The sequence below is a fragment of the Xylocopa sonorina genome, unplaced genomic scaffold, assembly GCF_050948175.1.
Source record: "Xylocopa sonorina isolate GNS202 unplaced genomic scaffold, iyXylSono1_principal scaffold0052, whole genome shotgun sequence".
Lineage (NCBI taxonomy): Eukaryota > Metazoa > Arthropoda > Insecta > Hymenoptera > Apidae > Xylocopa > Xylocopa sonorina.
This window is the reverse complement of record NW_027490123.1, coordinates 912,488-984,576: the sequence shown is the minus strand read 5'-3', so window position 1 is coordinate 984,576 and position 72,089 is coordinate 912,488.

Here is a 72,089-nt window from a genome sequence, read left to right as displayed (position 1 = left end):
CTGTTCCTCTTTTTCTTACCTCGAATAAATATCCGCGTGATTTTTTGCGCAAGTGAATCCTGCACGATTATCGATTCGAACGGAGATACGCGCTGGAATGCCTCCAGACGCGTCTTCAATCGGCCAAAAACCAGCCACGAGGATCGCCCCCGCGTCTCTCGCCCTCGAGTTTAATCGAACCTCAAATTCCGCCCTCCGCCCCCGGTAGCTAACCCGGCTATCCCGTTCCACGAGCCCTCGGATGTCCCACGGTACTTTTTTGTGCACGCGTATACACCACTCGACTACGTGACCGTTCCCATCCCCGTGCCCTCGCTCCTCTATTTTTCCCAGCGGCAGTTTCGCCAAGGATACCGAGATCCCGGCACGCGGACAGGCGAGCCAGTTTCGCCGGGTCACCCCCCATCACTCTCTCTCTCTCTCTCTCTCTCTCTCTCTCTCTCTCTCTCTATCTCTCTCCTGGTGGACACGTTTTCTCTCCATTCTTCGTTTTTCCTCCGCGGCGTGTGTCAGGCTCCTCCGGCACAGGCTTCAGGAGAGCGGAGAGACGATCAATACGTCGCTCCAGAACGGAGAAGGAACGAGGCTCTGGCTACGTCATTGGGAGACTTCGCGAGAGAGAGAGTGAGAGGGGGAGAAAACAGGGGGTGGCGACACGAGGGTGAGGTTCGAGGGAAAACGGAGCTTTTCCAGGCGATTCCTCGAGGAGAGGAGAGCAAAGGCCTGGCTCCGAGCAGATATGCCCGGCTATGAGCGCGAAAAGATGATGAGACGAAGGGTGGCCCCTGCCTTTTACCCTCTCCCTTTCGTCCGCGATCCGGTTGACAGGGATTCGGTGCCCGAGACTGCACGATGTCGACCGAGCTGGAACGAGCTGGAGTGGTCGACGTCAGGGCTGTAGCCACCGGTGTTAACGTATCGGATGAATGCCGCACGAATTTCTCTTCTGTCTCTTTGCTATCCCACATATGGTGTCGATTATTTTCGTTCACCTTGTCTCTGTTTCCTAGACTCTTTTAGTTTCCCCAGGAGAGACGTGTAACGTTAAGGATCGAAGCGACGGAGCGGTGTTCCGATCTCGCGGACAGACGAGTAAGCGCTCGAGCTGAAGGGTGCTAGATCATTCGGCAATCTCGATGACGTACGGGTGTAGTTCGACGTCGATTCGTCATGTAAACGATGAAATTGTTCGTGTCGCGCTTCCTTCGAGTACAGAGCCGCGCGAACCTCCCTCTCCGTCGCACCGTCTGAATAATGCATGAATTTCTGCGCAAGAATTTCATAAGAGAAATTCCGTACACCTAATCGCTGATACACCCTGTCGCTCGATACACAACCAGGCGATACCGACTCGACTCTTAATTGCTAATTTATACATCGCTCGATCTTCATTTACATGAGACGCGGCACTCGACTGCTACGAATTCGTTTCTTTTATGCGAGCGTCGCGATAATGAAGCGGTCGATGCTACATATTATCCTCTTCGCTCTATCGTTCGCAGAACTCTACGTTACTACAACAGACAGATAACACGTAGCAGCGGTAGAAATAGTTTCTGTCCACGGGTACATAAAACGGATCGTTCTGAAAACAGTGAGCGCCTCACTTTTTACCTGACGAAAAACGCTGGCCAACATTATCCATTATATTTCAAGCCTCATTTGTCCCCTTTACTCTCGACAATCAACTCATCATCTCCCCGAACCGAACCAATTACCCCCACCCACGGATATCCCGCCTCATACCCCGGACGATCTCCACGCACCCTCGATACCCCTAGCCACTAATACAGCGACAACCCCGTCATAACCGAGGGAAGGAACGAAGAAGAAAAACGAAGAAGAAAAGGAAAAGGAACGAGCGAAGAAAATAGGGAACGCGTGCGTTGGCGCGCGTCGAATAATGCGATATCAATACTGATTTGGAGAGGGCTGGCTGCCGGTGGCACCTGGCTCGCCGACGACGGCCCTGTGCGGTGGCATCCCCCTCGACAGGAGTGGTGGGGAGGGTGCGCGCGGTCCAATCATCGCAGAATCCGGGGGATGCGCCTGGCTTCGGCCGGGCAGCCGTGGGAGAGACGCCCCGCGACTCGAGGATTCGCGCTTGTCGCCGTATGCCTTCTCCGCTCGTGGCCAAAAAGGACAGTTCGTCGTATTTGAGCTTTGTTCGACGCATGCGTCAGCTCTGCCGCACCGAGGCTTTCGCCTATATCGGCAGGTGGAAGGTTGCGTTTATCCACTGCGAAGGGTCACGCTCGTAGATGTTATGAGCGGCGGACTCGAAAAAACCCCTTCTTCACCATCTAAGGATCATCAGAAGAGTAGACTGTCCCTTTCGGGAAGCGACTACTTAGCCGTTTGGCCCGGAACGTAATGTTACGGGCGAAACGTTTCCAGCGGGGGCCACGGGGAGGCGAGTCGCTAGCTGAAGGCTCAGTCTCATACGGGCTTGCACGATGTTAGTGCAAGTAATCACGCTACCATATCGCTGTCGTGAATGAAAGCGATACCCGCGGGGTAGCTGTGAGTTGTGCGTGTTGTTCCTGTTACTTCTGCGTTGTCGTCTCTTGTCTCTCCTATGCCCTGTCTTTTCTTCTCTTCGGTCGTCGGGTCCAGTGCTTTTCTTTTTTCTTCAAGATTTCTTCTGTTGTTTGTACCAATTCCTTGTAGGTGTGCTGGTTCAAAATTCCTGATGTCTCTGGCGGCCAATTGTTCTGTTGTTCTCTGTACTTAATATGCAGTTGTTCTCTTTCTGACTCATGTAGTCTGCAGTGGAAAATGGTGTGTACCGGTGTTTCTTCTGTACCGCAGTCACAATACTTGTTTGTTGATATTTTTGACTTGAACAAGTATTGCGCGAAGTCGCCGTGTCCTGATATGAATTGGACGATGTAGTGATTTAGATACAGCCAGTTCATATCCATTCTGCTCCGCACGTCAGGCAGCAGACTGTACGTGTGTCTACCTGTATCGGAATCGTCCCATCGTTGTTGCCATAATGTCAGTAGATATGTTTCTATTTTGTTTATCGTTGTTTCAGCTTCGCTGCTGCTGGTGTGTGTGTATTGTTCTATTTGGAATGATATTCCTTTCCTGATTTTGTATTTATATGTTGCGCGTTGTATCGTCAGATCTATTGGCATTTCTCCTGCTATAACGTTTAGAGCGGCTGTTGATGTTGTCCTGTATGCTTTTGTTATTCGTAGTAGGGCGTTTCTCTGGGCTGCGTGTAATTTTTCCGTGTTTCCTTTTGTTAATCTGTCGCTCCAGGCTGCAGACGCGTATGTAACTATGGGTACGAAAACTCCCCTGTATAATACTTTTAGACACTTGTAATTTAATCCCCAGTCTCTCTTTGCTATTCTGGCAAGTGCGTTGAATTTCTTCTCGCACTTACTTTTCAGCTTTTCGACGTGGGTTCGTAGATATAAGCCTCTATCAAAATGGATTCCGAGATATTTTACCGTTTCTTTGTACGTTATCTGTTTGTTTCCGATTTTTATTGTTGGTGGTCTTTTGGGGTCGAGTATACCTTTGAACAGTGTCATTTCCGTTTTAGATACTGATAATTGTAGTTTTTCGTTTTTGCACCAGTGTTCGATAAGTTCTATTGTTGCTTGTCCTTGTTTTTTTAACTCTAGTCGGCTGTTTCCGGATATTAGTACTAGGAGGTCGTCAGCGTATGCTACCGCCTCTATTCCTGAAATTCTTAGCAATCTGAGGATATCGTCAAAAACTAGTTTCCATAGGTGCGGGCCTAGGATAGATCCTTGCGGGCAGCCTTTCGTCACGTCCTTTGTTGTTTCCTGGGTTTCTCCTCGGAATTTTACACTGCGGTCTTGCAAGTAGTTTGCTATCGTCCGGTAGATGTTTTTCGGACATTGCCGCTCCTTTAGTTTGTGTAAAATACTTGGCCACCAAACGTTGTCAAAGGCACCTGCGATGTCGAATAAGATGGCCAGTACATATTTCTTGTTGCTCCTGGAAACTAGTTCTCGCATCTGTACTATTGCGTCCTCGGTTGATTTTCCTGTTGTGAATCCATATTGGCGTTCCCATGCGAAGTCTTCTTTTTGAAAAGTTGGGGTTAGCTTTCGTACTAGTAGTTTCTCTAACGCCTTGCCAATCACTGGGAGCAGACAGATCGGTCGGTACGATTTTGGGTTTGCTTCGTCCTTTTCAGGGTCCTTTAAGATAGCACGAATGTTCCCTATCTTCCAGATTTTCGGGAAGTAACCATGTTTGAGACAGGCATTGAAGAGTTCGTTGAATTCTTGTTCTAGTGAGCTGTATGAGGCTTTCAGTATTTCGACTTCTATTCTATCTATTCCTGGCGCTTTTTTGTTCCTAAGGCTTCTTATTGCGGTGGCTATTTCACAGTTTGTAAAATTCTCTGTGTTCTCGGTGTTCGGAGCTTCTTGAATTGCGGACCTTATTTCTCTTTGTGAATCTGTGGTGTCGTCGTTGTCGTCGGGTACTAAGAACTGTAGAAATTTGCTAGCTGTATCATTCCATGTTAGTGTGTGTCCAGTTCCGGTTTCGCATGTCGCCAAGGCCCGTTCCGGTGTGATTTTCTGCATGCATAATTTATAAACTGTTCCCCAGGGTTTGGCGTTTCCTTTGTTCGTGACATATTTTTCCCAGCTCTCCTTCTTAGCTTTTCGGATTTCTGTTATGTATCTATTTCTTATTGAATGGTATTCTCCTTTTGCTTTTGCTCTTTTCTCGGTGTCTTTTGTTTGTTGAAGTATTTTCCGTTTTTTGTGTGTTTGTTTCTTCAGTTCTGTTAGGGCTCCAGTCCACCATGGTACAGTTACAGTGCGTGTTTTCCTGTGTCCGAGGGTTTTATTGCAGGTATTTATAATGCAGGCATGTATTGATCGTGCGGCTTCTTCTATATCTTCTTCTATATTGTTATTCCAGTTCTGCAGAGTTTCCTGTTTTTCTACTATTAATGTTTCGTGGAACTTTCTCCAATTAACTTTGTTTATCCGGAATCTCGGTGTTCTTGTGATCGTCGCTGTGTTGTCTGTGTTTGCTTCATTTGTCAGGCTGTATATTATTGCATTGTGGTCGCTGCTTGTCCAGTTCTCCTTTACCATCCAGGTCTCCATTAGCCGTGCTGCTGGGTATGTTACTAACGTTATATCTATATTTGAGCTGCCTGTTGGTGATGAATATGTTGGTGGGTTTCTTGGTTCATTTATAACAATGAGGTTATTCCGTGCTATTAGTTGCTCGAGTTTTTCTCCTCGTTCGTCCGTTATGTTACTGTGCCAAAGTGGTGATTTGGCGTTTGCATCTGCTGCTATTATAACTTTTTCTCCTTTTAGCTGTGTAAGTATTGTTTGCAACTGCTCTAGATATATCTCGATTTCGTGGGAAAACTGAAAGTACATGTTCACGATATATATCCGTCCTAATTCACTGGTGATTTCGATACAGACACAATGTTCGTTACTTAGATGCGCAATTTTTAATACTGTAAGTCTGTTTCTTCTTACGGCTATGGATGCCTGGACGGCGTGATTTTGGTTTTCTCCAGTTATGATGGTTGTGTTACTATTGAATCCAATGTGTTTCCCTTTCGGGTTGTAGGGTTCTTGCATTAGGAGAATATCTATATTCTTTTGGTTCATGAGTTTGCTGGTTTCCAAATTTACTACTTGTGTATTCCTCATGTTTAGTTGCAATATTCTAATCCTGTTTTTGTTTTGGTTTGTTCTACTGTCCATAGTCAGTTCTTGAGAGTACTTGATTTATGGCAGTAATATGTGAGGGGCAGTCTTTGTCGGTGACGCTGTGGTTGTGTGTTTTTCCTGCCTTCTTGCAGTTCACGCATGTTACTGGCTTGTTCTTGTTCGGACAGTTTTTAAAGGTATGGCCTGCCAGTGCACAGTGACCACAGATGTCGATTTCACTTCTGCAGTGTTTGGTTGTGTGGCCGTGTCCTTGACACTTATAACACCGCGTGGCTACGACGTAGTCTTGAACTTTGCAACACTGCCACATGATATACAGTCGTTCCTTTTTTATGAGTAGTTCTCTCACTTCTTTTGATGTCTCTAATACGATGTTGCAGCTGTTTTTATTATTCTTGTTTCCTGTTTTAAACGCGACTTTGGTTTGGTGCGAGTATTTCTTCTTTTCCTGGTCGTTGAAGTTCTGGTCGATGATGGTCTGCAGCGTTTCTTTATCGTCTTCAATTCTCGGTGCGCCATATATTATGACGCGTGGACTCCTTTTTGTGGGTACGTCAACTAGTAAGCCTGCCGTTTTGAGTTTCTCGTTTTTAATTAATGTCTGCACATTACTCAATTTAGCTGTTTCGACGATTACAGCATTTCCTTGCACTTTCCTGAGGTTTTTCACGTGTAGGTTGTCTTCTTTTGGCGAGATCAGCTTTATCAAGGCCTGTTTTGTTTCTTCGCTGTTTGTGTATTTTGATGTATCCGTTGGTCGTACAAGGACGACTTTTGGAGGGTCCTGCTTGAGGTTAGAAAGTTCCGCAACTTTCGACTTAATTCCGAGTCGTTCCGCATACGTCATTTTCTGCGGCTGGGTTGCGGCTGCTGCCATCGCTTTTCTTTCGTCGGCGACGAAGTCCTTCCTTTGCTTCCTATTTTCCCACTTCAGGGCTTCTAGTTGGCCTTCAAGTCTGCTGTTCATCAGCAGTGATTCCTGCAGTAGGTTCTGTAGATTTTCTATTTTATTTAACAGGTATCTGGTGGTGCCCTGTTTGATTCCGTTGTCCGGGTTGGTGAGGTGGTTAATTATCTTCTGCTGTATTTCCTCTGCTTTGACCTTGATGCTGTGGATAGTTCCGCTGGGGGGGTTGTCCGTTTCCATTTCCCGGTCGCTTTCCTTGTTGACATCTCCGTGCAATTCCACTGCGGCTGCCTTTTTTCCTCGTTGGCCGTCCTTCTCGTTCCTCTTTTGCAGTCGTTCTATGTCCGTCTCCGTTTCCGAGGGGAGTCTTCTTTTCCGCACATGTTTTCCCTTCTTGTTATATTTTTCAATTGTTAAATCCCTTTCCGTATCTGATGTATCTCCTTCCATTGTTGATTTCCCGTGCGTGGTCACTATTTCCACACTCCGCGTGGTGGCGTTGGCGTAGCTGACGCGTCCAAGATGGCGGCCAAGATGGCGTCCAATATGGCCGCCTAACCTGTCACTTACTGGATCAGAAAAGTGAACTTACCTTTGCTGTCTTGCACTGGATCTCTGATCTGTTTACACCAAATTGTAGCCGGCGTTGTTCCGCTTCTTTTGGTATATAAATATTGGCTGGGACGTCAGGCGGTTCCGTGCTTCAGGCTGCGAAAAGTTGGCGTGGGTCGATCGACGCGCCGGGAGCGTCCGACACCGATTTTTCCACTTTTTCTATTCACAGGCACTGAATTTCACTGAAATTAATATCACTGATCGTTCACAACCACTAGATAACCACTTAGAAACACTCGTTTATAATTTCCTGACGGATTTTACACCGAAAACACGAAATTACTACGGAGCGACGTGAAGCGCGTCTGTCCTCGACCGATCCAAGATGGCGTCTCGGCCAAAAAGGACAGTCGTCCCTCGCGTTTCGTTTGAAAGGGCGTTGGCCCGCGCTTTCCACGCTTTCCGCGCGCCCTGCCGCGGTGGAGCGCGGTTCCGCCGCGCCGCAATTGTGACCGTCGTCGAGGACTCTTGGACGCGGCCACCGAGGAGGAGGACGTGCACGCGCGTCGATCCACGCGCTCGACGAACGGAGATGCATGTGCACGCGCGGCTGCCAGGGGATGTGAGTTCACCGTAGATAGTACCGTTTTTCCTTCCCGCGGGTCTTGTTCGTCGCTTCTTTTTCGGGGGACGATCGTGTGCGCGTCTACGACGCTTCGAATTCGAGGCTCGTCGCCAGCTCTACGCGGCATTCCTCCGTGTCCCCCGCATGACTTCCTGTAGTGCGATTAGTTGGTGGGTTCGTAGAGAGAGATTGAGAGAGAGAGAGAGAGAGAGAGAGAGAGAGAGAGAGAGAGAGAGAGTTTCTCGTGTGCACGTGCATGTACCAATACCGATGCGAGGGTATGGATTCCGTCGAACGTTTTCGATGGTGATCGCCGGTGGTCTTCGTTCGTTTCACTTTTCTAATCGTATTCCTGGCATGTCGATAGTTTGACCTCGATTCCGTGGACGCGGAGGCGCGCGCCCGCGCCATTCTCACCCATTGGAATTCCGTGAAATCGAGTACGTACCTCTCGTCTGGTGTACTTTCTTCGTCGATCCAGCCAAGTGTGCTCTCTGCATGGAACCACTCTTTCTTCCGCCTGTTGCACGTACGTACGTGCGATTCGCGATGGTCGATCGGTTTAAAAAGCATGCGAGATCTTGCTGTTCTTCGTGTCGCGTGAAGATTTTCCAGAAAATTGCACTCTATCCGATCTCTGTTTAACGATCTCGTAAATCTAGTGCTACTGGAATTAACAGAAGAGGACACACGACTATTGGTCCTCTATTAAACGTCCACGTTTGCAATCGCTATGTCACACTTCTCTACGATCGAACGCGGACGCGTTGAACGCAACAACGCGACGCAATGGAGTCCACGAAATTGACCGTTTAAAATCATCGAGACGCAATGGTATCGCGCGCTCAGGGAATCGTATTAATTCACGACTTCCTCCAGCCGTATTCCGGATGTGCATGCGAGATCACGTCCGGTTTTAGCGGTGGTTTTCCGGCGTCACGTACGTGGTTCACCGGACGGAATGAAATTTCTAATCCCCGTTGGCTTTATACGGTCATGCTCGTTATTCATTCGCGTTGTTCCCAGCTCGATCATTTTCCAATCGGCATCGCGCGATTAATTCGCGATTACCATCGAGCCGCTCCGTCGTTGCTCTAATTGTATTCAAATTCGGGGATAATTCTTCCCCGCCGCGTTGAACGGGATTTAATGACCGTGGTGGACGCGCGGCAGAATTTTGCAGAGCGTAATTCGACGACGAGGGAGACCACCGAGCCCGTCGACTCGTCCTTAACTCGCCCACCAGCTCCGTGGCTCGATGGAAATAAAATTGAGCTTGTGTGTTGCAGATCTCTCGCTACTGAAGATTCGACGGCTGATGCGAGTGGTTGCATAAGATAGGCACATTCGTGATCTACCCTGTAGATCCGGGCTTTTGTAGAATTGTAAATATCAGAAGCTCGTCTCTACAGGTATCTTACGGATGACATGCCACGCGACTCTAGATTGCAATGCATGGCGGCGCATTCGAGAGAATCGGCGTCCATTGGAGGGCGTTTAGTTTTAGAGCCAACCAGCTGTGTGCGTCTGCGAGCAATGTATAGCGCGTTTAAAGCGATACGATGTTTTCTGCGTTAGATTGTTGAGAATATATTGGCGATTGATGTGTTTGTCGATAGAATAGGCTGCGTTGTCGATAGGCTTCGAGCGTTTAATATAGCTGTACTTTTAAGGGTTCTGTATGTAGATAATTTATGCTGTAATTTGTTAATGAATAACACATGTTGATGTGTTTGATGTTAACGTTATATAATTAAGAATTAACACGTGTTTATGTATACGGATATAATGTAAAAATAAATCTGTATGAAATTGAAGGAGAAATTGCTTCGATTACTTTACTCACCCCATTCCTAGAGATTTTAAATCGCATAAGAAATAATTGAATAGTAAGAAATTCTGCAATAGTAATTATAATAAAAAATTATATCTTTCGCAAATTGATTAATGCGAACACGTAGTATCAAGTTAAGCGACACCATTTCATTTGGCAGTCTATCAATTTGGAACTTGTCCCCTATTGGAAATTAACGAAACTGTTACCTTATATCTCTTCGTCGATACGGAAGAGACCTGCACATCGACGTATCGATCGCAGATTCCGACTTTATCAGCTAAAGAAATGTTTCGAAAACACTTTACTACCAGAAAAATTCGCAAATTTCACCAAGCTTTTTATCATAAAAGATCTAATATCAACTCGACGAGAAATTCCATCGATTTACATTTTGCAGTATTAGAAATTAAGAAAATATACTGACTAGCAAATGTTTTTGGCAAAACAACGCAACCCATGGTCAAATCAACCAACGCAGAAGGCCACTAGATGACAGCACGATGCTAACTCGAACTTACCCCTAAGCCAAGAAACTACCACTAAAAAGCAGCCTACCAACTGTTGTAATCTTAAATCTACACAGGAACACCGAAACTCCCTTCACCCCTTAATCGTCTAACGAAATCAACATCGCTGCTCGCAGCGAACTTATCTACCCAGCCAGGCTCACCGATTCGTCGTAATTGCCAGCGTAAAAGTTCTTCCCTTTAAACACGCTTACCACTGTGGTTGGTTTCAAAATTAGCCGACCTACTTCCCATCGCGTCGTCATTATCCTCGGTGCACCGGCTTATCGCGATCCGGAGCATCTGTGTCCGGCGTTCCCAAGGCGGGTGCTGGCGGCGGGCGTCGTAGACGGGCGTCAGCCCGTGGCGAACGCGTTCACGGTCGTCCTGGAAAAGAAAAGGAGAGAAAAAGAAGAGAAAAAGGACGTGGAACACGTTCACGAAAAGGCGAATGATAAGCGGATCCGGAGCGCGTGAAAGCCGGGCCAGGTTTCGATGCCGCGATAGCACGGTTTTTCAAGCGAATTTTACTGGCTCGGTTTTGCGTTCAGCCGGAAGGGAGGTGATATTGATTGCGTTGGCCCTTGCTATCTTCTGTACCGCGTGCGATGATAAAGTGGACGATGTGGACACTGTTTGTACAGCTCGGATAAGGATTAACAGCGCGGAGTTTGTGCTCTCGCAGTGTGAACTCTGCGTTTGATTTATATTTAAATGTATGTTGACGAAGGTAACAATTAACCCTTCCAGGGCCGAGTTATTAATTACCAGGCTATTCCTACCAACAATATCTTTTTCAACCCGAAGTTTATAAATTCAGGGTAATTCCTCATCAAAGAGATATCGCGTGCTTCGAAGGGAAGGTGGAAAACAGCCGATGGAAGAGTTGCACGTTAATAGCGAACGACGGAAACTATTTCTATCGGCTGTCCAGTCCCGTCACGGCAATTAGCAGAGTACCTGCACGTGCGGATAAATCCTCTCGTGGCGGGAGCGCGACTTATTTATGATCATCCTCGACCCGGAGCCGGCCGAAAGGGTTAAAGGCGAAACAATGCGCCGGTCGACATTGTTTTGATGCGGTCAGAGCTGAGGAGGATCGCTGAAAGGTTCCCCAGGCCGTTCTCTCGACGTGTGCCAGTTTCCCAAAAGGGTGGATTCGATGGGAAATCCACGCCACGGCACTTTCTCTTTGTACGTAAATTGCCGATAGAAAGACACGCCTGGCCTGTGGCCGATGTTCTTGGAACTCGAAGTGAACCGATCGAGTCGGGGAGAAGATCGACAGTTGCACTTTTCGGTAGAAATTGACGATTTTAGATAAAACAGACCCTTCTGTCGAGATTTTTTCGATTAAAAATATAACGTTGAGATGTAATTTAGTTAATTGAAGCATGAATATAATTTATGGAACATCCGGACGCGGTGATCGCCCTAACACAACAATGATAACGGTAACTGGTATGAATGGACGATCGGCTCTCACCGATTCCTCATTTCAGATCGAGGAGCCGCATGTATTTACATCGAAATACCCCGAGCGTTCCTCGTAGAAGGGTATGGTAATCTGAATCCAGTTCAAGAAGTTGTCAATCATCACCAGCGAGCGGGAACCTCTTAGGAAGAGATAGGAGCTTCCTGAACGAGGTGAGGATGGATAGTCGTATTTCCCTATCTTGATTCTTGTTAGATAACTTCCCGTTTAAGATTCGTAATATCGTCAACAATCCCTTTCAACGTCGCTGCCGAGTGCTACCAATAAATCAGCATCGTCCTCCGCCATTCTTTCGCGCCTTAATACCACCGCCATTAGAACGTTCGGAAAAACCAAGAAAGTAATCAAGACGCATCGAAGCGTATCATTGTCTCGAATATCTCTCGCTGAAATAAAGTAGCAAACTCTTGAATTTTTCTTTACAAAGTAAAACTATCGAGGTAGCTAAATATTCTTGAAATCCTCGATTGTCGACTCGTTCAGATGGTTCCTTCCATCGTGCTCATCACGATTGCAACGATAGTTGGAAGTGGATCGAAGTTCTCGGGGTGCACGATAACGGTAACCGTAACGTCGTCGTTCTGGCGGAGGAGCCCAGCCACGGTGTTCATGATCAGAAGAGCGGCAGCATCCTGGTCCTCCCTTTAGTAGTCTCATACCACTAGCGTATACCCTTACTATGGTACCCCTGCCGGCGCGGTGCTAGCCGTGACACGAGAATGTGATTAATGATCGCGACGTAGAGCCATGCACCGTACACCGCCACCCCTCACTCTTTTCCCTCTCCCGCCTCGCGTCGACTACGCTCTTCCCTGGCACGGCCACCGCGTTTTCTCTTCCCTCCGGTATCGTTTTCTGTTTCAGCAACCCCTGCTGCTGCCGCTGACGTCGCCGCCGCCGTTGCCGCCGCTGCTGCAACCGGCCCACCTCTCTCTCTCTCTCTCTCTTGCGCCCTTTGCTCGCAATCCGACTGTCTGCCACCTTTCTTCCTTCTCCCTTCCGTGGCCAACGCTGATTATCCACCCGGTATTTTCTACACCGCCTCCATCTGGTTTTCGCTGCTTTTTAAAGAAGATTCCCTCTTGGCTGGCGAACCAACGAGGTCACCGGGTGGAAGGAAGGGGGTGAGATTTGAATAATTCTTTCGTGGGAGGCGATTCGAGTCTAATGGGCGCTGGGCGGCTTCTCGAGGACGAAGTTGACTAGCTTCCTTTCTGAAAGTTCGCGAAGTAGCTCTCGCGTGGGGGTGAATCGCGAAGGGGTTGGCAGTTTCGTTGCAGAGGAAATTCTGATCCCTTTTCTTTCGTTTATCGAACGACGTTGCTCAAGTTTTCGAATAATTTCAAGTTTCAAGTGATTCTATTTCCTACGTGTTCCTACGCTGCTCAGAAAGGATAAGGTTCTTCTTTAGAAGTTGGCGAGGCGCGGCACGTTATGAAAGGTTTCGGAATTTTCTTCGCCGGTTTATCGAATGTTACGTGTCCCTAGAGTTAAACGAACCTGTCCAAGCCAGGATTCGCTGGAAATTAAGAAGTCGCAAGAGCGAGGAAGAAATCAGTCAGTGCCTGTTCCAAGCACGATGACTTTGACTCTATCCATTCGCTTCACGCTTATCTAAATCACTTATCGATATCTTCCCGTGGTCCCGGTTTCCTTCAATATCCGATCGCCGTCGATCTTAATAATCGCAATCATATTTAACCTCGTCTCGAACTGACTTTCGCGTGTGACCCTCTGCTAACTGAACGAAATAATTTTTCTTCTGTTAGAATGTAATTAAGTATGTACGTAAATTATGTAAAATTCGGTGATCATTTAGTAAACTCAACAGAGGGACGTTTCCAAGCGAATGGCGTTTCAATATGGCTGCCAGCTTCCTCGACGTCGCCATATTATCTACTCTCTCATTCATTCCCAAAGTTTCAACTTTCATAACCAATTTTCCATCCATGTACAATCTCCATATTCCTCAGACTTACATTAAAATCATTTACACAGAGTGGACTAACAAAAATTCACGCTTACCCCTTTGAAATCTTTTCGAAAACCTCCAAAAACCCAGAAGAACAAACTACCCCTTTGATGGTTCTCATCGTAGTAACGTCACGCTGGCCAGAGCTAGCTTTCGAAAAATAATTCAACGGTTCGACAGGGTGGCCAGAGGCCGAGGCGATCATCGAGAAAGTACGCGGGAGCGGCGAGGGTGGCCAGACGGGACGGAGACAGAGCCAGGGCGAGTGCTCCCCGCGGAAATCAACGGGGTTGCGAGCGTTTCGATGAAATTTCCGGCGTATTGTCGGCGTTCGGCGGCCGTGAATGATCCGGAGCCACCATCAACCCCTTTGCGAAGAAGCGGGGACGGGGAACGAGGGCGAGCCTGATGGGATACGGGGATGGCGTCGCGTCCCTGGCGACGCCGCGACGCTGACAGCGCTGCTCGCCCCTGTTCCCGCCCTTCCTCCCGTCTCTATCTCCACGTTTTCTTCGACACACCCTGGATTAAAAGCTCCCGGCTGTTTCTGCGGGCCTGCGGACCGTAACGCTCGCGTGAGCGTTGCCCAAACGAGCGCGATCATCGCTGTTGGATACGGAGGTGGGAGACGGTGAGGAAATTGAGGACACGGGACGGAACGTGGAGGGCTGAGAGCAAAAAAGTGGAGGTACGGAAGTTCACAAGTATACGTTTTCCAATTGCGATTATTTGGAGTGGATTTTAGGTTCTTATTGTTGGTTTCTGCGTGTGCATTAAGGGTGGTAAAATTGAGAGTGATATTAATTTTTCATTCTATGGAATGGTAACACTCGAGCAATCTATTTTCGTTTAAAGAAGAAACGTTTGTGGAAGAATCAGTCCGTGTAACGCGGTGGTTTCCTTATTAGCGGCATTACATTATGGCAGTAATGTGTAGGTACGAGTAGCGAGAGGGTGATAATTAGCTGATGGCGCAGATTATCACTGTTCCCGTAACGATTGATGAAGTAGAAGGTGCTAACGATTATTTAAACAGGTAATTAGGCAAATTAAGGCGGTACTACAGTTCCGAATAACACCACTTACGCGAACAGAGCGTACAATGCGCCTCTGTACACGATACTATAATTTAACCGGCGTCTAACTTAATCGTCGCTAGGTAATGTGCTTCGTATTTGTCTTCTTAATGTACCATAGTTGATTTCAGAACAGATTACGGGTTCTACGAACAGACGTTTCTCTTTCAGACCTACCACTTATCGCGCAGAGAATTTTATTACTTCTGCAAAAATATGTTCTTCGATGTTAGCGCTATATTTTCGACTGTTCGCGATATTCTCCTAGCGACAGAAGCGACCATGTTGGCGATATTAGCTTGGCCGTCAGCGATGGCTACCAGCCTTTCGTCCGAGGGGGATGAAATACTTGATGATATTAAACATGAATAATGTAACGGCACGGGGACGAGGAATAGCGGCTTCGATAACGCTCTCTGGAATATAACATACGCAAAATCACAGTGTAACAGCTGTTTGACGTGTACCAGCCTCGCATTTAACGCAACAAAAGAAAGGATTTATTAAAATTAAAAGCGTCGATAACCTGATATGTTCGTCTACGTTTTTAATATCTCGTGGGTCCAGGTTAAGATATCGAAGGGAGGAAAAGTTTTCTCGTTTGGTGGCGAAGCTTATTGGCAGGAATCGCGATACGGGAGTAAATTGGTCGAAACAAGAGGGCAAACAGGAAGAGGGGAAAAAATCAGTGCCGGATGACTCGCCGGTTTCCGAGCGAGCCGGAATGACTAAGTGTGAATTCAATTAAGGGTTTGTTTTAAGCGTCTATCAGAGCTTGTTTACGGACTCGCTCATTATTTACGTAACACGGTGAAATTGACAATTTCGCCTTGGCCAATTAACGCTTTAATCGGCGCGACCCAATCGATTCTAATTTCATCGGCCCGTCGATCAATTACGTGCCTCGTGATCGTGTCAGTTCAACTGAACTTGGCATTCTATAATATTTATCAAACTTCCAAACTATTTTTTCATCCTTTTGCGCGTCAAGACATTTTTACAAAGGATCAATTAATACTTCACCCTTTCCAGAGAAAATAAACATACGTATAATTTCCAATTCACGCGATCCAACTCTAATATCTGTTAACTAAACATTTTCGAGACCCGAACTCGAACTTTCGAGGTCTACAAAAATATTTCTTCACCCTCCGCGCGAAGCAGCCATGAAAACCGAGACGGAGCGAGCGGAAAACAGCGGGGTGTTAATAATGGCCCTGGAATTCGGCCGTGGACCAATGTCAAAGGACCTCTCCTCGTCCAATCCCTGTCGGCGAGTGCGGCAGGATGTTGTTGTAGGCAGGACCAAATAGTCCAGGGCGGACCCTTCTTTTAATTGTATCGAAGGGTCAATCCTCCGGTCCCGGATAGACGTGGACCCGTGAGAAACAGGGATGCGTGCACCGGGGGCTCCAATTCATTTCGTCCGGGCCTTCCCGTGGAAGCGTCATTAATTTGGTGCGCGACGCTGCCCCGGAAAAATGGACAAATCGGTCGAAATGTCGCGGCGTTCTTTGAGTCACGCGAAACTCTAGAAGTGACTCGAGTCGACGTCGAGAAGAGATCATTACTTAAGTCGGTCGGCTCGGATAAATCTCGTATAACACGATTTTCGTCGACAAGCTACAGTATTCGTATTACAAGTCCAGATTTCCTGTTACTTCTCCGCTGAATCGCTGCATTCTTTGGTTAATTTCGATTAGAATTGGAATTGAAGGGGACGCGATGCTGAGGACGATTTTTGTAAAGAACCAGTGGCAAGGATTTTGGTCGAGCCGATGGCGCGTCGAGATTGAGACGTTTTTTGAAATGGATCCTGTGGAGAATCGTAGCTCGTGTCCACGCGTTGCGCTCGAGTGGGGCTGTCACAATGGGAGCAGAGCAGTGGGACGGAAAAAAGAGAGCAGCTGTGAAGAGGAGCTTGAAATGGCGATTCTATGCGCGTCACGAGTTGCTCCGCTATGATCGCTCGCCGCCTCGCCGTTCGATTTCCCTCTTTACCGCCGGTGGATTATCGTTTTTGCGAACACGATCAAGGCGAACGATTTAATTCCGAGTCGTCACGGCTTATTAATTGATAAAGGAATCGCGCTGCGTGCCTTTGCTAACATTCAATCACCGCGTAAGGACCGCAAAACAGACAGGAGGAGTGAGCCGTACCTCGCGTTTCGAACTCAAAGGCTGACTTTCAAAGGCTGATGTTGTTTTTACCGATTTTTAACACGCCAAAGCGTAAGCATTATATTATAGCATTTCTTGTTTCAGAAGAACCGACGAGAGCCAGCAACTGTTTTATAAGGCGAAGACGACGTTAATCTCTCGATAGAGTGTAAAAGTTTCGCGTAAGAAAATGCCACGATTCTTGACGAACAGGATTAATACTGATCCCACTTCGTCCCGGAAACGAGTCAATGGAATTACAGGATTAATTACGCGAAGGGTGTTAATGTCGAATTCGGTCAACGTTGAAGGGGATGCTCGAGGACCAAGGGTCGCTGGTCACTCCCTGGATTTCGCGTAAACCACTGGCAAAACGTGTCGTCGAATATCACGAAAAACATGGATACCGTTCACTGCGCTGTTCATTTTTATTTTCACACCACGATCCCGAAAAAAATCAACATTTTCTCACCGATGAGAGATAAATCAGACCTCCTGGGACCTTCAGTGAAATACGAAAGTCACGCTATTTGCTGGAAGACAAAATTAATTCGTGAGAACAGGCGAAAACGAAGAAAAATCATTAATCTTGCGCACTGAACTTTGTTAAGTAACGAGTACGCCGTGTTTAACGCGCGTTGACACACACACACAGCGTACCTCGCGTGGCTCGAGCAAATAAAGGGTCAAGATCCACCGTAGTCGAGGAACTCCCGTGGTCAGTTGTTATTATATTATTCAAAGCAGGTGGAAGAGGAGAAAATATCAAGGGGGTTGTGCGGTGGTGCAAAAATTCCAATTTCCCCCGTCGCGACGTTCGGAATTCATTCGCCGCGGCCGAAAACGAGTTTCTACGCAGGAATCCCGATCGCGACTCACGCAGCCCGCCGAGGGGGCTCATTGCTATTCCGCGGGTAGCTCATGCGGGGCATTATGGTAGTCGCAGTCGGGGCTCTACTAAATTGAAAACAAGATCCGTCACGTTTCCAGGCAAGCAAAAAGAATTTTAATGAATTATAAGGAGCAGGTATGAAGGAGGATTGACAGGCGATTCTGGTGAAATTAAAGGGGCTACCCACTGGCCACCGCTGTCCGCCATTGTGCTGGCTGCCGCGGACGGTTTTTGCCCCGCCACGGTACCGCTGCGACAGGGGTACTTTTTAATATTCCAACAGAAAATTGCTTCCACTTTGCTCGCTCGCTGGAAACGACGTTTCCCCGATTGGAATCGTCGCGTTGCAATCTGTGTTGCCGATCCTCAGTCTCGAACGCCTCGATTTCGTCCCCTCGCGTTACCAACTACAATCTAGACCCTCTCGAAGTGTCCATTACAAAAATTCACCCCGGGTGTTCTCGCTAAAAATATACGCTGCGCCAAACAGAATGCCACCCCCGCGTTGCACTCGACGGAGCGACGCACACGCGAACCAGCGAGCCGCACGATCCACGGAGTTCGCGTCGAAAGGGTCGGACAACAGGAGGAAAAGGAATTTAATGAATTATAAAGGCTCTCTAGCCGGGTCAGGGGTGGCTGGTGGGACGAGCGAGGTCGAGGGAAGGGGATTGGCAGTCGATCCAGCCGGAATTAAAACGGTTGGCCGTCGTCGGCACTGCGGTGCCGATCCGTTCTGGGGGTTTTCTTGCGCCCCGAAACCCTCTGTGTGCAGACGCGGGTCCAGGAAAGAGTTCGGGTTGGCAGAAAGAAAAAGGAGCTTCGAGACGCGTCGGAGGAGGCAAAGCCGGAGTTGAAGAAGAAGAAGAAGAAGAAGAAGAAGAAGAAGAAGAAGAAGAAGAAGAAAGGGAGGAGGAGAAGGAGAAGGTCGAGGCGATGGTACTAGGGGACTTGATGAGAACGCCTGGTGGGGGAGGGTTTCCGAAACAGCTCGCCGCTATCTCGACTGATCCGATCAAGATTAATGAACGTGCGGCTTGCGAGTCGAAGCCTTTGCGCCGTCCAGGCTGCCGTTCCGTCTCTGTCTCGTGGCTGATACTCGCGTAGCCGCGTCCTCGTCGCTCTGATTCTTTCTCTCGACCCGCTGATCCACGCAGGGGCAGCGACTAGCGACAGGTACCGTCGACGAGTTCTGGTAATAGCGCGGTTCGCGGTGGCTGATGCGTTGCCGCCGCGACCAGCTCGCGAGACGTTCCGTGGATTCGGTTTCAGAGTGTTGGACGACGGCAGGGAATGGATGGTCCGAGGAGGGCATCGTCGAATCGCGAAGGAAACGGAAGAAGTCGAGATCGATAGAAGGGAGCAGCCGGCTTGGCTGCTCCGCGATAGTTCCTCCGGTTCGAGGTTCGCTCGAGTCTTTTTGTCGACGCGCCCACGAGTTACTCCAACGGTAAGCAACCTCGGAAGATGGGGAACGACTTCGTTATCGTCCACTCGATCGCGAGTAAACGCGACGCAAGAAATATTCCGGCGAACCGGCGACAATTTGTCGAGGACAGCCGTTCGATCGAGTACCAGAGCGTCTCCCTCGACGTTTGTTCGCAGGAAAAGTTATAAGCGGACGCGTATTAGGATTGGCAGGGTAGATAAAGCTGCGGTAGCGGTAGCCGTAGCGGTAGCAGAACTCCTCTCTTTGCGCGTGGTCCGGCTGCCTCGAGATAGATGTGTCGCCGAGACCAGGGACAGATAAAAATACACGTCCCCCTCGCGACGATGGTTTTAATTAATTCCGAGGATCGACGCGACCGCCCTTGTTAACTTTCCGGCTCGGTCGCTGCGTCAACCGCGCGTGTCCCCGATCGCTACTGTGCTGCACCACAACGGATCCGTTTAACCCTGCCCCTGTCATAAGAACGCTCCTGCGGACAGTCTCGTTCCTTTTCTTTTTCGTCCCGGAGACTGTTGTCAGAGATACTTTGTGGATTAATAAGAAAACTTCGATTGGGACAAGAGAATGCAAAAGGAACATGCGACGAACGTGTAAATGTACGAACAACCTTTGAACAATCGATCAGTTTTTATGTACTATATTAATTGTGAATCGTTGGGAATAGAAAATAATAGCTTTAAGGGAATACGATCGAAACATCGATTTCACTTACCACAGCCATAGGGCTGTAGTTATTTATTCATCTCGTTCGAGCTGAAGATAATTAGTTTCCGCGCCAACCGTCCTCGCTCTTCTCGCACACCCCTACCGATCGCCAAAACCACGTTTCCATTATTTCTCTCCCGCGGAACGATCCGGGGCTCCCAGCGCGGCGTCCCGATTAGCACCCTATTGCTACGATACGTTGACATCTGCAAACTCTATTTCCTAGCAAGGAAGTGTCGCATTTACATTCTTTTGAAGAGAATACGAGGTTTACATGACACTTCGCAATGAATATTATAACATCATGAAACATAGAAGTGAGGTGCGGTTTTGCGTTTTAAGAAGCATTAGAACTCTATTGCTACGATAAGTAGACATCGGCAAACGCTATTTCCTTGCAAGCAAGTGTCGCATTTACATTCTTTTGAAGCGAATACGAGGTATACATGACACTTCGCAATGAATATTATATCTTGTCATGAGACATAGAAATGAGATGCGATATCGCGATTTAAGGAGCATTAAAATTCTATTGCGTCGATATGTAGACATCTGCAAACGCTATTTCCTAGCAAGCAAGTGTCGCATTTACATTCATTTGAAGTGAATACTAGGTTTACATGACACTTCGCAATGAATATTATATCATCATGAAACATAGAAATGAGGTGCGGTATTGCATTTTAAGAAGCATTAGAACCTTATTGTTTCTATACGTAGACATCTGGAAACGCTATTTCCTAGCAAGGAAGTGTCGCATTTCCATTCTCTTGAACTGAATACGAGTTATACATGTCACTTCGCAATGAATATTATATCTCATCATGAAACAAAGAAATGAGATGCGATATCGCGATTTAAGGAGCATTAAAACTCTATTGCTTCGATAAGTAGACATCTGCAAACGCTATTACCTAGCAAGCAGGTGTCGCATTTACATTAATTTGAAGTGAATACGAGGTATACATGACACTTCGCAATGAATATTATATCTTATCATGAAACATAGAAATGAGGAGCGAAGTCTCGTTCTACGAAGCAGTAGTACTCCATTGTTTCTATACGTAGACATCTGCAAACTCTATTTCCTAGCAAGGAAGTGTGGCATTCACATTCTTTTGAAGAGAATACGAGGTTTACATGGCACTTCGCAATGAATATTATAACATCATGAAACATAGAAGTGAGGTGCGGTATTGCGTTTTAAGAAGCATTAGAACTCTATTGCTACGATAAGTAGACATCTGCAAACCCTATTTCCTTGCAAGGAAGTGTCGCATTTACATTCTTTTGAAGCGAATACGAGGTATACATGACACTTTCTCAATGAATATTATATCTTGTCATGAGACATAGAAATGAGTTGCGATATGGCGTTTTAAGATGCATTAGAACTCTATTTCTACGATACGTAGACATCTGCAAAGGCTATTTCCTAGGAAGGAAGTGTCGGATTTACATTCTTTTGAAGTGAATACGAGGTATACATAACACTTCGCAATGAATATTATATCTTATCATGAAACATAAAAATGAGTTGCGAAGTCTCGTTTTAAGAAGCATTAGAACTCTATTGTTTCTACACTTATACATCTAGAATCGCTATTTCCTAGCAAGGAAGTGTCGCATTTACATTCTTTTGAAGAGAATACGAGGTGTACATGACACTTCGCAATGAATATTATAACATCATGAAACATAGAAGTGAGGTGCGGTATTGCGTTTTAAGAAGCATTAGAACACTATTGCTACTATAAGTAGACATCTGCAAACGCTATTTCCTTGCAAGGAAGTGTCGCATTTACATTCTTTTGAAGCGAATACGAGGTATACATGACACTTCGCAATGAATATTATATCTTGTCATGAGACATAGAAATGAGATGCGATATGGCGTTTTAAGATGCATTAGAACTCTATTGCTACGATACGTAGACATCTGGAAACGCTATTTCCTAGCAAGGAAGTGTCGCATTTACATTCTTTTGAAGTGAATACGAGTTATACATGACACTTCGCAATGAATATTATATCTTATCATGAAACATAGAAATGGGAAGCGAAGTCTCGTTCTAAGAATCATTAGTACCCCACTGTTTCTATACGTAGACATCTGCAAACTCTATTTCCTAGCAAGGAAGTGTCGCACTTACATTCTTTTGGAGAGAATACGAGGTTTACATGACACTTCGCAATGAATATTATAACTTCATGAAACATAGAAGTGAGGTGCGGTATTCCGTTTTAAGAAGCATTAGAACTCTATTGCTACGATATGTAGACATCTGTAAACGCTATATCCTAGCAAGAATGTGTCGCATTTACATTCTTCTGAAGTGAAAACGAGGTATACATGACACTTCGCAATGAATATTATATCTCATCATGTCACAAAGAAATGAGATGCGATATCGCGTTTTAAGAAACGTTAGAACCCTTTTGCTACGATACGTAGACATCTGGAATCACTATTTTCTAGCAGGGAAGTGTCGCATTTACATTCTTTTGAAGTGAATACCAGGTATACATGACACTTCGCAATGAATATTATATCTCATCAGGACACATAGAAATGAGATGCTATATCGCATTTTAAGAAGGGTTAGAACTCTATTGCTACGATACGTTGACATCTGCAAACTCTATTTCCTAGCAAGGAAGTGTCGCACTTACATTCTTTTGAAGAGAATACGAGGTTTACATGACACTTCGCAATGAATATTATAACATCATGAAACATAGAAGTGAGGTGCGGTATTGCGTTCTAAGAAGCATTAGAACTCTATTGCTACGATAAGTAGATATCTGCGAACGCTATTTCCTTGCAAGGAAGTGCCGCATTTACATTCTTTTGAAGCGAATACGAGGTATACATGACACATCGCAATGAATATTATATCATCATGAAACATAGAAGTGACGTGCGGTATTGCGTTTTAAGAAGCATTAGAACTCTATTGCTACGATACGTAGACATCTGCAAACGCTATTTCCTAGCAAGGAAGTGTCGGATTTACATTCTGTTGAAGTGAATACGAGGTATACATGACACTCCGCAATGAATATTATATCTTATCATGAAACAAAGAAATGAGATGCGATATCGCGATTTAAGGAGCATTAAAACTCTATTGCGTCGATATGTAGACATCTGCAAACGCTATTTCCTAGCAAGCAAGTGTCGCATTTACATTCATTTGAAGTGAATACGAGGTATACATGACACTTCGCAATGAATATTATATCCCATCATGAAACATAGAACTGAGATGCGAAGTCTCGTTTTAAGAAGCATTAGAACCCTATTGTTTCTATACGTGGACATCTGGAAACGCTATTTCCTAGCAAGGAAGTGTCGCATTTACGTTCTTTTGAACTGAATACGAGTTATACATGACACTTCGCAATGAATATTATATCTCATCATGACACACAGAAATGAGATTCGATATCGCGTTTTAGGATGCTTTAGAACCCTATTGCTACGATATGTAGACATCTGCAAATTCTATTTCCTAGCAAGGAAGTGTCGCATTTACATTCTTTTGAAGCGAATACGAGGTATACATGACACATCGCAATGAATATTATATCATCATGAAACATAGAAGTGACGTGCGGTATTGCGTTTTAAGAAGCATTAGAACTCTATTGCTACGAAACGTAGACATCTGCAAACGCTATTTCCTAGGAAGGAAATGTCGGATTTACATTTTGTTGAAGTGAATACCAGGTATACATGATACTTCGCAATGAATATTATATCTTATCATGAAACAAACAAATGAGATGCGATATCGCGATTTAAGGAGCATTAAAACTGTATTGCTTCGATACGTGGACATCTGCAAACGCTATTTCCTAGCATGGAAGTGTCCTATCTACATTCTTTTGAAGCGAATACGAGGTATACATGACACATCGCAATGAATATTATATCATCATGAAACATAGAAGTGACGTGCGGTATTGCGTTTTAAGAAGCATTAGAACTCTATTGCTACGATACGTAGACTTCTGCAATCGCTATGTCCTAGGAAGGAAGTGTCGAATTTACATTCTGTTGAAGTGAATACGAGGTATACATGACACTCCGCAATGAATATTATATCTTATCATGAAACAAAGAAATGAGAAGCGATATCGCGACTTAAGGAGCATTAAAACTCTATTGCTTCGATACGTAGACATCTGCAAACGCTATTTCCTAGCATGGAAGTGTCCTATTTACATTCGTTTGAAGTGAAAGCGAGGCATACATAACAGTCCACAATGAATATTATATCTTACCATGAAACGTAGAAGTGAGATGCGATATCGCGATATAAGAAGCATTAAAACTCCTTTGCCTCGATATGTAGACGTCTGCAAACGCTATTTCCTAGCAAGGAAGTGTCGCATTTACATTCATTTGAAGTGTATGCGAGGTATACATAACAATCCACAATGAATATTATATCTTACCATGCAACATAGAAACGAGGTGCGATATCGCGATTTACGTAGCATTAGAAATCTATTGCTTCGATACGTAGACATCTGCAAACGCTACTTCCTAGCAAGGAAGTGTCGCATTTACATTCTTTTGAATTGAATACGAGGTATACATGACACCCCGCAATGAATATTACATCTTATCATGAAACATAGAAATGAGATGCGATATCGCGTTTTAAGAAGTATTAGAACTCTATTGCTACGATACGTAGACATATGCAGACCCTATTTCCTAGCAAGGAAGTATCGCAATTAGATTCTTCTGAGCTGAATACGAGGTATACATAACACTGCACAATGAATGTTATGTCTTATCGTGAAACATAGAAATCAGATGCGATATCGGGATTTAAGAAGCATTAGAACTCTATTGCTTCGATACGTAGACATCTGGATACGTAATTTCCTAGAATGGAAGTGTCGCATTTACATTCATTTGAAGTGTAGACGAGGAATACATAACACTTCGTAATGGATATTATTTCTTATCATGCGACATAGAAATGAGATGCGATATCGCGATTTAAGAAGCATTACAACTCTATTGCTTCGATACGTAGATATCTGCAAACGCAACGTCCTAGCAAGGAAGTGTCGCATTTACATTCTTTTGAAGTGAGTACGAGGTATACATAACACTGCGCAATGAGTATTATATCTTATCATGAAACATAGAAATGGCAGTCTATATCGCGTTTTAAGAAGTATTAGAACTCTATTGCTTCGATACGTAGACATCTGGAAACGTAATTTCCTTGAAAGGAAGGGTCGCAGTTACATTCTTTTGAAGTGAATACGAGGTATACATAACAGTGCACAATGAATGTTATATCTTATAATGAAACATAGAAATGAGATGCGATATCGCGATATAAGAAGCATTAGAACTCTACTGCATCGATACGTAGACATCTGCAAACGCAACGTCCTAGCAAGGAAGTGTCGCATTTACATTTATTTGAAGTATGTGCAAGGTATACATGACACTTCGCAATGAATATTATATCCTATCATGAAGCATAGATATGTGATGCGATATCGCGTTCTGAGAAGCATTAGAAATATATTGTATCGATATGTAGACATCTGCAAACTTTACTTTCTAGCAAGGAAGTGCCGCATTCACCTTCTTTTGAAGTGTATGCGAGGAATACGTGACAATTCGCAATGAATATTATATCTTATAATGACACATAGAAATGAGATGCTATATCGCGCTTTGAGAAGCATTAGAACTCTACTGCCACGATACGTAGACATCTGCAAACTCTATTTCCTAGCAAGGAAGTGTCGCATTTACATTCTTTTGAAGTGAATACGAGGTTTACATGACACTTCGCAATGAATATTATATCTTATCATGATACAAAGAAATGAGATGCGACAACGCTATTTAAGGAGCATTAGAACTCTATTGCTTCGATACGTAGACATCTGCAAACGTTATTTCCTAGCAAGGAAGTGTCGCATTTATATTCTTTTGAAGTGAATGCGAGGTATACATAACACTCCACGATGAATATTATACCTTAACACGAAACATAGAAATGAGATGCAATATCGCGAATTAAGAAGCATTAGAACATTATTGCTTTGATACGTAGACTTCTGCAAACGCGATTTCCTAGCAACGAAGTGTCGCATTTACATTGTTTTGAAGTGAATACGAGGTATACATGACACTTCGCAATGAATATTATATCTTATCATGAAACATAGAAATGAGAAGTGAAGTCTCGTTCTAAGAAGCATTAGTACCCTATTGCTTCTATACGTAGACATCTGGAAACGCTATTTCCTAGCAAGGAAGTGTCGCATTTACATTCTTTTGAAGTGAATACGAGGTGTACATGACACTTCGCAATGAATATTATATCTTATCATGAAACATAGATATGAGAAGCGAAGTCTCGTTCTTAGAAGCATTAGTACCCTTTTGTTTCTATATGTAGACATCTGGGAACGCTATTTCCCAGCAAGGAAGTGTCGCATTTACATTATTTTGAAGTGAATACGAGTTATACATGACACTTCGCAATGAATATTATATCTTATCATGGAACATGGAAGTGAGGTGCGGTATTGCGTTTTAAGAAGCATTAGAACTCTATTGCTACGATAAGTAGACATCTGCAATCGCTATTTCCTAGCAAGGAAGTGTCGCATTTTCATTCTTTTGAAGAGAATACGAGGTTTACATGACACTTCGCACTGAATATTATATCATCATGAAACATAGAAGAGAAGTGCGGTATTGCGTTTTAAGAAGCATTAGAACTCTATTGCTACGATAAGTAGACATCTGCAAAGCTATTTCCTTGCAAGGAAGTGTCGCATTTACATTCTTTTGAAGAGAATACGAGGTTTACATGACACTTCGCACTGAATACTATATCATCATGAAGCATAGAAGTGAGGTGCGGTATTGCGTTTTAAGAAGCATTAGAACTCTACTGCTACGATAAGTAGACATCTGCCAACGCTATTTCTATGCAAGGAAGTGTCGCATTTTCATTCTTTTGAAGAGAATACGAGGTTTACATGACACTTCGCAATGGATATTATATCATCATGAAACATAGAAGTGAGGTGCTGTATTGCGTTTTAAGAAGCATTAGAACTCTATTGCTACGATAAGTAGACATCTGCAAACGCTATTTCCTTGCAAGGACGTGGCGCATTTATTTCCTTTTGAAGTGAATACGAGGTATACATGACACTTCGCAATGAATATTATATCTTATCATGAAACATAGAACTGAGATGCGAAGTCTCGTTTTAAGAAGCATTAGAACCCCATTGTTTCTATATGTAGACATCTGGAAACGCTATTTCCTAGCAAGGAAGTATCGCATTTACATTCTTTTGAAGTGAATACGAGGTATACATGACACTTCGCAATGTATATTATATCTTATCATGAAACATAGAAATGAGAAGTGAAGTCTCGTTCTAAGAAGCGTTAGTACCCTGTTGTTTCTATACGTAGACATCTGGAAACGCTATTTCCTAGCAAGGAAGTATCGCATTTACAATCTTTTGAAGTGAATACGAGGTATACATGACACTTCGCAATGTATATTATATCTTATCATGAAACATAGAAGTGAGAAGTGAAGTCTCGTTCTAAGAAGCATTAGTACCCTATTGTTTCTATACGTAGACATCTGGAAACGCTATTTCCTAGCAAGGAAGTGTCGCATTTACATTCTTTTGAAGTGAATACGAGGTGTACATGACACTTCGCAATGAATATTATATCTTATCATGAAACATAGATATGAGAAGCGAAGTCTCGTTCTTAGAAGCATTAGTACCCTTTTGTTTCTATATGTAGACATCTGGGAACGCTATTTCCCAGCAAGGAAGTGTCGCATTTACATTATTTTGAAGTGAATACGAGTTATACATGACACTTCGCAATGAATATTATATCTTATCATGGAACATGGAAGTGAGGTGCGGTATTGCGTTTTAAGAAGCATTAGAACTCTATTGCTACGATAAGTAGACATCTGCAGTCGCTATTTCCTAGCAAGGAAGTGTCGCATTTTCATTCTTTTGAAGAGAATACGAGGTTTACATGACACTTCGCACTGAATATTATATCATCATGAAACATAGAAGAGAAGTGCTGTATTGCGTTTTAAGAAGCATTAGAACTCTATTGCTACGATAAGTAGACATCTGCAAAGCTATTTCCTTGCAAGGAAGTGTCGCATTTACATTCTTTTGAAGAGAATACGAGGTTTACATGACACTTCGCAATGAATATTATATCATTATGAAACATAGAAGTGAGGTGCGGTATTGCGTTTTAAGAAGCATTAGAACTCTATTGCTACGATAAGTAGACATCTGCAAACGCTATTTCCTTGCAAGGACGTGTCGCATTTACTTTCTTTTGAAGTGAATACGAGGTATACATGACACTTCGCAATGAATATTATATCTTATCATGAAACAAACAAATGAGATGCGATATCGCGACATAAGGAGCATTAAAACTCTATTGCATGGATACGTGGACATCTGCAAACGCTATTTCCTAGCATGGAAGTGTCGCATTTTCATTCTTATGAAGAGAATACGAGGTTTACATTACACTTCGCAATGAATATTACATCATCATCAAACATAGAAGTGAGGTGCGGTATTGCGTTTTAAGAAGCACTTGAACTCTATTGCTACGATAAGTAGAGATCTGCAAAAGCTGTTTACTAGCAAGGAAGTGTCGCATTTACATTCTTTTGAATTGAATACGAGGTATACATGATACTTCGCCGTGAATATTATATCTTATCATGAAACAAACAAATGAGATGCGATATCGCGATTTAAGGAGCATTAAAACTGTATTGCTTCGATACGTGGACATCTGCAAACGCTATTTCCTAGCATGGAAGTGTCCTATCTACATTCTTTTGAAGTGAATACGAGGTATACATGACACTTCGCAATGAATATTAAATCTCATCATGAAACATAGAACTAAGATGCGAAGTCTCGTTTTAAGAAGCATTAGAACCCCATTGTTTCTATATGTAGACACCTGGAAACGCTATTTCCTAGCAAGGAAGTGTCGCATTTACATTCTTTTGACGTGAATACGAGGTATACATGACACTTCGCAATGAATATTATATCTTATCATGAAACATAGAAATGAGAAGCGAAGTCTGGCTCTAAGAAGCATTAGTACCCTATTGTTTCTATACGTAGACATCTGGAATCGCTATTTCCTTGCAAGGAAGTGTCGCATTTACATTCTTTTGAAGAGAATACGAGGTTTACATGACACTTCGCAATGAATACTATATCATCATGAAGCATAGAAGTGAGGTGCGGTATTGCGTTTTAAGAAGCATTAGAACTCTATTGCTACGATAAGTAGACATCTGCAAACGCTATTTCTATGCAAGGAAGTGTCGCATTTTCATTCTTTTGAAGAGAATACGAGGTTTACATGACACTTCGCAATGAATATTATATCATCATGAAACATAGAAGTGAGGTGCGGTATTGCGTTTTAAGAAGCATTAGAACTCTATTGCTACGATAAGTAGACATCTGCAAACGCTATTTCCTTGCAAGGACGTGTCGCATTTACTTTCTTTTGAAGTGAATACGAGGTATACATGACACTTCGCAATGAATATTATATCTTATCATGAAACAAACATATGAGATGCGATATCGCGACTTAAGGAGCATTAAAACTCTGTTGCATGGATACGTGGACATCTGCAAACGCTATTTCCTAGCATGGAAGTGTCGCATTTTCATTCTTATGAAGAGAATACGAGGTTTACATTACACTTCGCAATGAATATTACATCATCATGAAACATAGAAGTGAGGTGCGGTATTGCGTTTTAAGAAGCACTTGAACTCTATTGCTACGATAAGTAGAGATCTGCAAAAACTATTTACTAGCAAGGAAGTGTCGCATTTACATTCTTTTGAAGAGAATACGAGGATTACATGACACTTCGCAATGAATATTATAACATCATGAAACATAGAAATGGGATGCGGTATCGCGTTTTAAGAAGCGTTAGAACCATATTGCTACGATACGTAGACATCTGCAGACTCTATTTCCTAGCAAGGAAGTGTCGCATTTACATTGTTTTGAAGATAACACGAGGAATACATGACACTTCGCACTGAATATGATATCTTATCATAAAACATTGTAGTTTGATGCGATATCGCGTTTTAAGAAGCATTAGAACTCTATTACTGCGGTACGTAGACATCTGCAAAGGCTATTTCCTAGCAAGGAAGTGTCGCATTTACATTCTTTTGAAGTGAATACGAGGTATACATGACACTTCGCAATGCATATTATATCTTATCATGAAATATAGAAATGAGAAGCGAAGTCTGGTTCTAAGAAGCATTAGTACCCTATTGTTTCTATACGTAGACATCTGGAAATGCTATTTCCTAGCAAGGAAGTGTCGCATTTACATTCTTTTGAAGTGAATACGAGGTATACATGACACTTCGCAATGAATATTATATCTCATCATGACACATAGAAATGAGATGTTATATCGCATTTTATGAAGCGTTAGAACTCTACTGCTACGATACGTAGACATCTGCAAACTCTATTTCCTAGGAAGGACGAGTCGCATTTACATTATTTTGAAGATAATACGAGGAATTCATGACACTTCGCACTGAATATGATATCTTATCATGACACATTGTAGTTTGATGCGATATCGCGTTTTAAGAAGCATTAGAACTCTATTACTGCGGTACGTAGACATCTGCAACGGCTATTTCCTACCAAGGAAGTGTCGCATTTACATTCTTTTGACGTAAATACGAGGTATACATGACACTTCGCAATGAATATTATATCTTATCATGAAACATAGAAATGAGAAGCGAAGTCTGGTTCTAAGAAGCATTAGTACCCTATTGTTTCTATACGTAGACATCTGCAAACGCTATTTCCTAGCATGGAAGTGTCCTATCTACATTCTTTTGAAGTGAATACGAGGTATACATGACACTTCGCAATGAATATTATATCTCATCATGAAACATAGAACTGAGATGCGAAGTCTCGTTTTAAGAAGCATTAGAACCCCATTGTTTCTATATGTAGACATCTGGAAACGCTATTTCCTAGCAAGGAAGTATCGCATTTACATTCTTTTGAAGTGAATACGAGGTATACATGACACTTCGCAATGTATATTATATCTTATCATGAAACATAGAAATGAGAAGTGAAGTCTCGTTCTAAGAAGCATTAGTACCCTATTGTTTCTATACGTAGACATCTGGAAACGCTATTTCCTAGCAAGGAAGTGTCGCATTTACATTCTTTTGAAGTGAGTACGAGGTGTACATGACACTTCGCAATGAATATTATATCTTATCATGAAACATAAATATGAGAAGCGAAGTCTCGTTCTTAGAAGCATTAGTACCCTTTTGTTTCTATATGTAGACATCTGGGAACGCTATTTCCCAGCAAGGAAGTGTCGCATTTACATTATTTTGAAGTGAATACGAGTTATACATGACACTTCGCAATGAATATTATATCTTATCATGGAACATAGAAGTGAGGTGCGGTATTGCGTTTTAAGAAGCATTAGAACTCTACTGCTGCGATAAGTAGACATCTGCCAACGCTATTTCTATGCAAGGAAGTGTCGCATTTTCATTCTTTTGAAGAGAATACGAGGTTTACATGACACTTCGCAATGGATATTATATCATCATGAAACATAGAAGTGAAGTGCTGTATTGCGTTTTAAGAAGCATTAGAACTCTATTGCTACGATAAGTAGACATCTGCAAACGCTATTTCCTTGCAAGGACGTGGCGCATTTACTTCCGCTTGAAGTGAATACGAGGTATACATGACACTTCGCAATGAATATTATATCTTATCATGAAACATAGAACTGAGATGCGAAGTCTCGTTTTAAGAAGCATTAGAACCCCATTGTTTCTATATGTAGACATCTGGAAACGCTATTTCCTAGCAAGGAAGTATCGCATTTACATTCTTTTGAAGTGAATACGAGGTATACATGACACTTCGCAATGTATATTATATCTTATCATGAAACATAGAAATGAGAAGTGAAGTCTCGTTCTAAGAAGCGTTAGTACCCTATTGTTTCTATACGTAGACATCTGCAAACTCTATTTCCTAGAAAGGAAGTGTCGCATTTACATTATTTTGAAGATAATACGAGGATTACATGACACTTCGCACTGAATATGATATCTTATCATGAAACATTGTAGAGTGATGCGATATCGCGTTTTAAGAAGCGATAGAACTCTATTACTGCGGTACGTAGACATCTGCAAAGGCTATTTCCTAGCAAGGAAGTGTCGTATTCACATTCTTTTGACGTGAATACGAGGTATACATGACACTTCGCAATGAATATTATATCTTATCATGAAACAAACAAATGAGATGCGATATCGCGATTTAAGGAGCATTAAAACTGTATTGCTTCGATACGTGGACATCTGCAAACGCTATTTCCTAGCATGGAAGTGTCCTATCTACATTCTTTTGAAGTGAATACGAGGTATACATGACACTTCGCAATGAATATTATATCTCATCATGAAACATAGAACTAAGATGCGAAGTCTCGTTTTAAGGAGCATTAGAACCCCATTGTTTCTATATGTAGACATCTGGAAACGCTATTTCCTAGCAAGGAAGTGTCGCATTTACATTCTTTTGACGTGAATACGAGGTATACATGACACTTCGCAATGAATATTATATCTTATCATGAAACATAGAAATGAGAAGCGAAGTCTGGTTCTAAGAAGCATTAGTACCCTATTGTTTCTATACGTAGACATCTGGAAACGCTATTTCCTAGCAAGGAAGTGTCGCATTTACATTCTTTTGAAGTGAATACGAGGTATACATGACACTTCGCAATGAATATTATATCTCATCATGACACATAGAAATGAGATGCTATATCGCATTTTAAGATGCGTTAGAACTCTATTGCTACGATACGTAGACATCTGCAAACTCTATTTCCTAGCAAGGAAGTGTCGCATTTACATTATTTTGAAGATAATACGAGGAATACATGACACTTCGCACTGAATATGATATCTTATCATGAAACATTGTAGTTTGATGCGATATCGCGTTTTAAGTAGCATTAGAACTCTATTACTGCGGTACGTAGACATCTGCAACGGCTATTTCCTACCAAGGAAGTGTCGCATTTACATTCTTTTGACGTGAATACGAGGTATACATGACACTTCGCAATGAATATTATATCTTATCATGAAACATAGAAATGAGAAGCGAAGTCTGGTTCTAATAAGCATTAGTACCCTATTGTTTCTATACGTAGACATCTGGAAACGCTATTTCCTAGCAAGGAAGTGTCCTATTTACATTCTTTTGAAGTGAATACGAGGTATACATGACACTTCGCAATGAATATTATATCTTATCATGAAACAAAGAAATGAGATTCGATATCGCGATTTAAGGAGCATTAAAACTCTATTGCATGGATACGTGGACATCTGCAAACGCTATTTCCTAGCATGGAAGTGTACAATCTACATTCTTTTGAAGTGAATACGAGGTATACATGACTCTTCGCAATGAATATTATTTCTTATCATAAAACATAGAAATGGGATGCGATATCGCGTTTTGAGAAGCATTAGAACTCTAATAATACGATACGTAGACATCTGCAACCGCTATTTCCTAGCAAGGAAGTGTAGCATATATATCCATTTGAAGTGTATGCGAGGTATACATGACACTTCGAAATTAATATTATATGTTATCACGAAACATAGAAATGACATGCGATATCTCGTTTTAAGAAACATTAGTACTCTATTGTTACGTAGATATCTGCAGACGCTATTTCCTAGCAAGAAAGTGTCGCATTTACATTCATTTGAAGTGTAGGCGAGATATACGTAGCACAGCACAATGAATATTATATCTTATCATGAACCGAAGAAGTGAGATGCGATATGGCGATTTAAGAAGCATTAGAACACTATTGCTTCGATACGTAGACATCTGCAAACGCCACTTCCTAGCAAGGACGTGTCGCATTTACATTCATTTGAAGTGTAGGCGAGATATACGTAACACTGCACAATGAATATTATATCTTATGATGAAACGAAGAAGTGAGATGCGATAAGGCGATTTAAGAAGCATTAGAACACTATTGCTTCGATACGTAGACATCTGTAAACGCTATTTCCTAGCAAGGAAGTGTCGCATTTACATTCGTTCGAAGTGAATCCGAAGTATACATGACATTCCGCAATGAATATTGTATCTTATCATAAAACATAGAAATGAGATGCGATATGGCGATTTAAAAAGCATTAGAACTCTATTGCTTCGATACGTAGACACCTGCAAACGCTACTTCCTAGCAAGGAAGTGCCGCATTTACATTCATTTGAAGTGTAGATGAGATATACATAGCACTGCACAATGAATATTATATCTTATCATGTAACGTAGAATTTAGGTGCGATATCGCGATTTAAGAAGCATTGGAAAACTACTGCTTCGATACACAGGCATCTGCAAACGCTACTTCCTAGCAAGGATGCGTGGCATTTACATTCTTTTGAAGTGAATACGAAGTATACATGACACTACGCAATGAATATTATAACTTATCATGAAACAGAGAAATGAGATGCGACATCGCGTTTTGAGATAATTTTGATCTATAATGCTACGATACGTAGCCATCTGCAAACGCTACTTCCTAGCAAGGAAGTGTCGCATTCACATTCTTTTGAAGTGTATGCGAGGTATATAATCCACTTCGCAATGAATATTATATCTTATCATGAAACATAGATATGAGAAGCTATATCTCGTTTTAAGAAGCATTAGTATTCTATTGCTACGTAGATATTTGCAGACGCTATTTCCTAGCAAGGAAGTGACGCACTTACAATCTTTTGAAGTGAATACGAGGTATACATAACACTCCGCAATGAATATTATATCTTATCATGAAACATAGAAATGAGATGCGATATGGCGATTTAAAAAGCACTAGAACTCTACTGCTTCGATACGTAGACACCTGCAAATGCTACTTCCTAGCAAGGAAGTGTCGTATTTACATTCTTTTGGTGTGAATACGGGGTATACATAACACTGCACAATGAATATTATATATTATCGTGAAACATAGAAATGAGATGCGATATGGCGATTTAAGAAGCATTAGAACTCTATTGCTACGATACGTAGACATCTGCAGACGCTATTTCGTAACAAGGAAGTGTCGCATTTACATTCCTTTGAAGTGAGTGCGAGGTATACGTAACACTCCACAATGAATATTATATCCTATCATGAAACATAGAATTGAGATGCGATATCGCGTTTTGAGAAGCATTAGAACTCTTTTGCTACGATACCTAGACATCTGCAAACGCTATTTCCTAGCCAGAAGTGTCGTATTTACATTCTTTTTATGTGAATACGGTGTATACATATCACTGCACAATGAATATTATATCTTATCATGAAACATAGAAATGAGATGCGATATCTCATTTTAAGAAGCATTAGAACTCTGTTGCTTCGATACGTAGACACGTGCAAACGCTACTTCCTAGCAAGGAAGTGTCGCTTTTACATTCATTTGAAGTGTATGCGAGGTATACATGACACTCCATAATGAATATTATATCTTATAATGAAACATAGAAATGAGATGCGATATCGCGTTTTAAGTAGCATCAGAACTCTATTGCTACGATACGTCGATATCTGTAGACGCTATTTCCTAGCAAGGAAGTGTCGCATTTACATTCATTTGAAGTGTATGCGAGGTATTCAAGACACTTCGCAATGAATATTATATCTTATCATGAAACAGAGAAATGAGATGCGACATCGCGTTTTGAGCTGATTTTGAACAATAATGCTACGATACGTAGACATCTGCTAACGCTATTTCCTAGCAAGGGAGTGTCACATTTATATTCTCTTGAAGTGAGTACGAGGTATACATGACACACCACAATGAATATTATATCTTATCATGAAACATAGAAATGAAATGCGATATGACGATTTAAGAAGCATTAGAACTCTGTTGCTTCGATACGTAGACATCTGCCATCGCTATATCCTAGCAAGGAAGTGTCGCATTTACTATCATTTGAAGTGAATGCGAGGTATACATAACACTGCACAATGAATACTATATCTTATCATGATACATAGAAATGAGATGCGATATCGCGTTTTAAGTAGCATTAGAACTCTATTGCTACGATACGTAGATATCTGCAGACGCTATTTTCAAGCAAGGAAGTGTCGCATTTACATTCCTTTGAAGTGAATAGGAGGTACATGTCAATCCACAATGAATATAATATATTATCATGAAACATAGTTATGCGATGTGATATGGCGATCTAAGAAGCATTAGAACTCTATTGCTTCGATAAGTAGACATCTGCCTACGCTATTTCCTAGGAAGGAAGTGTTGCATTTACATTCGTTTGAATTGTAAGCGAGGTATACGTGATACTTCGCAATGAATATTATATTTTATCATGAAACATCGAAATGAGGTGCGATATCTCGATTTAAGAAGCATTAGAACTCTATTGATTCGATACGTAGACATCTGAAAACGCTACTTCCTAGCAAGGAAGTGTCGCATTTACATTCTTTTGAAAGGAATACAAGGTATAAATGACACTCCACAATGAATATTATGTCTTATCGTAAAACATAGAAATGAGATGCGATATCTCGTTTTAAGAAGCATTAGAACTCTATTGCTACGATAAGTAGACATCTGCAAACGCTATTTCCTAGCAAGGAAGTGTCGCATTTTCATTCTTTTGAAGAGAATACGAGGTTTACGTGACACTTCGCAATGAATATTATATTATCATGAAGCATTGAAGTGAGGTGCGGTAGTGCGTTTTAAGAAGCATTAGAACTCTATTGCTACGATAAGTAGACATCTGCAAACGCTATTTCCTAGCAAGGAAGTATCGCATTTTTATTCTTTTGAAGAGAATACGAGGTTTACATGTCACTTCGCAATGAATATTATATCATCATGAAACATAGAAGTGAGGTGCGGTATTGCTTTTTAAGAAGCATTAGAACTCTTTTGCTACGATAAGTAGACATCTGCAAACGCTATTTCCTTGCAAGGAAGTGTCACATTTACATACTTTTGAAGTGAATACGAGGTATACATGACACTTCACAATGAATATTATATCTTATCATGAAACAAAGAAATGAGATGCGAAGTCTCGTTTTAATAAGCGTTAGTACCCTATTGTTTCTATACGTAGACATCTGGAAACGCTATTTCCTAGCAAGGAAGTGTCGCATTTACATTCTTTTGAAGTGAATACGAGGTATACATGACACGTGGCAATGAATATTATATCATCATGAAACATAGAAGTGAGGTGCGGTATTGCGTTTTAAGAAGCATTAGAACTCTATTGCTACGATAAGTAGACATCTGGAAACGCTATTTCCTAGCAAGGAAGTGTCGCATTTACATTATTTTGAAGTGAATACGAGGTATACATGACACTTCGCAATTAATATTATATCTTATCATGAAACATAGAAATGAGATGCGATATCGCCGTTCTAGGAGCATTAGAACTCCATTGCTTCGATACGTAGACATCTGCAAACGCTATTTCCTATCAAGGGAGTGTCGCATTTACATTCATTTGAAGTCTTTGCGAGGTATACATGACTCTTCGCAAATAATGTTATATCTTGTCACGAAATATAGAAATGAGATGCGGTATCGCGATTTAAGAAGCATCAGAACTCTATTGCTGCGATGCGTAGACATCTGCAAAAGATATTTTATGGCAAGGAAGTGTCGCATTTAAATTCGTCTGAAGTGAATACGAGGAATACATAACACTCCACAATAAATGTTATATCTTATCATAAAACATAGAATTGAGATGCGATATATCGTTTGAAGAAGCATTAGAACTCTATTGCTTCGCTACGTAGACATCTGGAAACGCTATTTCCTAGGAAGGAAGTGACGCATTTACATTCTTTTAAGTGCAGACGAGGAATACATAACCCTTCGCAATGAATATTATATCTTATCATGAAACATATAAATGAGATGCAACATCGCGTTTTAAGAAGCATTAGAACCCTATTGCTACGACACGTAGACAACTGCAAAAGCTATTACCTAGCAAGGAAGTATCGCATTTACATTCAATTGAAGTGAATACGGGTAATTCATAACATTTCGCAATGAATATTATATTTTATCATGAGACATAGAAATGAGATGCTATATCGCGTTTTAAGAAGCATTAGAACCCTATTGCTAGGATACCTAGACATCTGCAAACGCTATTTCCTTGCAAGGTAGTGTCGCATTTACATTCTTCTGGAGAGAATACGATGTATACATAACACTGCACAATGAATATTTTATCGTATCATGAAACATAGAAATAAGATGCGATATGGCGTTCTGAGAAGCATTAGAAGTCTAATGCTACGATACGTAGACATTAGCAAACGCTAATTCCTAGCAAGGAAGTGTCGCATTTACATTATTTTGAGGTGAATACGAGGAATACAATACACTTCACAATTAATATTATATCTTATCATGAAACATAGAAATGAGATGCGACATCTCGTTTAAGAAGCGTCAGAACTCTATTGCTTCGATACGTAGACATCTGCATACGCTATTTCCTAGCAAGGAAGTGTCGCATTTACATTCTTCTGAAGTGAATACGAGTTACACTTGACACTCCGCAACGAATATTATATTTTATCATAAATCATAGAAATGAGATGCGATATGGCGTTTTAAGAAGCATTAGAACTCTATTGCTTCGATACGTAGATATCTGCAGACGCTATTTCCTAGCAAGGAAGTGTCGCAGTTACATTCTTTTGAAGTGCATACGGTGTATACTTGACACTTCGCAATGAATATTATATCTTATCATGAAACATAGAAATGAGATGCGACATCTCGTTTTAAGAAGCATTAGAACTCTATTGTTTCGATACGTAGACATCTGGAAACGCTATTTCCCAGCAAGGAAGCGTCGCAGTTACATTCATTTGAAGTGTATGCGAGGTATACATAACACTGCACAATGAATATTATATCTTAACATGAAACATAGAAATGAGATGCGATACCGCGATTTAAGAAGCATTAGAACTCTATTGCTTCGATACGTAGACATCAGCAAACGCTATTTCCTTGCAGGGATGTGTCGCATTCACATTCTTTTGAAGTTAATATGAGGTATACATGACACGTCGCTATGAATATTATACCTTTTCATGAAACATAGAAATGAGATGCGCTGTCGCGTTTTGAGAAGCATTAGAACTCTATTCCTACGATACGTAGACATCTGCAAACGCTATTTCCTAGCTAGGATGTGTCGCATTTACATTTTTTTGAAGTGAATACGAGGTATACATAACACTCCACAATGAATATTATATCTTATCATGAAACATAGAAATGAGATGCGTTATCGTAATTTAAGAAGCATCAGAACTATATTGCTACGATACGTAGACATCTGCAAACGCTATTTAATCTCAAGGGAGTGTCGCATTTACATTCTTTTAAAGTGAATACGAGGTATACGTAACACTCCACAATGAATATTATACCATATAACGAATCATAGGAATGAAATGCGATATCGCGATTTAAGAAGAATTAGATCTCTATTGCTTCAATACGGAGACATCTGCAAACGCCATTTCCTAGCAAGGAAGTATCGCATTTACATTCTGTTGAAGTGTATGCGAGGTATACAAGCCACATCGCAATGAATATTATATCTTATCATGAAACATAGAAATGAGATGCGATATCACGTTTTAAGAAGCATTAGAAACCTGTTGCTTCGATACGTAGACATCTGCCATCGCTATATCCTAGCAAGGAAGTGTCGCATTTACATTCATTTGAAGTGTATGCGACGTATACAAGACACTTCGCAATGAATATTACGTCTTATCATGATTCATAGAACTGAGTTGCGATATCGCGTTTTGAGAAGCATTAGAACTCTATTGCTACGATACGTAGACATCTGCAAACGCTATTTCCTAGCAAGGAAGTGTCGCATTTATATTCTTTTGAAGTGAATACGGGGTATACGTAACACTGCACAATGAATATTATATCTTATCATAAAACATAGAAATGAGATGCGATATCTCGTTTTAAGAAGCATTAGTTCCCTATTGCTTCGATACGTAGACATCTGCAAGCGCTACTTCCTAGCAAGGAAGAGTCGCATTTGCATTCTTTTGAAGTGAATACGAAGTATACATGACACTCCGCAATGAATATTATATCTTATCATAAAACATAGAAATGGGATGCGATATTTCGTTTCAAGAAGCATTAGAACACTGTTGCTTCGATACGTAGACATCTGCCATCGCCATTTCCTAGCAAGGAAGTGCTGCATTACATTCTTTTGAAGTATCGTTGAGATATACATAACGCATTGCATTGTATATTACATCTTATCATGCAACAAAGGAATGGGATGCTATATCACGATTTGTGAAGGATTAGAACTCTATTGCGTCCAACCGTAGACATCTAGAAACGCTATTCCGTCGCATGGAAGCGTGGGCTTCTCTTTCTCTTGAAGTAATGGCGAGATATACATAACGCGTTGCATTCAATTACATCTTATTATGTTACATAGAAATGTGAAGCAATATCGCGTTCTATGAAGGATTAGTACTCTATTGCTTCAATACGTGGACATCCAGAAACGCTATTCCGTACTAAGTATGTGTTGTATTTACATTCTTTTGGAGTGTAGACGAGATATACATAAAGCGTTGCACTGATGTTACATTTTATCATGAGACATAGAAATGAGGTGCGATATCGCGGTATATGAAGCATTAGAGCTCTATTGCTTCGATGCATAGACATCTAGAAACGCTATTCCGTCGCAAGGAAGTGTGGGATTTACATGCTCTTGAGGCATTGACGGGATGTACTTAACGCGTTGCATTGAATATTACATTATATCGTGAGACAAAGAAATGTGATGCGATATTGCGTTATGAAGCATTAGAACACTATTGGTTCGGTATTTAGACACATAGAAATGCTGGTCCGTAGCAAGGAAATGCGGGATTTCCATTTTTTTGGAATGTTGACGAGATAAAATTAATGCGTTGCATTGAATTACATCTAATCGTGAAACATAGAAATGTGGTGCAATATTGCTATTTGTGAAGCATTAGAACTCTATTGCTTCGATACGTAGGCATCTAGAAACGCTATTCCGTAGCAAGAATGTGTGGACTTTACATTACATTGAAGAGTTGACTAGATATACATAACGCTTTGCATTGATTTTACATCTTATCATGAAATATAGAAATGAGATGCGATATCGCGTTTTATGAATCATTAGAACACTATAGCTTCGAAACTTAGACATCTAAAAACGATATTCAGGAGCAAAGAATTGTGGCATTTACATTCTTTTGAAGTGTTGACGATGCATACATCACGCGGTGCATTGAATACTTTTAACTCGGCCCCGAGAGGAGGCTCGAGCATGCTACCTTGCCTTAATGGCATACGCCATATTATAATCACGCCCATACTAGCCCCCTAGCGGACCACTGCTTCGGCCAGGGACTATGACAATACGGCACCACTATTCTCGTCTTTTGAGCATGTTAACATACCCACCCATTTAATCAGACCGTGGCTGCACACAGCGACGCTCCATCGTCGCTATCGCTCTCTTTGACGAAAGGACCTTTTTAGTCTTGACTGATAGCCGGCGTAAGGAATTTGATTTACGAACAAAATGAATAAGTGTTAGAGTCAATATTTGAGATTCCAACTATCCCATTTATATTTGACAGGAGGGGAGGGCAGGGCTGCTATGGGGCAGGACCTGAAATATGGGCAGGGACACCCCGACCCGCATCGATCTGAATGCCGTAGGCCATCCGCCTGCGGCACATTCCGCGTGGACCACGAGGAGACCTGATGCGAGGCTAAGGTGTGAGAGGCTATGTTTTCACGTCATCCACCCTGTTACCTTATCACCGGGACCATCGCTATTCTTGCATACTAGGCTCCAACGGGTCGCCCGACACGTACGAACGCGTATGGTATTTCATGGTGCACTCCCACCCGCGTTGCATTGAATATTGTAACATCAGGCGTACCGCCTGCCACTCTCCGGCCTCCACCTCATCATACCCAGCATCCGTATCCGGAGGCCCTGTAAACGGTCCACCCGCCTACTCGCCGTGCCTACAGAAAGAGACAACGGTACGAGAGGGAAGAAGAGTGCAGCAGGCAGCGATCACGCGCGATCTCCACATACGAGGGGGAGGACTTCACCCCGTATTACGAGGACGAGCAGCTCTCCACCACATACTGGATCGAATCCCCAGTGCTAACGAAGAGGCATACGTATTTTTCTTACATACGTGACTAGAATAGGTACACTAATCACCTCAGACACCACAATAAGGACCTAGGTTTAAGTGAATACATGTACATACGTCGTTTCAACATTATGTGCCGATGCGCTCGCCCGCACACTCAACGCTCGCGGCTCACGCTTAACGCGAGCCTCATCTCACTCCGAACGGCCGTTCCACCACGAAGCTGCCACACTACTCCGACCGTCCGCCCCACTGCGAGGGCCCAGCGATTCGCCCGCCTCGCGACCCGAGGAGGTCGCGGACGCGAGATCCGAGAGTCAGTTCTAATCGTCCCAACGAAAAGAGGAGTTCCAATCCCCGACTTGAGCAATAGGCTCATCTGGAACGAGCAACTAGCTCAAATGCATCCGCCTCTGTCCATACTCCCTTAGCGGATTCCTTACGATACTTATACTATTTCCAATTCTTATTATAATCGTTAGTTAGTAACTTAGAATACAGTCAAGTGTATTTAGCATAGTGAAGTCATAGGATATAGTTTACCTTTTACCAGATTCAAAGTGTCTTTATTCCAATTCAATTACAATACCTTATCTCTAATCCACGGTACGCACACGATTATTTTATTTCTACATCTCGTCTGCGATAGTCTTGAGGCTCGACGGCTAGAGCGAAACAGCGTTTAGCTGCTCCATCCTCACATCTACCATATACCGAATATCTTACACCCAGGTGGCCCGTTAAGCTAGAGCCAACAAACGTTTAGCCCCGTCGTACTCTACCGAAGCTCAAGTATACTTGATGAGTCTTGCACCTCCGGCAAAGCGTGTACGACGCGCGGTGAGGAGAGAGTTTATTCGTCGTCTCGCTCGGGTATACGTGGGTAGTGCACCAGGATAATCAGTCTCCAGCGTTCGAGTACCGGTTACTGTGAGGGAGGTTTCCTTCGCCGCACGAACCGTGCGAGTCGCAGCCCGTCAGGGCCCAGCGCCTATGCCTGCCAGCTTGGGTCAATCCGCCTGGTCGCTCATTCCTGTAGACGTGCCACCGTTCCTGCAGTACGCCGCCGCCATCCCGGTTGCGGATCCTAGGCGCTCCAGGTACCTGGAAAGAGAAAGCAGATAGTGAAATCAAGCCTTCGCAAGGTAAGTTTTAGCGATAGCATTCGTTTTATCGAATTGGAAACGCCAACGAACGCGGTCCAGACGCACTTCGCGTTTTTACCAGGAACGGTTACGACTTTGTGCCACCGCTGCGAGAGCAATCGCATCTCGGGACGTGACAATATTATATCGTATCATGGGACATAGAAATGAAATGCGACATCGCGTTTTATAAAGCATTAGAACTCTATTGCTTCGATATCTAGACATCTAGATACGCTATTCCGCCGCACGGTGGTTCGGGATTTACATTCTTTGGAAGTGTAGGCGAGATATAGTTATCACGTTGCATTGAATAACGTCTTATCACGAAACATAGAAACGAAATGCGATATCGCATTTAATGGAGCACTAGATCTCCTTTGCTTCGACATGTGGACATCGAGAAACGCTATTCCTTCGCAAGCAAGTGTGGGATTTACATTCTTTTGAGGTATAGACGAGATATACATAATTCGCTGCATTGGATATTACATCTTGTCATGAGACATAGAAAGGAGATGCGATATCGCGTTTCATGAAGCATTAGAACTCTATTGCTTCGATACGGAGATTATTAGAAGCGCTATTCCGTAGCGAGCAAGTGCAGCACTTACATTCTTTTGATGTGCAGGCAAGAGACACATGACGCTATGCATTGTATATTACATCATATCATGAGAAATAGAAATGATGTGCAATATCGCGTATTATGAAGCATTAGAAATCGATTACTTCGTTACGTAGACACCTAGAAACGCTGTTCCGTCGCAAGAAAGAGTAGCATTTACATTCTTTTGTACTTCTGACAAGATGTACATAAAGCGCTGCATTGAATATTACATCTTACCATGGAACATGGAAATGTGATGCGATATCGCGTTTTAACAAGCATTAGACCTGTATTGCTACGATACCTAAACATCTGCAAACGCTATTTCCCAGCGAGGAAGTGTCGCATTTACATTCTTTTGAAGTGTAGACGAGGAATGCATAACTCATCACAATGAATATTATATCTTATCAAGAAACATAAAAATGAGATGCGATATCGCGTTTTAAGAAGCATTAGAACTCTATTGCTTCGTTGCGTAGACATCTGGAAACGCTATTTCCTAGCAAGGAAGTCTCGCATTTTCATTCATTTGAAGTGTAGACGAGGAATACATAACACTTCGCAATAAACATTAAATCTTATCATGAGATATAGAAATAAGATGCGATATCGCGTTTTAAGAAGCATTAGAGCTATATTGGTTCGAAACGTAGACATCTGGAAACGCTATTTCTTAGTAAGGAAGTGTGGTATTTACATTCCTTTGATGTGTGGACGAGGTACACATAACACTTCGCGATGAATATTATATTATAACATGAAACATTGAAATTAGATACGATATCGCGTTTTAAGAAGCACTTGAAGTCAATTGCTTCGATACGTAGACATGTGGAAACGCATTTCCTAGCAACGAAGTGCAGAATTTACATTCTTTTGAAGTGTAGACGAGGTAAACGTAACACTTCGCAATGAACATTATATCTTATCATGAAACATAGAACAGAGATGCGATATTGCGTTTTGAGAAGCATTATAAGTCTATTGTTTCGATATGTAGACATGTGGAAACAATATTTCCTAGCAAGGATATGTTGCATTTACATTCTTTTGAAGTGAATACGAGGTATACATAACACTTCGCAATGAATCTTATATGTTATCATAAAACATAGAACTGAGATGCGATATCGCGTTTTAAGAAGCATTAGAACTCCATTGCTTCGATACGTACACAGCTGGAAGCGCTATATCCTAGCATGGAAGTGTAGCATTTACGTTCTCTAGAAGTGTAGACGAGATATACATAACACTTCGCAAAGAATATTATATCTTATCACGAAATAGAAGTGAGATGCGATTTTGCGTTTTAAGAAGCTTTAGAACTCTACTTGCTATGATACGTAGACATCTGCAAACGCTATTTCCTAGCAAGGAAGTGTCGCATTTACATTCATTTGAAGTGTAGCGGAGGAATACATAACACATCGCAGTGAATATTATATCATATCTTGAGAGACAGAAATGAGATGCGATATCGCGTTTTAAGAAGCAATAGAACTCTATTGCTGCCATACGTAGACATCTGCAAACGCTATTTCCTAGCAAGGAAGTGTCGCATTTACATTCTTTTGAAGTGAATACGAGGTATACATGACACTTCGCAATGAATCTTATATCTTATCATGAAACATAGATTTGGGATGCGATATCGCGTTCTAAGAAGCATTAGAACTATATTGCTTCGATACGTAGACATCTGGAGACGCTATTTCCTAGAAAGGAAATGTCGCGTTTACATTCATTTGAAGTGTAGACGGGGAATACATAACACTTCGCAATGAAAATTATATCTTATCATGAAACATAGAAATGAAATGCGACATCTCGTTTTAAGAAGCATTAGAACCCTACTGTTTCGATACCTAGACATCTGGAAACGCCATTCCCTAGCAAGGATGTGTCGCATTTACATTCTTTTGAAGTGAATGCGAGGTATACATGACACTTCGCAATGAATATTATATCTTATCATGAAACAAAGGAATGAGATGCGATATCGCGATTTAAGGAGCATTAAAACTCTAATGCTTCGATACATGGACATCTGCAAACACTAATTCCTAGCAAGGAAGTGTCGCATCTACATTCTTTTGAGGTAAATACAAGGTATACATGACTCTTCGCAATGAATATTATATCTTGTCATGAGACATAGAAATGAGATGCGATATGGCGTTTTAAGATGCATTAGAACCCTATTGCTACAATACGTAGACATCTGCAAACGCTATTTCCTAGGAAGGAAGTGTCGGATTTACATTATTTTGAAGTGAATACGAGGTATACATGACACTTCGCAATGAATATTATATCTTATCACGAAACATAGAACTGATATGCGAAGTCTCGTTTTAAGAAGCATTAGAACACTATTGTTTCTATACGTAGACATCTGGGAACGCTATTACCTAGCAAGGAACTGTCGCATTTACATTCTTTTGAAGTGAATACGAGTTATACATGACACTTCGCAATGAATATTATATCTCATCATGACACATAGAAATGATATGCGATATCGCGTTTTAGGATGCGTTAGAACCCTATTGCTACGATACGTTGAAATCTGCAAACTCTATTTCCTAGCAAGGAACTGTCGCATTTTCATTCTTTTGAAGAGAATACTAGGTTTACATGACACTTCGCAATGAATATTATATCATCATGAAACATAGAAGTGAGGTGCGGTATTGCATTTTAAGAAGCATTGGATCTCTATTGCTACGATAAGTAGACATCTGGAAACGCTATTTCCTTGCAAGGACGTGTCGCATTTACATTCTTTTGAAGTGAACACGAGGTATACATGACACTTCGCAATGAATATTATATCTTATCATGAAACATAGAAATGAGAAGCGAAGTCTCGTTCTAAGAAGCATTAGTACCCTATTGTTTCTATACGTAGACATCTGGAAACGCTATTTCCTAGGAAGCAAGTGTCGCATTTACATTCTTTTGAAGAGAATACGACGTTTACATGACACTTCGCAATGAATATTATAACATCATGAAACATAGAAGTGAGGTGCGGTATTGCGTTTTAAGAAGCAATAGAACTATATTGCTACGATAAGTAGACATCTGCAAACGCTATTTCCCTGCAAGGAAGTGTCGCATTTACATTCTTTTGAAACGAATACGAGGTATACATGACACTTCGCAATGAATATTATATCTTGTCATGAGACATAGAGATGAGATGCGATATGGCGTTTTAAGATGCATTAGAACTCTATAGCTACGATACGTAGACATCTGCAAACGCTATTTCCTAGGAAGGAAGTGTCGAATTTACATTCGTTTGAAGTGAATACGAGGTATACATGACACATCGCAATGAATATTATATCTCATCGTGAAACATAAAACTGAGATGCGAAGTCTCGTTTTAAGAAGCATTAGAACCCTATTGTTTCTATACGTAGACATCTGGAAACGCTATTTCCTAGCAAGGAAGTGTCGCATTTACATTCATTTGAAGTGTAGTCGAGGAGTACACAACACTTCGCAATGAATATTATATCTTATCATGAAACATAGAAATGAGATGCGACGTCGCGTTTTAAGAAGCACTAGAACTCGATTGCTTCTATACTTAGACATCTGGAAACGTAATTTCCCAGAAAGGAAGTGTCGCATTAACATTCATTTGAGGTGTAGACGAGGAGCACATAACACTTCGCAATGAATATTATATCTTATCATGTTAACATAGAAATGAGCAGCGATATCGCGTTTTGAGAAGCATTAGAACCCTATTGCTTCGATACGTTGACATCTGCAAACGCTACTTCCTAGGAAGGTAGTGTCTAATTTACATTCTTTTGAAGTGAATACGAGGTATACATGACGCTCTTAATGAATATTATATCTTATCATAAAACATAGAAATGAGGAGCGATATCGCGGTATAAGAATCGTCAGAACTATATTGCTTCGATACGTAGACATCTGCAAACGCTACTTCCTAGCAAGGAAGTGTCGTATTTATATTCCTTTGATGTCAATTCGAGGAATACACGACACATCATAATGAATATTATACCTTATCATAAAACATAGAAATGAGGAGCGATATCTCGTTTTAAGAAGCATTAGAAATCTATTGCTTCGACACGTAGACATCTGCCATCGCTATTCCCTAGGAAGGAGCTGTCGCATTTACATTCTTTTGATGTGAATACGAGGTGTACATGACACTCCGCAATGAATATTATATCTTATCATAAAACATAGAAATGAGATGCGATATGGCGATTTAAGAAGCAATAGAACTCCATTGCTTCGATACGTAGCCATCTGCAAACGCTACTTCTTAGCAAGGAAGTGTCGTATTTACATTCTTTTTATGTGAATACGGTGTATACATAACACTGCACAATGAATATTATATCTTATCATGAAACATAGAAATGAGATGCGATATCTCATTTTAAGAAGCATTAGAACTCTGTTGCTTCGATACGTAGACAACTGCAAACGCTTCTTCATAGCAAGGATGTGTGGCACTTACATTCTTTTGAAGTGAATGCGAAGTATACATGACACTACGCATTGAATATTATATCTAATCCTAAAACATAGAAATGAGATGCGATATCGCGTTTTAAGTAGCACTAGAACTCTATTGCTACGATACATAGACATCTGCAGACGCTATTTCGTAACAAGGAAGTGTCGCATTTACATTCTTTTGAAGTGAATGCGAGGTATACATAACACTCCACAATGAATATTATATCTTATCATGAAACATAGAAATGAGATGCGATATGGCGATTTAAAAAGCATTAGAACTCTATTGCTTCGATACGTAAACACCTGCAAACGCTACATCCTAGCAACGAAGGGTCGCATTTACATTCTTTTGAAGTGAATACGAGGTATACATAATACTCCACAATGAATGTTATATATCATCATGAAACATAGAAATGAGATGCGATACCGCGTTTTGAGAAGCATTAGAACCCTAATGCTACGATACGTAGACATCTACAAACGTTATTTTCTAGGAAGGAAGAGTCGCATTTACATTCTTTTTAAGTGAATACGGGGTGTACATAACACTGCACAATGAATATTATATCTTATCATTAAGCATAGGAATGTGAAGCGATATCGCGATTTAAGAAGCACTAGAACTCAATTGCTTCGATACGTAGACATTTGCAAACGCTATTTCCTAGCAAGGAAGTGTCGCATTTACATTCATTTGAAGTGTAGATCAGATATACGTAACACAGCACAATGAATATTACATCTTATCATGAAACGTGGAAGTGAGATGCGATATCGCGATTTTAGAAGCATTAGAACTCTATTGTTTCGATACATAGATATCTGCAAGCTCTATTTCCAGGCAAGGAAGTGTCGCAATTACATCCTTTTGAAGTGAATACGATGTATACGTGACACTTCGCAATGAATATTGTATCTTATCATGAAACATAGAAATGAGATGCGATATCGCGTTTTAAGAAGCATTAGAACTCTAGTGCTACGATACGTAGACATCTGCAGACGCTATTTCCTAGCAAGGAAGTGTCGTATTTACATTCTTTTGAAGTGAAAACGTGGTATACATGATACTCCGCAATGAATAATATACCTTATCATAAAACATAGAAATGAGATGCGATATGGCGATTTAAGAAGCAGTAGATCCCTATTGCTTCGATACGGAGACATGTGCCAACGCCATTTCCTAACAAGGAAGTGTCGCATTTACGTTCATTTGAAGTGTATGCGAGGTATACTAGGCACTTCGCAATGAATCTTATTTCTTATCTTGAAACATAGTAATGAGATGCGATATCGCGTTTTGAGAAGCATTGGAACTCTATTGCTACGATACGTAGGCATCTGCAGACGCTATTTCCTAGGAAGGAAGTGTCGCATTTACATTCTTTTGAAGTGTATGCGAGGTATACATGACACTCCGCAATGAATATTATATCTTAGCATGAAGCATATAAATGGGGAGCGATTTCGCGTTTTAAGAAGCATTAGAACTCTATTGCTTCGTTACGAAGACAACTGCCACCGCTATTTCCTAGCAAGGAAGTGTCGCATTTACATTCATTTGAAGTGTATGCGAGGTATTCAAGACACTTCGCAATGAATATTATATCTTATCATGAAACATAGAAATAAGATGCGATATCGCGTTTTGAGAAGCATTAGAACTCTATTGCTACGATACGTAGACATCTGCAGACGCTATTTCCTAGCAAGGAAGTGTCGCATTTACATTCTTTTGAAGTGTATGCGAGGTATACATGGCACTTCGCAATGAATATTATATCTTAGCATGAAGCATATAAATGGGGAGCGATTTCGCGTTTTAAGAAGCATTAGAACTCCATTGCTTCGTTACGTAGACAACTGCCACCGCTATTTCCTAGCAAGCAAGTGTCGCATTTACATTCATTTGAAGTGAATACAAGGTATACATAACACTCCACAATGAACATTATATCTTATCATGGAACGTAGAATTGAGATGCGATATCGCGTTCTAAGAAGAATTAGAAACCTATTGCTACGATACGTAGATATCTGCTGACGCTATTTCCTAGCAAGGAAGTGTCGCATTGACATTCTTTTGAAGTGAATACGGGGTATACATAACACTGCACAATGAATATTATATCTTGTCATGAAACATAGAAATGAGATGCGATATGACTATTTAAGAAGCATTAGAACTCTGTTGCTTCGATACGTAGACACCTGCAAACGCTGCTTCCTAGCTAGGAATTGTCGCATTTACATTCATTTGAAGTTTATGCGAGGTATACATGACACTTCGCAATGAATATTATATCTTATAATGAAACATAGAAATGAAATGCGATATCGCGTTTTAGGAAGCATTAGAACTCTATTGCTACGATACGTAGACATCTGCAGACGCTATGTCCTAGCAATTCATTTGAAGTGTATGCGAGGTATACATGACACTTCGCAATGAATATTATATCTTATAATGAAACATAGAAATGAGATGCGATATGGCGTTTTTAGAAGCATTAGATCTTTATTGCTTCCATACGAAGACATCTGCAAACCCTATTTCCTAGCAAGGGAGTGACGCATTTACATTCATTTGAAGTGAATACGAGGTATACATAGCATTACACAATGAATATCATATCTTATCATGAAACATAGAAATGAGATGCGATATCGCGATTTAAGCAGCATTAGAACTCTATTGCTTCGATACCTAGACATCTGCAAACACTACTTCCTAGCAAGGAAGTGTCGCATTTACATTCTCTTGAAGTGAATACGAGGTATACATGACACTTCGCAATGAATGTTATGTCTTATAATGAAACATAGAAATGAGATGCTATATCGCGTTTTAAGAAGAATTAGAACTCTATTTCTACGATACGTACCTCTGCAAACGCTATTTCCTAGCAAGGAAGTGTCGCAATTACATTCTTTTGAAGTGCATGCGAGGTATGCAAGACACTTCGCAATGAATATTATATCTTATCATGAAACATAAAAATGGGATGCGATATCCCGATTTAAGAAGCATTAGGACATTATTGCTTCGATACCTAGACATCTGCAAATGCTATTTCCTAGCAAGGAAGTGTCGCATTTACATTCTCTTGAAGTGAATACGAGGTTTACATTACATTCCGCAATGAATATTATATCTTATCATGAAACATAGAAATGGGATGCGATATCGCGTTTTATGAAGCATTAGAACCCTATTGCTTCGATACGTCGCATCGAAGTGTCGCATTTACATTAATTTGAAGTGTATGCGAGGTATACATGACACTTCGCAATGAATATTATATCTTATCATGAGACATAGAAATGCGATGCGACATCGCGTATTAAGAAGCATTAGAAATCTATTGCTTCGATACGTAGACATCTGCAAACGCTATTTCCTAGCATGGAAGTGTCGCATTTACATTCATTTGAAGTGTGGACGAGGAATACGTAACAGTTCGCAATGAATATTATATCTTATCATGAAACGTTGAAATGAGATACGATATCTCGATTTAAGAAGCATTAGAACTCTGTTGCTTCGATACGTAGACATCTGCAAACGCTATTTCTTAGCAAGGAAGTGTCGCAATTACATTCTTTTGAAGTGAATACGAGGTATACATGACACTTCGCAATGAATATTATATCTTATCATGAAATATAGAAGTGAGATGCGAAATCGCGTTTTAAGATGCATTAGAAATCTATGGCCTCGATGCGGAGAGATCTGCAAACGCTATTTCCTAGCATGCAAGTGTCGCATTTACATTCCTTTGAAGTGAATATGAGGAATACATGACACTTCGCAATGAATATTATATCTTGTCATGAAACATAGAAATGAGATGCAGTATCCCATTTTAAGAAGCATTAGAACTCTATTGCATCGATACGTAGACATCTGCAAACGCTATTTCCTAGCAAGGAAATGTCGCATTTACATTCATTTGAAGTGTATGCGAGGTATACATGACACTTCGCAATGAATATTATATCTTATCATGAAACATAGAAATGAGATGCGATATCGCGTTTTAAGAAGCATTAGAACTCCAATGCCATGATACGTAGACATCTGCAAAAGCTATTTCATAGCATGGAAGTGTCGCATTTACATTCTTTTGAAGTGATTACGAGGTATACATGACACTTCGCAATGAATAATATATCTTATTATGAAACATAGAAATGAGACGCGATATCGCGTTTTAGGAAAAATTAGAACTCTATTGCTTCGTTACGTAGACATCTGCAAACGCTATTTCGTAGCAAGGATGTGGCGCATTTACATTCTTTTGAAGTGAATACGAGGTATTCATGATACTTCGCAATGAATATTATATCCTATCATGAAACATAGAAATGAGATGCGAAATCGCGTTTTAAGTAGAATTAGAACTCTATTGCTACGATACGTAGACATCTGCAAGCGCTACTTCCTAGTAAGAAAGTGCCGCATTTACAAGCTTTTGAAGTGTATCCGAGGTATACATGACTCTTCGTTAGTGAATATTATATCTTATCATGGGACATAGAAATGAGATGCGATAACGCGTTTTAAGAAGCTTTAGAAATCTATTGCATCGATACGTAGACATCTGCAAACGCCATTTCCTAGCAAGGAAGTGTCGCATTTACATTCATTTGAAGTGAATACGAGGTATACATGACACTTCCCAATGATTATTATATCTTATCATGAAACATAGAAATGAGAAGCGATATTTGGTTTAAGAAGCATTAGAACGCTATTGCTTCGATACGTAGACATCTGCCAACGCTGTTTCCTAGCAAGGAAGCGTCGCATTGACATTCATTTGAAGAGCATGCGAGGTATACGTGACACTTCGCAATGAATATTATATCTTATCATGAAAGATGGAAATTAGATGCGATATCTCGTTCTAAGAAGCATTAGAACTCCTTTTCATTGTTACGTAGACATCTGGTAACGCTATATCCTAGCAAGGAATTGGGGCATTTACATTCTTTTGAAGTGTAGACGAGCTATACATAACACTTCGGAATGAATATTATATCTTATCATGAAACACAGAAATTAGATGCGATATGACGTTCTGAGAAGCATTATAACTATATCGCTTCGATTGGTAAACGTCTGAAACGCTATTTCCTAGCAAGGAAGTGTGGAATTTACATTCCTTAGAAGTGTAGACTGGATAAACATAACACTTCACAATAAATATTATATCTTATCGTGAAACATACATGAGATGCGATATAGCGTTTCAAGAAGCATTAGAACCCAATTGCTTCTATACGTAGAGATCTGGAATCGTTGTTTCCTAGCATGGAAGTGCGGCATTTACATTCTATTGAAGTGTGAACGAGATATACATAACAACTCGCAATGAATATTATATCTTATCATGCAACATAGAAATGAGGTGAGCTATCGCGTTCAAGAAGCATTAGAACTCTATTGCTTCGATAGGTAGACACCAAGAAATGCATTTCCTATCAAGGAAGTGTGGCATTTACATTTTATTGAAGTGCAGACGATGTATACTTAACACTTCGCAATGAATCTTATACCTTATCATGAAGCATAGAACTGAGATGCGATATCGAATTTTAAGAAGATTTAGAACTCTATTGCTTCGATACGCATACATCTGGGAACACTATTTCATGGCACAGATGTGTCGCATTTACATTCTTTTGATATGTAGACGTGGTATACATAGCTCTACGCAATGAATATTATATCTTATCATGAAACGTAGAAATGAAATGCGATATCGCGTTTTATGAAGCATTAGAATTCTTTTGTTTCGATACGTAGACATGTGGAAATGCTGTTTCCTAGCAAGGAAGTGTCGCATTTACATTCTTTTGAAGTATGGACGAGGTATACATAACACTTCGCAATGAATATTTTATCTTATCATGAGACACACAAATGAGACGCGATATCGGGTTTTAAGAAGCATTACAACATTATTGCTTAGATACATAGACATCTGGAAACGCAATTCATGGCAAGGATGTGTGGCACTTACGTTCTCTTGAAGTGTAGACGAGGTATACGTAACACTTCGTAATGAATATTATATCTTATCATGAAATATAGAAATGATTTGCGGCATCGCGTTTTACGAATCATTAGAACTCTATTGCTTCGATACGTAGACATCTGCGAACGCATTTCCTAGCAATGAAGTGTGGCATTTACATTCTTTTGAAGTGTCACGTCCTGAAGTCGCGAAAGCGCTCGTCACGTGGACCCTTATCGTAGTCGGTCCCGAAATCGATGCGAATTGCGCGGAGTTGGGTTCGTCGGTGGACAAGACTCGATTTACCGGGTACAAAGACGTGCAACTTACCTTTCGATGCTCTAGGTGTCGTAACTCTCCTCATCCTCGTAGCGTGGTGTGGAATCCTCCCTCGCGTATGTGTGGCGTCGCCTCCCCGTTCCGTGGCGGCGAGCATGCGGGTTGCCAGCGTGTAGGGGATCCGGATGCTGGAGGAGATGCAGATGCTGATCTGTGGCCGTCGAGGTTAGCGGGCGGCGTCTGAGGATGGCTGGCGGTACGCCTGACGTCACACCACCCCCCCTTGGAGAAAGAATCTCGGCAATGCCGAGATCTGTTGTCTGTTCTGGAGGCCTCGGAATGGTGGAACATCTCGCCTGGCTCATCCTGTCAAGATCGTTTGGCTGCTAGACTACGGTTGCGAGTATCATCGGTACTGGAGGAACTAGTATCACTTTCACGTTTAGCGTTCGTTTCGAATTCACTATGTTCTCTATCTCTCAGTTCAGTGCTTTTCATTTCTCTCTCACTCATACCCGCGGTATACATACTGTGCATTCTCTTACATAATTTGATTTTTTTGGTATGGACGAATTTGTGTCGGCCTTTTACATTTAATTTTACATTACTATTGCTTATAATTTCAAGGATTCTATATGGTCCGGAATATTGCGATTGAAATTTGTGTTTATTTGGTTCTTTGATAAGGTAAACCCACTGGGCCACCTCGAAATTTTTAACATTTAGGTTTCGATCGTAGTAATATTTTGACCTACGCTTCGCGTTATCTAGATTGGCTCTGGCTAATTCTTGCGATTTAGAAATTCTTTCATGTAGTTCTATGAGGTAGTCGCTATACGTCTCGTTCTTGGAATTATCTTGTAAAGGAGTGGCGGACGGTGTCCTCGCTATTCTACCGAACATTAATTCGTGTGGCGTATATAGCGTTCCCTCGTGTACGCTGGTATTGTACGACAACATTGCATACGGCAACCACTTTTCCCAATTGTTACTCGACTCGATATAATGTTTCAAATACTCGGCCAAGACTTGGTGGGATCTCTCAACAGACCCGTTCGTTTGCGGATGGAATGCGGTAGACTTATACTGTTTGATACGAAACTTGATGGCAATAGCTTTGATTAAACTGTTTATAAAATTTGAGCCCTGATCAGTGAGAATGCCTTTCGGGCATCCGAATTTGCAGATAAACTCCCTTATTAGTACGTCGGCAATGTCGACTGCGGTCGTTGATTTTAAAGGAACGGCGATGGAGTATTTGGTAAGGAGGTCCTGCATGGTTAATATATTAGTGAAACCTTCGGGTGTTTCGGGAAGAGGACCCATCACATCCATAGAAATTTTATCAAAAGCCCTGCCAGGGGTGTCTGTTAAGGTAAGAGGTTGCCTGGTTTTGATCCTGACTAATTTTTCAGTCTGGCAACTCTTACACTTGCCAATGTACTCCTGAATCTGATTCTTCATATTAGGCCAAAAATACTGTTGCCTAATGCGGGAGTAGGTTTTATTGACCCCCTTGTGACCTCCGACAGGCGAGTCGTGGTTTTCTTTGATAATTTTCAATCGATCTTCGATTGAAGGTGTTCGGATCAGTCCCTGGCAGACTGTGATGTGAACGTCTGTTTCATCGAGTAAATCTTGGAGTATTTTCTGGATTCTGGACCAGGAGATGGAGTCGATGGATGTTTGCGCTATGCTGAAGGAAGATAGTTGGAGTTCGCTCACTACATCGTAAAGTGAACGGAAGGTTTCGATGGCTATTTGAAAGTCGACTGTTCGACTAGGATGTTCGAGGATTGGTAGTTGAATTTGAAATTCCTGTTCGATTTTCACGATTTTAGCTTTGGAAAGTGTGAGGTTTTTATGAGGAATAAATTTTCCGGCTCTCTCGAGATCCTTGGCACCCGTATCGTATGGGTGCCCTGATTGTGTAACGAACACGACCAGGTTGTCTCGTCTCGTTGAAATTGAGTCTCGGCTGATTTGAAATAATGGCTCGCGCCTGACATGCTCGTATGGCGCAGGAATGTAGGTAATTGGACTGTCGTCGGTAGAGAAGGGATTACTCGAAGTTGGTAAGTTAGTTTTCGACGTTACCGGAGAAGGAGGTGGCGCTGGAGTGGAGTATTTCTTACGAATTTGAGGAGGAACGTCAAAGATGTCGTCCTCGGAGTCATGGCTATGGGAGAGCGGGAAAATTTGAACCGGGTTTCGCGACAGTGCGTCCGCATTAAGCTTAGTTTTTCCGCTCTTATAAACCATCTCGTAATCGAATTCGGCGAGTTTAAGTCTCCAACGCACGAGCCTGCTGAATGGGTCTTTGACCGAGTTCATCCACACTAACGGTCGATGATCGGTAACAAGTTTAAACTGGTTACCGTATATGTACGGCCGGAAATAGTGGACGGCGTAGACTATCGCCAGGCACTCCTTCCCGATAGTAGAATAATTCCGTTCCGCTGTGTTCAATAACCGTGACGTATACGCCATTGGCAAATCGAGGCCTATCGGCCCCTGACTTAGAATGGCGCCTATCGCTTCGGCGGACGCATCGGTAGTTATAACAAATGACTGTTTGAAATTAGGGTATTGTAGTATAGGGACCTCGCATAGGCAGTCTCTAAGTTTTACGAATGAATTTTCCTGTTCATTGCGCCATGTGAAAGGCGCGTCTTTTTTTAGTAAATTCGTTAGTGGTTTAGCTATCTGCGAAAAGTTCGCGATGAATGGCCTATAATAGCCCACGAGCCCGAGAAATTGCTTAATTTGTTTCGCGTTTTGAGGTCGTGGAAAGTTTTTTACCGCGCTTATTTTGGCGGGATCGGGTTTTACGCCGTGCTCGCTAATTATATGTCCCAGGTAAGTGACTTCTCTCCTCAGAAACTCGCATTTGTCCGGTTGTAACACTAAATTGGCATCTTTCAACCGTTGCGTTAGTTTCTCGAATTTTGCTTTATGTTCCTGAAGAGAGCTCGCATATATGGCTATATCGTCCAGATATACAAAAATTTTGTTACCCTGAAGACCCGAGAGAACGTTGTCCATTAGCCTTTGAAACGTCGCGGGCGCATTTTTCAAACCGAACGGCATCCTCTTAAACTCATAATACCCGTGAGGCGTGGAAAATGCGGTTTTTGGAATGTCAGTGGGTTCCATAGGTATTTGATGGAACCCGCTCGCGAGATCAAATGTGCTGAAATATTTCGCGCTCCCGAGCTGATCTAAGATTTCGGTGATACAGGGGAGGGGATATGCGTCGGCTATGGACTTCTCGTTCAGAGCGCGATAATCTATTACCACTCGCCACTGCTTGTTGCCCAAGGAGTCTGGCTTCTTGGGCACGACCCACAGTGGTGAATTGTACGATGATTTCGAAGGAGAGATGACCTCCTTTTGTAAAAGCTTATCGACCTGTCGCCGAATCTCCTCCTTATGCGCCGGTGGAAAGCGATATTGTTTAACATTAATCGGGCGATCGTCGATCGTCGGGATTTTGTGCGTAGTGGCCGACGTATGCCCTAGTTTATCGCCTTCGATGTGGAAAAGCTGCTGCGCGCTATGGACGAGGCGAATGACGTGATTCTTTTCTTCGGAGTTTAAATGATCGAGAAGGAGGAGTTCGAGAAATCGTTCTAGGCGAGATTGAGACAGATCGACGGATTTCGGCGATGGCGGCGTTTCCGATTTTGGAACTCGCTTTGTGCGGTTACTGACCGCTTGCGCATAGGAGATCTTTTGCACGTTGGCTATTTTGCAGTGCATAGGAGGAGTTTTGTTCGCCGAGTCTGACTCTGAATTTGATTTCGAATTTAAAATTTCCCTTTTTCGGGATGCGTCGGTCGGTACGGCGGATACAGAGGAATTAGAAACAGTGGATTCGGAGACACTGGATTTTGCGAAAACCGGAAATAGCAGCGGACTCTCCTCCCGGTGGAGGGGAGCCATGATTCGAGCTGGTTCGAGTTTTACGTCGGGTAGCGTGATTTGGACCGTGCGATCTGACGAATTAATTATTCGGGTGACGACTCTACCGCGTACGACTCTTACCAGGGCGTTTGCAAAGAAGATTCCCGGCGCTAAATCTAATCGCGGAATTATACCTTCCGGAAGGTTCGTATTGGAAACGCGAATCTTAACTACGATATTCGATCGCGGGGGAATCGCGATCCGATCCCCGGGCTTCGGAGAAGAGGCTTTCTTCGGTATTGTTTGTTTATGCTTCGCCGGAGCATTGCGTCTCGGAGAAGCTGATACTCTAGGCGAAGACTGCGGCGGCGGAGAGGGAGCGGATCTCTGGCGCGGCGCTTGTTTGTTTTCCGGCGATAACGAAGGAGTGGATTTCGGTCGCGTCGTCGTTCCTTCGAGTGATTCTACATCTTTCTCGAATGGAATTTCTTTTCCGTTCCATCTAATAAATTTTTTGAGGAACGAGATCTCCGCGTCCGCGCAGAAACCCGAACCGAGAATTCCTTCGGTCTTAAGGGGAAAGTTGTCCCCAACGACGTTAAACGGAACGACGCGGTTGAAAATTACTAGATTCACCGTCCCTAAGGTAGCGGTCTTTCCGTCTGTGACTCCCGTTATCACCACTATTTCCGCGGTATCTATCGCTTTCGCGGAGGTGCTCGGCTGTGCGGTACACGGAATTGGCTCGCTTACGGCGCCCTCGAAATTGAGAACTTTATTTACACGTCTGTCGCGCTGTCACACATCTGTCGGCTTCCTGCATCGCGGCGGCCTTTTGCGCTTGTTGTCGCGTCTTTGTTGGTGGAGTCCTAGACGCCATGGCTAATTCGCGGTCCCTAACGGCAGAATTTCCGGAGGAAACGCGTGGCAAATCCCACCGTTGTCACCAAAAATATGTTCGTGTCACGTCCTGAAGTCGCGAAAGCGCTCGTCACGTGGACACTTATCGTAGCCGTTCCCGATATCGACGCGAACTGCGCGGAGCTGGGTCCGTCGGCGGACAAGACTCGATTTACCAGGTACAAAGACGTGCAACTTACCTTTCGATGCTCTTGATTCATTGACTTCTTTCTCGTTCCAGGTAGCGTAGGCGCCGAGGATCGATGACCCGGATAGCGGCGGCGTACGGCTGGAACGGCGGAATGGAGACTGGAATCAGGCGCCAGGTAGGTAGATCCCGGCTAACGGGTATTGAAGCTGGAATCTGGCGCTCCGAGGCTCGTACGGGACGTACGGCGGCGAAGACTTCCTTGGCAGGATACGGAAGAGCTCTGCGACGGTCCGGATATTTGGGTGCACCACCCACGTATTCACGCGCAAGCCGACGGATGAATTCCTTCCTCCCCGCGCGTCGTGTACGCTTTACCCGAGAATCGAAGCTCATCGAAAGTACTTGCACTTCGGTAAAGCACGGCACGGCTAAGCGCTGGTTCGCTCTAGCTTACCGGATACTCCTAGGCGCAAGATACCTTGACACAACAGAAATAAAGTAAGAGCGGCTAAGCGTTGGTTCGCTCTAACCGTCCAGCCTTAAAACCGCTGAGGATGATTTAATAGAAATAGTAACTAATCGCGAGCGTACCCGTGGAATGGAATGTAAAAGGAATTTGTAATTGAAACAGAATAAACACTTTGACTTGTTATAAACTAAGATATATTCTTACTTGAATACCCTAATACACTAAATCTAAGTTACTACGTAATGTACAATAAGAGAAATGGAAGTTGAATAAAATAAAGACTCCACTATGGGAGATGTGAATGAGTTCGTTGCATTGAGCTGCGAGCTCGTATGCCTGATAGCCAATTGCTCTGTTCGGATCGAAGAATGATACTGATGTCGGATCGGCGCGTCCGCGACCTCCTAGGGTCGCGCGGCGCGCGAGTGGCTGGTCCCCAGAGTGGGGACGGCGCGTGGGCGGAGAGCGGGGAGACCGCTCGTGGTGGGGTCGCCCGCGTTACGCGGTGAGCCACGCGCGTTGGCCGCGCGCTCGAGCGTGAACGCGTCTTAATCTATGTCGCATTTATAAATACATATTTACAGATCTTTGCTTATTTCTATGTGTGTGTGGTTTATGTATGTACATGAGTGTGTAGTGTGCTTATCCTAATACCGTCGGTACGAGAATAGCGTGTACGGATACGTGATTGCAGGAGAATCCAGTTCGTAGGCGTCGTAGCTCTCCTCATCCTCGTAGCGTGGGGTGGAATACTCCCTCGCGTACGTGTGGCGTCGCCTCCCCGTTCCGTGGCGGCGAGTATGCGGGTTGCCAGCGTGTAGGGGATCCGGATGCTGGAGGAGATGCGGATGCTGATCTGTTGTCGTCGAGGGTGGCGGGCGGCGTCTGAGGGTGGCAGGCGGTACGCCTGACGTTACAAAATGCGACACTTCTTTGCTAGGAAGTAGCGTTTGCAGATGTCTACGTACAGAAGGAATAGAGTTCTAATGCTTCTTAAAACGAGATATCGCATCTCAGTTCTATGTTTCATGATAAGATATAATATTCATTGTGCACTGTAATTTATACCTCGTATTCACTACAAAAGAATGTAACTGCGACACTTCCTTGGTAGAAAATAGCATATGCAAATCTCTACGTATCGTAGCAAAAGAGTTCTAATGCTTCTTAAAACGCGCTTTCGCACCTCATTTCTATGTTTCATGATAAGATATCATATTCATTGCGAAGTGACATGCACACCTCGTATTCACTTCAAAAGAATGTAAATGCGACACTTCCTTGCTAGGAAATAGCGTTTGCAGATGTCTACATATCGTAGCAATAGAGTTCTAATGCTTCTTAAAACGCGATATCGCTCCTCATTTCTATGTTCCATGATAAGATATAATATTCATTGCGAAGTGTCATGTATACCTTGCATACACTTCAATTGAACGTAAATGCGACACTTCCTTGCTAGGAAATAGCATTTGTAGATGTCTACGTATCGTAGCAATAGAGATCTAATGCTTCTTAGAACGCGATATCGCATCTCATTTCTATGTTTCATGATAAGATATGTTATTCATTGCGAAGTGTTATGTATTCCTCGTCCACACTTCAAATGAATGTAAATGCGACACTTCCTTTCTAGGAAATAGCGTTTCCAGATGTCTACGTTTCGAAGCAATGGAGTTCTAATGCTTCTTAAAACGCGATATCGCATCTCATCTCTATGTTTCATGATAAGATATAATATTCATTGCGAAGCGTTATGTACACATTTCTACACATCTAAAGAATGTAAATGCCACACACCCCCGGTAGGAAATAACGTTTCCAGATGTCTACGTATCGATACATTAGAGATTCAATGCTTCTTAAAACGCGATATCGCATCTCAGTTCTATGTTTCATGATATGATTTAATATTTATTGCGAAGTGTTACGTATACCTCGTATACCCTTCAAAAGAATGTAAATGCCACACCTCCTTGCTAGGAAATAGCGTTTCCAAATATCTACGTATCGTTGTAATAGATTTCTAATGCTTCTTAAAACGCGATATCGCATCGCAGTTCTATGTTTGATGATAAGATATAATATTCATTGTGAAGGGATATGTATACCTCGTATTCACTTCAAAAGTATGCAAATGAGACACATCCATGCTAGGAAATGGCGTTTGCAGATGTCTACGTATCGTAGCAATAGATTTCTAATGCTTCTTAAAACGCGACATCGCATCGTACTTCTATGTTTCATGATAAGACGTAATATTCATTGCGAAGTGTCATGTATACCCCGCATACACTTCAAATGAATGTAAATGCGACACTTCCTTGATAGGAAATAGCGTTAGCAGATGTCTACGTATCGAAGCAATAGAGTTCTAATGCTTCTTAAAACGAGATATCGCATCTCATTTCTATGATTCATGGTAAAATATAATATTCATTGTGCAGTGTTATGTATACCTCGTATTCACTTCAAAAGATTGTAAATGCGACACATCCTTGCTAGGAAATACCGTTGGCAGATTTCAACGTATCGTAGCAGTAGAATTCTAATGCTTCTTAAAACAAGATATCGCATCTCATTTCTATATTTCATGATAAGTTATAATATTCATTGCCAAGTGTCATGTATTCCTCGTATTCACTTCAAAAGAATGTAAATGCGACACTTCCTTGCTAGGAAATAGCGTTGGCAGATTTCTACGCATCGACGCAATAGTGATCTAATGCTCCTTAAAACGGGATATCGCATCTCACTTCTATGTTTCATGATAAGATATAATATTCATTGCGAAGTGTCATGTATACCTAGCATACGCTTCAAACGAATGTAAATGCGACTCTTCCTTGCTAGGAAATAGCGTTTGCAGGTGCCTACGTATCGTAGCAATAGAGTTCTAATGCTTCTTAAAACTAGATGTCGCATCTCATTTCTATGTATCATGATAAAATATAACATTCATTGCGAAGTGTTATGTATACCTCGCATACACTTCAAATGAATGAAAATGCCACACTTTTTTGCTAGGAAATGCGTTTCCAGATGTCTACGTATCCAAGCAATGGAGTTGAAATGCTGTTTAGAACGCGATATAGCATCTCAATTCTAAGCTTCATGATAAGATATAATATTCATTGCGAAGTGTTATGTATACCTCGACTACACTTCAAAAGAATGTAAATGTCACACTTCCTTGCTAGGAAATAGCGTTTCCAGATGTCTACGTATCGAAGCAATAAACTGCAAATGCTTCTTAAAACGTGACATCGCATCTTATTTCTATGTTTCATGATGACATATAATATTCATTGCGATGTGTTATGTATACCTCGTATACACTTCAAATGAATGTAAATGCGACACTTCCATAGCTGGGAAATAGCGTTTCCAGATGTCTACATATGGAAGCAATTGAGTTCTGACGCTTCTTAGAACGCGATATCGCATCTCATTTCTATGTTTCATGATAAGATAAAATATTTATTGCGAAGTGTTGTGTATACCTCGTCGATACTTCAAAAGAATGCAAATGCCACACTTCCTGGCTAGGAAATAGCGTTTCTAGATGTCTACGCATCGAAGCAATTGATTTCGAACTGTATATAGAACGCGATATCGCATATCGGTTCTATGTCACATGATAAGATGTAATTTGAATGCAACGCGTTATGTATATCTCCTCTACACTTCAAATAAATGTAAATGCATCTCTTCCATGCTACGGAATATCGTTTCTATATCTGAAGGTTTAGAAGCAGTAGAGTTCTAATGCTTCGTAAAACGCGGCTGCGTATCTTACTTCTATATTTCATGATAAGATGTAATGTTCATAGCATCGCGTTATGTTTATCTGCTTCTGCACATGAATTGAGTGTGAACCCCACACTTTCTTGCCCGGGGATAGCGTTTCTAGATGTGCAGGTGCCGAAGCAATTAATTTGTCATGCTTCGTGCACCGCAATATCGCATTCCATATAAACAGTTCAAAGTAAGTTAGAAGGTTGTAAAGCTCTATGCATTGCATTATGCTTATCTGCTTTCGTGCTTTATAATGCTTTGGGATGTGAGAAGGTCCTCAACCATCCTTAACCCCCTAAAGAGAAGTCAAAAGTCCAGCGGCTCTGCAGGTGGGCCATGGGAGCGCTGCGCGCGAGGCGCTACGCAATTTAAATGATCAGGAGGATCCCCTCAGGGACACCCAAGGGGACGAGAAGAGGAAATCGCCGAAATCCACTGATCGATGGACCCGAACAATACCGAAGCCTACAGCCCACTCCACCAAGGAGCCCCGAGGAGGATGCAGGTGACCCGAGGACCACCAGCGAATTCAAGGAACCTGAAGAAGAGAACGTGAGAGCTTATTCGCTAAAGCGTTCCATTTCTTGTGTCGCATATTATATATTGTATCTTATATCGTGAAGCGAGTTATGATACCCGGTAATTCGCGGCGTGTTGCGTAGTTTCCCGTAGCCCTTCTTAGTTAAACCCACGTCGAGACCGTAAATAAACATGCCGTGACTTCAGTATCTCGCGACCTGAGTGTGTGTACTTGGCTAGGCGTAGTCGAGAGGAGGAGCATTTCGAAGTTTCAAGGGTTGTTCCGCCCCAGGGTTCCCGGTGTCGTGTAGTCTATCCCTTTGCTACTTTCTGAGCAGCTGGCGCCCAAGAAAAGTTGTACGTGAGCGGATACCTTGGAACGATAGATCACTTTCGATTAAAGTACGTTTTACACCTTAAAGCATTTAGATAATTAACCCCTTCGAGCTTCCCTGACTTACTATATATAGGTTTCCGTCACAACTAATAGGAACCATCACTTTACATAGATATATAGAACACACATAGTTTTAAACGTAGAACTGAGAATTTGAGAACTTACTTTGAAACGTTAGTAGTGAGGAATTCCATCGGATTTCATAGAAATTCAGAACTTACTTGCTATGAAACATAGGCAGATAAGGGCCATCGCGTTGCTTAGAACTTTAGAACTTACTTCAACAAAGTAACTGCTTACTTCAACAAAGATTTCTATTGGCTTCGTCCGTTCTTTTAGAAGAGTTTTTGAGAAACCACATACTTTTCACGCTTCTGATATATTTGAAAGTTCGCGAGATGTAATCGTTTAAGTTTTAAAATGATTACTTAGTGTGGATTATTATTTAGTAACTCGCTCATAAACGAGTCTGCATAGGATTTAATCCATAAGTTTTTAAGCCTAGAATTTATGCAGTTATTTGTTATTCACTTATTGCTCAAACGACAAAGATTCTGACCACTTCAAAATGGTTGACTTTCATCAATTTTCTTAAAAATTGAAATACTGCCCAACTGCTTGCATTAAAGACTGTAATTAAAGCTTTCAAAACATTTTACCTCTTATAGATGAATTCTGGAATTGAAATTGAATGTTTGACTTTTCTAACTCCTGTTTAGACATCTTTCTATTGGAATGTTCAAGTATTTTTCATATTCGTAATTATTAAAAATGTTTTACCTGATTCTTTAATTTAATATTTAGAATTTTCTGAGAAATATTTTTTATCGTAATGAACTATATAATTGCAATTATAATTCTTTATGAAATAATAATAACAGAAAGGTATGTATCCATTCTTGTAGTTTTGTAAAGAGTATTTAATCTTACTATCTAAAATGAAACATTGATATCTGTTTACAATCTAATGGAATTTAATTACCTTTTGATTCAAATTGACAATGATAATCTTCCATAGTTCAACAATTTTGTGAGCTGTCCTCAGGAATCCGCAGCTCAGTACTTATAAAATGAACGACACAAAGAACAGCCTAACCAAACGTATTCGAACCGATTTTTCAATACTAATCTTATCATGTTTAACTTATGCTGCAAACTATTGAAATGCCCTTCAAAAAGTGTTTATTCACAGTGAAGTAAACGGTAAGTATTACGCCTTCCACCACTGTTTACAATACGTATGTTTCATTTACTATTAAAACCGTGAGTATTATCGCCTTTCTTTACTTTTTGTAACCTTCAATGCCTTCATGTTACAGATCGTTAAACTTGCTTTAAAATGCTCTATTGTATTACGGAAGAATGGACATACCAATTCATTTTAAAAAATGAAGGTAACCTTCATATGTCCAACATAACTCCACTTACAAAAAAACTATTTTCATCAACGGATGGGCCCTTTGTACTATGCAATTTTATATTAGCAAAAACTTCTATGAAACTTATAGTTTCGTGGGTATCTGAGGTGCTAATTATTACTGTATATTGTTATGGATGTGTCCAACAAGGCAACGATGAACAGAGTTAAATTTAATATTATGATGTTTATTGTTTTACTTATAGTATATTTGTTTTTCTGGAATTTTGCCAAAAAACAATGTTCACGATGTCGACAGATGAATATCTTTGCCTTAGAATTACAAGAGCCAACAATTTCGAAAGTAGAATATTTCTTTACTTCGCTAACCGAATCATTGCAAACGTTAAGTAAAGTGCGTGCCCTTCAAAACAGTCAGATGCAAATTACGATACAACGTTTCCAAGAAATGGTACGTGCCACTGTTTTTTAATTTCCGTTTATTTAATCAAATGAAATTTAATTGAAATATCCGCAAAATTTGAGGACAAAAAGTTATTGTAATTTTATGCAACATATATGATGGTGATAAAGGATAAGTATACGGAACTGAAAATGGAAAGTAGCGAGCAGAAAAAGAAACTGATGGAGCTACAAAGTGGATTGATACATCCGTCAAATGATGATTCTAGGTTAATAAAATCTGTTAATCAAAGAACTATTGCAAAAATCAAGTATAATCAATATTACTCCTGCTCAAAGGCTATAATAGAATTGGACCGAAATGGGTACAAAACAAGCAATTATATCTATACGTTCTATTCTATGCAAAGGCAAATATTTCAAAGAGAAAAGATGTGTTACTTACAAATTACTTATGTTCCTAGATATCTCACTAATTCAGGCTTCTTGTCTTGCAGAACTAATCATTCATTTAACATGTAAAGCGTTCGAAGAATAGTAAAAGATTTTTATATTTCATAGCCTCACTCGATACGTCGATTGGATCACGTAAAATATCGGACATTAATTGCATCTACATCTTCAGACCTTAAATATATAATTGCAACAACATATTTAATAGCGTTTTAATAACATTTTTCTAATTGTTTATATCTATGTCTAATAAATATATATTAATCGAATAAGTTGCTTTACCAAAGAATAAAAGTATCTGGGGCTTACAAATCGGAGCATTACATAACAAACGTGCATCACATATATAATATTACATGTAACAAAAGATGAAGACCAAAAAGATCGTACATAAGTTGAATCCACAATGCGGTCATAGAGATACAGAAACGGCAAAAATTCCAAACAATAATTTAAAAAATTCAAAAAGGGGGGAGTGAAAATCCATCTACTTGACGATGATAAGGAACAAGTCTGCCTCATGCACTACAATATCCCAAACAGCCAGCGATTGGCACGCCAATGACAACGGATGGAACGAATTCCGTGACAGAACTGTGCTAACCAAGTGCTCCTACTCAGCTTTCGAAATCGCATACTGTTAGTACTGGGGCGGCATTCGTATCACGGCACTATTAAAGCACCGAGATATAGCACATGGGCTACGCGGCCGTGACAATGACACTATCAGCTCACCATAGCTACACGCGTGGTTGTGGCGTAGGCTGACATTTACTAATGGGGAAGCTGTTTCCATAAAAATTATAAGCAAGTATGAAAAATGACTAAACTGCGCAATTTATTTATTTTGATTCCAAAATAGATACACCGGCACAAAACAAAGATATAAGAACTCGACTTTATTATTTTCCATAAACTAGCTCGATAGGGCGATTTTTTCCATAAAGTCGATAATTACTTTGTCATAAAAATATATACACTTATTTTATATATATTTTCTTCAATTTATCGTTACAAATTCATGCAATTGAGGGTTACATTAAATACGATGAGAGCATGTTATTTCAAAAATTACACAAGGCGAAATTAGAGACGCAACAGCATGAATTTTTATTTTATAAGTAATATTTTTTTTATAAATAATATTTTTAGTCTATGATGGAGTGAAAGAAATATATACGACTAGCTCAATAACTATAAATATAGGAAAACGACTATCAAAATGTCTATCAATACTCATATGCTGAATATCTACTGACATCTAACGGTTTTAATTTGTATGAAAGCACAGGTTCCCCATTGCCAAATGTGATCCTGCGTCATTGCTGAGGAGATTCATGAATGGAGCGATGATACGCGTGCCACCATGGTGCTGGTGCTGCGCGATTCGCTTGTCTAGAACGTGCTGGTAACACGTTCTGGCATTTTAGTTAACGAATACGGTCACAGATGACTACGAATCAGTTGACACTCCTCGGAAGTGGCAATATAGTGCCGGCATGGTGTCGCTACCATCTTGCCGTTTGTTATCTGGGATGCTTTTTAGTGCATTATTCGGAATTGAATTTGAACACATAGCTACTTAATCGCGAATTTGTATGTACATAATTATACATGACTGCATAAAAATGATATCATATACTTTTATAATCAATGCGATATAAGAATATAAAACGAAGAACTATCCACTCCCATCAGGAGTAAAAACAATGTTTGGTACGCAAAGTTCATTGTAAAATATAATCAAGCAGTTACTATATCAAATCACAGCACACAATAAATCACTGAATGTATAATGATATGAATATTAAGAAAAACATATTTATTTGTTAGATGTTTATAGATTCAAATTTAAAAGTCCAAGTCACATTTAATATATTATTGTTTAACAAGGTGATTTAATGATGTTTCAAATAGGCGTGCAGAACTAGCTCGTACTTCTGTCAATGTAATTTCGTTCGAAAAATACAAAGAATAAGAGGAAATATTCTCCAATAAATAACATATATAAATCAACGGATGCAAGAGAGAACACTCGATCTCGGTGTAACGAGACCGGGGCGCCATCATGAAGTAATCGTATAACGCCTGTTTCGAGATGGTGTAGAGAGGGAATGTGGAGGGAGAATAGCATAAAATAACAACAATGTAACTAAAGAGAAAGAGAAAGAAAATATGTGGAAGCATTGCATTTATTAAGAGGAAATCCTAGAAATACCAAACAACAGATTATATACCATACTGTAAGGGTAAGGTACAACGAAATAGACGATATCGTGAGAGAAACTAAAAAAATCGAGAAACTTAAAAAGAAAATAATAATTTAAATTGAGCGAATCAATATCACTGATCCCGGCAAGTTTAATGGAAATCGCATGATGATGAATCGGTTAGAGTGTAAGATAGATGCTGGTCGCGGTTCGAGTGGCCCTGGGAATCCTTTGCCCGCATCAGGGCAGCCAGTAGAATGGTGGAGGGCCTGTCCTCCTGTTGCTTGGATCTATAGAATTCACATTCTTTTGTAGAGTAGAAGCAGACAATTATAATAATTTTCATAGAAGATTACAGCTTACTTAATTCGAAACGTTGAAATGAGATGAGTCATGGCATTGTATGATGCATTAGTACTCTATTGTCTCGACATGTAGACACTACGAAGGGCAATCCTGTTACATGGAGCTGCAGAATTTACATTCTTATGAAATTTTAAAGCAGGTAAGCATAGAGCTATGCACAAGAGATTACAGCATTCTTACTTTGAAACAATGAAATGGGATGCGCCAGCGCATTCCATGGAGAATTCTAGCTATATTGCTTTAACAGACAGACACTACGGAGAGCCATGCCGTTGCATGGAATTATATAGTTCACATTCTATTGAAGACCTCTAGCATTTAAGCATAATGTTATGGATAAATGGTTACAGATTCTTTGCTTTGAAACGTTGAATGAGATGCGACATCGCGCTGCATGAAGTATTAGAAATGTGTTGCTTGGACACGTAGAGATCTGGAAACGATGTTCTGTGCAAGTAAGTATAGGATTCACATCCTTCTAAAGTCTAGATGCAGACAAATGTAACATATTGCATAGAACATTGCAATTTACCATGAATCATTGAAATGAGTTGCGACATCGCGTTGAATGAAGCAATAGAACTCTATTGCTTCGTTACGTAGACATCTGGAAACGCTATTCCCTAACAAGGAAGTGTCGCAATTACATTCACTTGAAGTGTAGACGAGGTATGCATAACACTTCGCAATGAATATTATATCTTATCATGAGACAAAGGAATGAGATACGATATCGCGATTTAAGAAGTATTAGAACTCTGTTGCTTCGATACGTAGACATCTGGAAACGCTATTTCCTAGCAACGAAGTGTGGCATTTACATTCTTTTGAAGTGTAGACGAGGTTTACACAACACTTCGCAATGAATATTATATCTTATCATGAATCATAGACCTGCGATTCGATATCGCGTATTAAGATGCATTGGAAATCTATTGCTTCGATACGTGGACATCTAGTAACGCTATTTCCTAGCAAGGAAGTATGGTGTTTACATTCTTGTCGTGTGCAGACGAGGTACACATAACACTTCGCAATGAATATTATTTCTTATCATGAAGCATAGAACTGCGATGCGATATCGCGTTCTAAGAAACATTAGAACTCTATTTCTTCGATACGTAGGCATCTGGAAACGCTACTTACTAGCAAGGATGTGCGGCATTTACATTCTATTGAAGTGTAGACGAGGTATACGTAACACTTCACAACGAATATTATACTTTGTCATGAAACATAGAAATGAGATGCTATGTTGCGTTTTAGGTAGCATTAGAACTCTATTTCATCGGTACATAGACATCTGGAAACGCTATTTCCTAGCAGGGAAGTGTGTCATTTACATTCATTTGAAGTGCACACGAGGTAAACACAGCACTTCGCAATGAATATTATATCTTATCATGAAACAAAGAAATGATATGCGATATCCCGTATTAAGAGGCATTAGAACTCTATTGCTTCGGTTAGTAGACATCTGCAAACGCTATGTCCTAGCAAGGAAGAGTCGCATGTACATTCACTTGAAGTGTATGCGAGGTATAAGTGACACTTCGCAATGAATATTATATCTTATCATGAAACATGGAAATGAGATGCGATACCGCGATTTAAGAAGCATTAGAACACTTTTGCTTCGAAACGTAGACATCGGCGAATGCTACTTCCTAGCAAGGAAGTATCGCATTTACATTCTTTTGAACTGAGTACGAGGTATACATGACAATCCGCAATGAATATTATATCTTATCATGAAACATAGAAATGAGATGCGATATCGCGTTTTAAGGAGAACTAGAACTCTATTGCTACGGTACGTAGACATCCGAAAACGCTATTTCCTAGCAAGGAAGTGTCGCATTTACATCCATTTGAAGTATATGCGAGGTATAAGTGACACTTCGCAATGAACATTATATCTTATCATGAAGCATAAAACTGAGATGCGATTTCGCGATTTAAAAAGCAATAGAACCATATTGCTGCGATACGTAGACATCTGCAAACGCTATTTAATTGCAAAGAAGTGTCGCATTTACCTTCCTTTGAAGTGAGTACGAGTTATACTTAACACTCCACAATGAATATAATACCTTATCACGGAACATAGATATGAAATGAGATATCGCGATTTAAGAAGCATTGGAACCCTATTGCTTCG